The sequence below is a fragment of the Centroberyx affinis genome, unplaced genomic scaffold (assembly GCF_046629955.1).
Source record: "Centroberyx affinis isolate AG114_WGS23_722 - 3 ecotype Tasmania unplaced genomic scaffold, CSIRO-AGI_Caff_v1 ptg005586l_1, whole genome shotgun sequence".
NCBI lineage: Eukaryota > Metazoa > Chordata > Actinopteri > Beryciformes > Berycidae > Centroberyx > Centroberyx affinis.
This window is the reverse complement of record NW_027282811.1, coordinates 3520-73535: the sequence shown is the minus strand read 5'-3', so window position 1 is coordinate 73535 and position 70016 is coordinate 3520. Positions and strand designations below refer to the sequence as shown.

The 70016-nt window shown below is 42.3% G+C and overlaps 7 protein-coding genes and 1 pseudogene across 11 annotated transcripts in view; 1 reads left to right on the top strand and 7 right to left on the bottom strand.

The window, feature by feature from the left end:
* Window positions 1-1275, top strand: part of LOC139667519 (voltage-dependent T-type calcium channel subunit alpha-1H-like) — a 27540-nt gene extending 26265 nt beyond the window's left edge. The window contains exons 33-35 of the mRNA XM_071547002.1: window positions 1-150; window positions 211-379; window positions 565-1275. The exon at window positions 1-150 is cut by the window's left edge and continues 262 nt beyond it. Of these exons, the coding sequence (XP_071403103.1) occupies window positions 1-150; window positions 211-379; window positions 565-1275 (1030 nt within the window). The remainder of the gene's footprint in view (window positions 151-210; window positions 380-564) is intronic.
* A 2203-nt stretch (window positions 1276-3478) lies between these two features.
* Window positions 3479-7392, bottom strand: LOC139667516 (synaptogyrin-1-like). Of its 2 annotated transcripts, none has more exons than XM_071546999.1 (4): window positions 7286-7392; window positions 5662-5896; window positions 5357-5502; window positions 3479-4490 (listed from the first exon to the last, which is right to left on the bottom strand). In XM_071546999.1, the coding sequence occupies exons 1-4, from the start codon at window positions 7388-7390 to the stop codon at window positions 4263-4265; spliced, it is 714 nt and encodes a 237-aa protein (XP_071403100.1). In that variant the 5' UTR covers window positions 7391-7392; the 3' UTR covers window positions 3479-4262. The 2 variants fall into 2 exon arrangements, with proteins under 2 accessions (XP_071403100.1, XP_071403099.1); XM_071546998.1 differs by having other exon boundaries at window positions 4426-5240; window positions 7286-7390.
* A 795-nt stretch (window positions 7393-8187) lies between these two features.
* LOC139667515 (protein disulfide-isomerase) lies at window positions 8188-12865 on the bottom strand. The gene is made up of 11 exons (XM_071546996.1): window positions 12685-12865; window positions 12217-12417; window positions 11892-12016; window positions 11644-11781; window positions 11348-11455; window positions 10460-10585; window positions 10065-10262; window positions 9806-9926; window positions 9499-9680; window positions 8689-8778; window positions 8188-8537 (listed from the first exon to the last, which is right to left on the bottom strand). Exons 1-11 carry the CDS (start codon window positions 12863-12865, stop codon window positions 8454-8456), a joined length of 1554 nt encoding a protein of 517 aa, XP_071403097.1. The 3' UTR covers window positions 8188-8453.
* A 499-nt stretch (window positions 12866-13364) lies between these two features.
* Window positions 13365-16771, bottom strand: LOC139667521 (lipopolysaccharide-induced tumor necrosis factor-alpha factor homolog). 2 transcript variants are annotated; one of them, XM_071547007.1, is made up of 5 exons: window positions 16696-16771; window positions 15420-15585; window positions 15204-15311; window positions 14824-15025; window positions 13365-14625 (listed from the first exon to the last, which is right to left on the bottom strand). In XM_071547007.1, exons 1-5 carry the CDS (start codon window positions 16756-16758, stop codon window positions 14520-14522), a joined length of 645 nt encoding a protein of 214 aa, XP_071403108.1. In that variant the 5' UTR covers window positions 16759-16771; the 3' UTR covers window positions 13365-14519. The 2 variants fall into 2 exon arrangements, with proteins under 2 accessions (XP_071403108.1, XP_071403109.1); XM_071547008.1 differs by lacking the exon at window positions 16696-16771 and adding an exon at window positions 16568-16677.
* Window positions 16772-17868: 1097 nt separating this feature from the next.
* pdia2 (protein disulfide isomerase family A, member 2) lies at window positions 17869-22539 on the bottom strand. The gene is given in 12 exon segments (XM_071547001.1): window positions 17869-18374; window positions 18465-18635; window positions 18897-18934; window positions 18937-19062; window positions 19234-19354; window positions 19706-19900; window positions 20122-20247; window positions 20327-20443; window positions 20857-20994; window positions 21126-21259; window positions 21387-21593; window positions 22227-22539. Coding segments are annotated over 12 exon segments (1695 nt in total). The 5' UTR covers window positions 22492-22539; the 3' UTR covers window positions 17869-18317.
* A 1211-nt stretch (window positions 22540-23750) lies between these two features.
* Window positions 23751-24620, bottom strand: LOC139667513 (protein PERCC1). Its single transcript, XM_071546994.1, is given in 5 exon segments — window positions 23751-24020; window positions 24022-24153; window positions 24155-24484; window positions 24527-24565; window positions 24567-24620. Coding segments are annotated over 5 exon segments (825 nt in total).
* Window positions 24621-26816: 2196 nt separating this feature from the next.
* Window positions 26817-28254, bottom strand: LOC139667522 (toll-like receptor 2; annotated as a pseudogene).
* Window positions 28255-28557: 303 nt separating this feature from the next.
* tmem131l (transmembrane 131 like) lies at window positions 28558-68667 on the bottom strand. 3 transcript variants are annotated; one of them, XM_071547003.1, is made up of 34 exons: window positions 68492-68667; window positions 67672-67745; window positions 62430-62473; window positions 51507-51578; window positions 45953-46076; window positions 45687-45803; window positions 43470-43574; window positions 42311-42388; window positions 40683-40836; window positions 39087-39145; window positions 38903-39008; window positions 38690-38792; window positions 38264-38414; window positions 37815-37985; window positions 37639-37708; window positions 37420-37543; window positions 37244-37313; window positions 37025-37134; window positions 36795-36864; window positions 36358-36491; window positions 35997-36139; window positions 35656-35842; window positions 35118-35303; window positions 34780-34929; window positions 34035-34587; window positions 33787-33902; window positions 33406-33575; window positions 32997-33203; window positions 32667-32745; window positions 32023-32132; window positions 31704-31836; window positions 31279-31352; window positions 30691-30824; window positions 28558-29312 (listed from the first exon to the last, which is right to left on the bottom strand). In XM_071547003.1, the coding sequence occupies exons 1-34, from the start codon at window positions 68613-68615 to the stop codon at window positions 29004-29006; spliced, it is 4611 nt and encodes a 1536-aa protein (XP_071403104.1). In that variant the 5' UTR covers window positions 68616-68667; the 3' UTR covers window positions 28558-29003. The 3 variants fall into 3 exon arrangements, with proteins under 3 accessions (XP_071403104.1, XP_071403105.1, XP_071403107.1); XM_071547004.1 differs by having other exon boundaries at window positions 37639-37705; XM_071547006.1 differs by having other exon boundaries at window positions 38903-38999.
* Window positions 68668-70016: the final 1349 nt, after the last annotated feature.

Below are 70016 nucleotides of genomic sequence, written 5' to 3'. Positions count from 1 at the left end.
CAGTATAGATGGATACAGGCTTAGTCCGGCCCACAGCATAAACAGACACAGACTTACTTCTGCTCATAGTATAGATGGATACCGGCTTAATCCAGACTGCAACACCGACAGACCTAAACTAATTTCTGCCCATAGTATAGATGGATACAGGCTTAATCCAGAGCACAACAGAGACAGACCGAAACTTAGTTCTGCCCACAGTATAGACAGACGGTCCTCACTGAGTCCCACCCACAGCGCCAGCAGGCAGTCTCCGCATTGGCTCAGTCCTGAAGACAGTATAGATAGAAACAAACTAAGCCCCTCCTATATTCCAGACAGTTCAATCCCACAGAGACCAGGATCCTTCCGCATTGCCAGCAGACAGTTGAGGAGACAGGTATGTTAACGTCTATTCTATTCTATTCTATTCACACTAATTAATCAAACTTATTCATATAGCATGTTGAATAACATGTTGTCACACTTTACACAACCCAAGTCCATTATACAATCAAAACTGTGCGTGGGTGTGTGTGTGTGTGTGTGTGTGTGTGTGTGTGTATGCATATGTTCCGTCTGCAGGAGGCTGTGCGGTATGACTCACTGGATCAGAGCTGCAGTTCAGCTGACGATCTCGGGGAGTCCCACCTCGCTGTGCCCTCGGTCTCTGCCAGCCCCCGACGCCAGCGCTCCTCCAGCGTACACACGCTGAAATATACAAACCCCCAGAGGGTGATCTCATGCAGAGGCCACAGCCGGAGCCACAGCGAGGCCACCGGACGAGAACTTATACCCGAACAAACCATCTGTCATACACAGGCAGAGACAGACGCTGAGATGAGGCCCGTCAGCCCCCAGAGCATGTCCAGTCTGCAGGTTCCCGGTCCTGAAGCAGCGCTGTCAGCCGGCCCCGGGCTCTTCACCTCCAGAGCGGCGGGCCCGAGCCCCGGCTCTGACCCCGGCCCCCAGTTAGACGACGCCGACGAGGAAGTCAGTCGCATTAACAGTTCTGTTCGCACACACTCACAGACACAAGTTTCTCCGAGCTCCTCACACAAAAGCAGACACCTTACTCCCGGCCCCGGGGAGCACAGGAGCCGTCTCAGCCAATCGGTGTCTCCGGTTTCAGGCAGGAACAGGAAGCAGAGGATGAGCCCGCCTCCGGGAGAGGAGCCTGTTACCATGGCAACCCAGCTGATGGACAGCAGTGTTGAGCTGAGACGGCGAACCCTGTCCTTTGACGCCACAACCCCCTCTCCCCACCAACCGGAGGGCAGTTCTGTGGACGACTAAGCAAACTCAATGTTGCAGGACTGGCTACTCTCTAAGGGGGAGGAGCTTAATGTGCTGGTTGAACACATGAGAGGGGCAGGAGTCGCAATCTTACGGAGGAAGAATACCTGCATCCTGTTTCAGGCCCTGCCCCTCAGCTCCTCCCATCCAATCACAAGGTTTTTCACAGGGTGTGTGAGCAGAGTTCTCTCAGACTTTGTGTGTGTATGCATCCGTACGTGTGTGCGCGCGTGTGTGTTCAAAGACTTTCCCCTTGTGCTGATTTGCACACAAGATGCACACAAGAAGACGTTTCCTTTTCTTCTATCATAGTCCTAGCTTTAGTTCAGACATAGCGCCTCAGCTATATTTACTCAAACACCCTTTCAACCCTTTCCCTTGCTTGCTCTATTCCTTCTGCCCTCACTCTCATCCTCTTCCCTTGCACCCTAAGCCTAGGTCACACTACAAGAAGCTCAAATGTTGCGAGGGCAGTTCAGGCTAAACGACTGGTCTGCTGGCCTTCCCGTCGGGAAGCTGTTCACACTAGGCGACGGGGCAAATGTGGCCATCACACACACGAAGAAGAGAGATCACACACTACCTGATTCTGTCATTCAAAAATGTTTTCCATTATTCATCCAGAATTTGCTTGTGAACTACAGAATAGGTGCACCGTTTTTCAGGGTACAGAAGCTACAGCTTATATTTACATTGCAAATGTATTTTGAAATTATGTCATTACAAAGTTAACACTGATGAAGAATTTTGTACAAGACTTCTTTTACTTAATTTGTAACTGCATACCTGATCCAGGCACATTTTATATGAGATTTATTCCTCCAAACGTATAGCAATTTATCAAAAGTAGAGCAAGTGGAGTTGGGAATCTTGCTAATGTAAACTGTCTGAGTGGGAGTTGTTCTTGTTAAAAGTGACTTCTCATCCAGTTAATTCTCTTTTTCTTCTCCCTTGAGCTAAACTGCCTTTGGCTGTTGTCAGGATCGCTCTCAGATTTCATTCTTGGTGCGTCTTGGCCTGACAAAATCAAACATGTTTGAAGAAATCTTGTCAAAAGGGCCAGGGTTGGCAGTCTTGAGCCTGTTCAAGTGCCCCCCACCCCCCAAAGCCCCGACTCACCCTGACATCTAGTGTGACCTAGGCTTTTGTCTTCTCTACCTCGCTTTTCCTTATCCCATCATCTGAATGTTCAATTCAATCAGCTTAGTTTTCTTACAGCTGCCCCACCTCTTGTTTCCCCTCTCTCAAATAGTTTTCCCCCTCCGCTTTCCCTTTCTCTGTCTTAGTATTCTCAGGGTAGAGGTAGTTCAGACACAGGTGAGTGTGAGTGTGTGTGATCAGAGACCTGCAGGCCGACTGCGGAGTCAGATCGCCCCCTGCTGTCTAGAGTTGCAGTGTGCTGGAGCTGGCCATCTCTCCTGATTTTTGAAGGCATGAGATTGTGTGGATGCAGGGCTGCAGTTCAGAGGGAGGCAGATGCATAGAAGGGCTTATTCAGGTGATATTATGGCTTGTAATACTTTATAGGAAAATGGCTAAGAATATATTTTATTAACACAGCATCAAAGATATGAGAACTACATAGGTGAATTTCTACATTTTTGAATGTCAGTTTATCTGGTGATGTTGATGAGGATGGATGATGTTGACAGTGATGTATGATGATGATGATTTTGGATGATGATGATATGATGATGATGTAGATTTTGATGATGATGTATAATGTTGATGGTGATGTTTCACTTCCTGCCGATTCCGTAAAGCAGGGAATGATGTCAGCTAACCTGCAGCAACATGATTGGACAGTGCTGGAATAAAACCACTTTCTGTCTGACTTTCCTTCGACTCTATAACCTTGTCGTCCCCCCCTCCCCCCCATATAAATAAAAACTACAGTAGAAAGGGCTGTAGTCCCTCAACACATGTGAGTGTTTTAATCCAAAAATAAGGCCAACATAGCTGCAGCTGTTAATGAATTCTACATAACATAATTATGGCCCCCCAATGGATGCTGATTAATATGCTAATCACATCCTTGGATCTCAGTCTCAATACATAAATCTATTAAAAGAGACTCACATTACAGCTAGATGGAGGTAGGAAGAAGTGATTTCAAGACGGTGTGGACAAAGCCAGACCCACAGTTGTGGTTGTGGTAGTGGATACATTTTATTTTTCATATTTCATTATTCCACTTCAGCATATCACAATAAAATATTTAATCACATGAATATTTCACACTGAAACACTATAGCATTCAGAATGCATTAAGCTGTCCTGCCTGTATTTCTCTGCCAAGAAAATGCTCCCAATTTCTATGAGTCCTTCTCCCACGACTCATTCGCTCCCAGTCTATTGGTCAAGCCAGCTGTCTGTCTCAGTTTGGGCCAATGAAACCCACAGGTCTCTAGGACAGCTTGTGATTGGTCAGACTGACTAAAGGCAAACAGAAGCAGATGATGTTAAACTGAGCTACACAGCTTCAGACGTCTTCACAGCCCTCCATATTACCTTCACAAAAGACCTTAAATCCCCTTATAAGGCAGCTGGAGCATCATCACTGATCTATATCTATGATAATCTGCACCTCACCATATGAACATGCGGTCAAGGTGTGTGTGTGTGTGTGTGTGTGTGCGTGTGAGTGTGTTTCTAGGTGTGCATGTGTGCGTGTTTCCAGGTGTGAGTGTGCATCCGTGTTTGCGTAATATCTGTGTGTGTATGAACAGAAGACAGTATTCTGACACAGAGGGTTACAATATTCTAAGCTGACTAAGCTGAGCCAGCAGTTGCCATGGTGAAAATAGATCTTACATCACCTGACCCAAATTCTGCCAATCCCAGGAGAGGATGAAACCCACTAAACAACAAGCAGGAAGTACTCCATGCTCGTGCTGCATGTGATGTCAGCTCACCTCACACCTCTACCTTCTCTCTCTCTCTCTCTTTCTATCTATCTCTCTATCTCTCTCTCTCTCTCTCCGCTCTTAGAAGGCAGGAGCCATGGGTCTTTGCTGTGTGAGTTTCTGGGGGTCCAGGGTTTCAGTGAAGGGCGGGGCTTGATAGGGGTTGGTGGTTACTATGGTGGCTCCGTTGGCGATGGGGTAAGGTGTCGCTCGAGCGTTGCTGGGGGCGGGGTCCAGGTGTTGCCATGTGAACAGGGCCATGTTGGTGCCGGATAAGAAGCGCCGCAATGCGCTCAGCGTCAGCACAGCCTGTTAGTAACATGCACATACACGCGCACACACACACACAGACAGACACACACACATACACACACGCACAGCATTAGCAGAGCCTGCTAGTAGCACACTTATTTGCATTAGCACCACATGATTACTGTTACACAATCACATATCTGCACACACACACAGCTTGGTTATAAGTACAGTTACACAAAAAAGAAGGAAGGAAGCTAGAAGAAACAAGCAGCTACAGCTTAACTTCTCCAAATCCTCTGGCAGTAAGATCCATGGCTGCTATGAGCTTGGTGTTAAGATGGTTTTTAACAGTTTACCTATGGATGGTAATTCAGTTTCTTTCAGAGAGCTTGTGACTGCATGAGCAATGCCATCGGGACAGTTTATGACAGTGCGCTTCATGGACCTTCACGCATTATAATAAAAGCAGATTAACCACAAAGGAACTCACACACTGCCCGAGTACTAATCCAAGAGAAGCGAACACTCTTATGGCTTTGTGACGACTGCCAACCCCCCAACTCGATAACTCAGTCGACTTTGTAACAGTGAAACAAACGTGACACTGCCCAAAATATCGCAGTGTTAGGTTCAGATATGCCCTCAATCAGCTGTTAACATAGACAGAGGTCAGACTCAGTGTGTGTGTGAAAGAATGTGTTAGACTAGCGACAGGGTGGGAGGAGTCCTGGGCAGCAGCCTCAGCTTGTCCTCCATGAAGGCAATGTCCTTAAATCTGTTCATTGCCAGCAGACACTGATAGACCTGGAATACACACATACACAGTGGTCAGACACACATATGACACTGGTCAGACACACACACACACGTACACACACATACAACCACATCCACAGAAACAGAAACAGAAACATACAGACCCAGGTGAGGATGGAGAAGAAGCAGAAAGCGATGGTGGCTCTGGCAGCGTCGGAGCCCTGGGCCAATGGCAGTTCATCTGGAGACGTTGCCTGCCACTGATTGGCCAGAAAACAGAAGCCGACGAACCACAGGAAGCTGGCCGAGGCTGGAGGCAGGACAGAGGAGGAGGAGTCAGACCTTTGAGTAGCCTATAGGTAGCTAAAAGTATGTGTGTTTAGGTAGCTGCAACTACATGTGTAGGCCATGATGTGTGTGAGTGTGCGTGTGTGTGTATGTGTGTGTCTGTTAATGTGTGTGTGTGTACCAGAGAAGATCAAGTCCAGGAGGACAGCGCGCCGTCTGTCCCTGACACTGCTGATGGTAGGAAAGTAAATGTCCAGAATCATGAAGCAGATGCTGCCCAGGAAACAGGCCACGCCCACAGTAACACCATAGTTACAGGCATCGGCGTTGTTGTTGAAGACGCAGAGCAATCGCTCACTTCCGATGTTGATGTACCCCTCATTCACGATACAGCTGAACACCACCATGGAGAAAACCTGCAGGGGTGAAGACAAGAGGGAGAGGGGCGAGAAGAGCCGAGGCGAGAAGAGCCGAGAGAGGGACGAGCACAGTAGAAAAATAGCTGTTGGTTGCTTATTATCTGACAGGTAGGCTAGAATTAACTCACACATATGTATATATATATATATTCATATATATGAATACCTTACATTCCACATATGCGTATGTACGTGCAAGCATGCACTCACACACACACACACACACACACACACACACACACAAATCCAAATGAACACAAACACCAACACATGCTGTGCTTCTATTTAGGAGTGTGTGTGTGCATGTGTCTATAAGAGAGAGAGAGACAGAGACAGAGAGAGAGACCAAATATAACCACACAAAGGACACTTTCTACCCTAAATGTCAAGAAATATTTCCTAATTTTACCTCCCTGTCAGAAAAACAAAAGTTATCAATAGTGTTGGGTGAGGATGAAAGGCCAATGACGTTGGCTGCTAAATATGTCACGGCTTGCCATAACCTCAGAGAGAGGCTAGGCTGTGCTATTCTGTTATGTTGTGCAATATGCAAATAAAGACAACAAGTTTCCGAGAATGGATATGATCAGTTACGAGTCATGAACTGCTGTAGAATGATCCTATCATTTTATTTAAAAATGATTAAAGTTACTTTAATGTTCTCAGTTTATCCGTGTTCAATATTGTTTGTGCCATTACCACATATATTCCTTGCAAATGCTTTGGCAACACATAGTGTTTTGTCCTACCAATAAAGCCTGTTTGAATTGAACTGAACTCAATTGAGTGAGAGACAGAGAGACAGAGAGAGAGAGAGAGAGAGAGAGAGAGAGAGAGAGAGAGCTGTCAATTTGTGTGCATGTGTTAAACTTGCTATACATCCTTGACATCCTTAAAATCCAAATATCTCCATGAGTCTTTCCTGTACAATAATTGCTATACAGAGACACACAGCACCACAGCGGGGAGAGGATAAAGAGCGGGGTTAGACCCTGGTTGGGGTGCAGTTGTATCCAAATCGCTCATATTAATCTCGTGTTGGTGACACAAAGGGGCTCTGGGTGAACATATGGTAGCCTAATCGGACGCTTCTCGTGCAGCTCCAGCCTGCAGGCTGCATCACTGAAATGTATTTTCTGTCTATAAGACGGAGGTGCTAATATCGCGGGGAGCGGAAAATAATAGCACAATATCAGATATGCTTTAACTCGAGGCTACTGTGCCTTGTAGAAATATCTAACCTGGATAAAAACACACGAGCAGAGAAAGAGAGGGAGAGAGACCTAGAGAGAGAATGAGAGTGAGAGACAGAGAGAGAGAGAGAGGGGGGGGGGGGCGCAGGTAGGCCTGTCTATTGCTTGTAACACATACATTGCAGAGGCTTACCCAAGACAGCAGTCTGAGGATGGTCCGGGGATGCGTGAAGAAGGCGACAGGATCGAAGGTGGCGCTCCCGGCCTTCCCGGCGCCGTACGCGCCCGCTGGCTCCATCCCTCCGGGGTTTCTGCTGCCTGGCGGCGGGGTGAGAGAGGACGGTCGTCACGGCGGAGAGATGAGCGGAGCGGCGGCGTCTTCCTCCAGCCTCGGTGTGAAGTCACACCGCGTCACTCGGAGCAGCGCGGGTACACGGACTAGACTTCGGACTTAACTATGAACACTCATTATGGTTTTAAATTCAGTGTGATTAATTAACACCATTAGTATATGGTGTGATGCTTTAAAAATCATCCTCGTGTTCATTATGTTTCCGACATCCTAAGCCAATAAGGAATATTTTCTTTCTTTTCTCCCCTAACAAGAAATTACAAGGCTATTCCTATAATATTCATATAGCCTAGGTATTATCGTGACTTGGTCTGTAACTTAGTGAGTTTTTAATGATCTTATGGTATGCCTATTTTTTATCTGCTTGTGTCACTATCATATTCCTACCATATCCTATACAGGCGCTTATTGTGTGTTTGTAGTGATTTTATTGTAATATTTTCGTAGCCTATTTTTTAATCTCCTGGTATTACTATAGGATTTCCTGTGGTATCATTTTTTGATCTATGTGTCTGTATGCTATCTTAAAGTTTTGCATGTAAGGGTTTTTGTCGCCACAGTCATTGCAATTTAGTTTAAGCCAACATCACACTGCTTTAAGTCTGAATTCCCAAGATCAACATTACACTGATATTGAGGTTTAAGTAAATGAAAAACCTTACAATCGTCAGGTTTTGAAATGAAGACTTTATTGGATCTGGTTGGCAGGTGGTTAATGACAGCCTGCAGTTGATTGGATAAAACCAGTTCCTTGTTCAGAAAGTAGCTCAATTGGCAAAGTACAGAAAAGGTATGACACACACACACACACACGCGCGCACACACACACAAACAAACCCCGTCAGGTTTTCTCCATGGGCCTGGACAAAACGAAATTTGATGACTTTATGAGAATAGCTGACAAAAATGATGTAGGAGCCCTTTCGCCCCGCTTAAACCCAGAGCCAAGGACACTAGCACCCACAGTCTCTCTCTCTCTCTCTCTCTCTCTGCACCCTCTTTGTGTGTGTTAGAGCTCATCTTTGGTTTCGTTGGCCTTTTTTGCATCTTCAGCTTTCATAGCCTCAATGTACTTCTTCCTATCTTCATCCTCCTGAAAAATAGAAAAAGAAGAAAAGATAGCTCTTAAAATAAGTGGATCATTTGAAACACACAAACACACACACACACACACACACACAAAACACAAATACAACCCATTGCAGTGTTGGTGTGTGTGGCAGGTGCTGAGGGAGACAATTTACCTTCACTCTGGCTTTTTTGGCTTTCTCCATCTCTTTATCTACAAACTTAACCAGGTCCTTCACTGTCCGCTTGCCAGTGTAAATCACCATCTGACAGACACACAGATACCACACATTATCACAATGCTGTATACAGTATATGTCCAGTTTCCCCCATAAAGCCAGGGTGAACAGATATAATTCCTTTTATTTTTTAATTTTCATTTGATAATCAGTTGGTTCCTTGGTCTCAGTGAATAGGACTCATAAGGATATATTAGAAATTTAGTGCAAATTATCCTCATTTAGCATGTGTTTTTGTTTCTGATATATCATATATTTAATTTAGCAACAGCAGTGTCTAAACTGTGCTGATGTTTGTGAACATCCAAAATAAGTTCATGTTTTGAGACTAGGAGGACCAAATAATCGCATATGAAAAAAACAACAAATCAAATATTAAAAAATAGGAAAAACAAATAACAAAGTTAGTACATAAAACCGTGGGCGATAATTCAATACTATTTTTGATCATCTTTCAGTGGATTCGTATTGTGACGATGTGGTGTTTTTGGGATATCGTGACACAAAATTCTGCTGTCTAAATTGATGATAACAAGCAAATTGTATTTAAAAGCTCTGACAAAATGAGCTATGGTAGGAATATTATTTAAAAATGTCTGTTTTGTTTGACATCACACCTAACATTACCATTCAGTTCAATGGGATGAACATTAATTTGATTATTTAACATACATGATATTGATTTCAACCATATTGCCCAACCCTGAATAAAACCCCAACATGCTGGTTCCAGGGGGCGTGGCTTACCCTCTCAGCAAACAGTGCAGGGAAGAGGCAGAGCGATGGGTAAGACTCCTGTATGGACAGGTTGATGTCATTGGCCGAGGCATCGATGCGAGCGATGACCACATCCTCTCGCTGCTGGAAGGCCTTGGCAAGCTCCTCCCACAGTGGGAACAGAGAGCGGGACCTCTGACTGTAGGGGAGGTCTGAAAGACACACACACACACACACACACACACAGACATACGCAAACATAGACAGTACAATTGGATTGAGTGTATGATGTGTGAAAATGAATACAAGAGTGTGTGTGAAAAGTGTGTTTACATACATAACATGACAAAGACAGTCTTGTCGGGGTTGAAGGCAACTTTCTCCAGGGTCACTCCCACCAGCTCCTTCACCAGCTGTGTGTCCCAGCCTTCAGGTATCGGCTCACTCTGCATTTTAGGCTACAAGTACACACACACACACACACACACACACACACACACACACACACACACACACACACACCCACAATGTTTAAATCCGAACATTCCTTTATTATTTATCATACTGTCTAGGTGTGCAGTGTGAGTAAAAAGTACCTTAGCCTTGCCTTCCAGGTAGGTTTGACAGAATTTTTTTATGGTCTCCGTGTCCAGACTGTCCGAGGGAAGGTGGTAGGTCACATGGTCTGTCAGGTTGACCAACCGGACGAGAGGAGCCTCGGCCTCCCGAACCCGGAAGTACTCCAGCAGCCTTCCATTACGAGGCTCATCCACGTTCACAAACACGAACAACACCTACACACACACACACACACACACACACACACACACACACACAGGTGAAGTACTCCAGCAGCTTGCAAGTGGACAGAAACAAGGTCATCCTAAAATGTGCTGCAACACCAATGCTTTCTCTGTTTGAATTAATCAATTCATTCTGTCAGTCTTAGTGTGTGTGTGTGTGTGTGTGTGTGTGTGTATGTAGTTGCTACCTTCAGCCTGAAGTTTTCTGCAGCACTGTAGAAGGCAGAGTGGATCCCTTTGAAGTCCTCTGAGCTTTTGTTGGCAAAGAGGAGGGCGTGGTGTAACACGGGGGATGTTAAGATCTGAGTGGCTGTCTGGAGGAGAGAGAAACCTAATCTATTAACAATATATGATTAACTATGGTAAATATACGAGCAGTTTGCATTCTCTCGGACCTTGTATGTTGAAACGTGCTTTTAGCAGGTGCAAACACAGTATCACTGCTATGTTGAATCGAATCCAAGCTGTGCTGCTATGTGGCTTGCCCTTGGAGATTTGACAAGGTGCTTACTCTTACTAACCCCTTGTACAGTATGTTGCCACAGTGGTTCCCTTAACAGAAACTGTATGAAAAAGCCATCTCTAGTAAATTTCCACTTTTATTTTTGTCTTGCTGTATTTGTTTTTCTTTAAAAATTTTTTACAGCAGACGAGGCCATTCAAGGTACAGTGTAGAATGTGGAAGTTGAGTCCACACAGAAATAAATATTGCCAATAGTAAATATGTTAGACAAGAAAGTGATACAATACAATATAATACGATACGATACAATGTGATGTAAACTTCAAATATGGAGCCAAATTAACCAAATAAAATGTTTAGCCTAATTTGTAAGAGAACCTCCTACTTTTAATATTCATGCAAAGAGGCATTTGTCCTTCCATGGGTTTACATCAAATAAAAGATGACAAATGAAGCAGTAACAACAAATAAAAACTATATTAACTATATGACCGTAGCTGCATCTGAAGGATAAGTAACCCATCTCATGATTTAACACACTAGAGACACAAAAAACACACTGTTCCAAACTGCTGTTCCTGTGTTTTTCTGTGATACATGTGATATTCTGTACCTGTCCATTGTACTCAGTGACAGGCTCCATCTGGTAGACAGTGATGAAGATCATCAGCTCCTCCTTAGATGTCTGAGGGGTCATTTTGTATGCCTGGATGAGCTTAGACTGCACCAGACAGACAGGCACACACACACACACACACACACACACACACAGTTTTAACTTTTATAGCCAAGTGTACAAGTGTTTCTCAGTTGCTTAAAGTGACGTGTGTGTGCAGTGTTACTTTCAGATTACTTTGCCATATTTGAGGTATAAAGGGACACAATGAGTGTGTATTGTGTGTGTGGTACCTTTCTGAGCAGCAGTACAACATCATGTGTGATGTCATATTTGCCGATGAGCTCTTTGTTCTGGGTCACAGCAAAGCTAACGTCAGGAAGGTCAACCGCTGTGGCGTAGAACACCTGGACGTAGTCGTGGTCCAGGTCCTACACACACACACACACACACACACACACACACACTATTATTATTCATAAACTTAAGTCGAGTTGACACCAATGAGAAGAGAAGGAAAAATCAAAGAGCAGCCACTCACCTTGAAGAATCCCACCACTCGCAGTTCCTCTGAGTTTTCTGATTGGCTAAGATCAGTGACGAGGTCAGCAGCAGACCCCGCCCTCCTCTTCAGCCAGGTCAAAATGGAGGCAGTGTTCTGCGGAACTAATCACAATGCAGAAAAGTAACAATTAACCTTTAACATTTTACCTCAGACCCAAACCAAGTGGGATTCAACAGTTCAGTTAATATTACAAGGCTGTAGTTCTTAAACAAGAGATAAACTACAACTCCATAAACCCATGCTGATATGAGCTTCCTATAGGTATGACATGTATAAATCATGTATTAGGCTTCGTGTGTACCGGGACAGGGCACTGGGTTGTGTTTGTCTCCAGACAGGTACAGCCTGAGTATGGGCGGGCCCGTCGCGTTCAGGTCTTTTGCCAGGTCCTTCTCCTTAGAGACATCAACCATGGCCAGTCTGACCTCTGACCCCTGGAGCTCTGCAGCGGCACCTTCGAAAGCTGCTGACACACGATGGCCATCTCCAGACAGCGGTGCGTCTACACACACACACACAGAAACAAACATATAATAATAATAATAATAATATGCTGCAATGTTTGGTAGCTACATTGGAAAAAATCATTTTGATTGTGATTATAATCATCTGTGCAGTCACTGGCAGTTGCTGAACCACCAAAGAAGATAATTACAAAGCATTTAATTATCTTTATGATGGCTATGCAAAACACTGTCAGTTGCATGTATTATATTACTGTAAACATGCAGATCAAGATCAAGCAGTGTGAGTCTCTGTTGTAACTTACAAAAGTGAACAAGCAGCTGCTTGTGTTTTCTCAGCGCTCTGTTGAAGTTTCCTTTCTTCAGCTGTAAAACTCCATCTTTCTCAGGGATTGATTTGTCTCCCTGTTGCTCAGGCTGTGTGTCAGCGGAGACGCACACGCACAGACAGAAGGCCGTCACCCCCAGTAGCAACAGTGTCCTCATGTTGGTTTACCCACAGACTGACAAATTGAATGCTGGAACAGGCTTGACAGGAAGGCATGGAGGGGGTGGTGAAAGGAAGGTCTGATAAGTGTGTGTGTGTGTGTGTGTGTGTGTATGTGTGTCAGTGCTGAGCTGGTAGTTGTGAATGCCATTGTTATCTGCCGTGCTTGGCCCACCAGTCTGTAGCTGATTAACTCTCCTATCTGAGCCCTGCTGTATCTCTGCTATTGGCTGCTGTTCATATCACGCATATCACTAATATCACTTTGCCCTTTGCCTTATACTATTTGGCTCAACAAGGTCAAATGCAAACACAAAAGCACGCACACACACACACACACACACACACACACACACACACACACTCACAAGCACTAATACACATGCATGCACATACACACTAATTCACTCACACCGAATTCACCCCCTTGCACAGGTGTTAGTAAGGTGAAAGAAAAATAAAATAAGCTTAGGACTTTGTCAAAGTAATTAAGACACGTTTTATTTTCCTATCAACATGATAGAATGATAAATGATAGTAACAATATTTTGGAGTAAAATAGCAGAAGTTGAGTCCAACTTGGCAAGGAAACAGAGCATTACACATCATTACAACAATAGGGAAAACAAAGGTGCATTGATCAGTCAGGAATCATTGATCAGACAGCTGCAAACACCCAGCAGTACTGGATCTGCCCTGCTCTCCTCTCCTTCACCCAGTCTACTAAGAAGGGTGCAATTCACTACTATACCATGACAAGACAAAAAGCCTCTCTCCTTAACATTTGTTTTCAGATCTTTTCTGTCAGTTCTACTGCTTGTTTTTCTGTTGCAAAATAATGCAAAGGCTATTTTATGATGCATGTAATGATATTTGGAAAGTAATATTTGGATATAGGATGTGCTGAGCTCTGTTGACTGAAGTTATAAATATGTCCTATACCTAATTATGCCTAAAAAATTACTTAAAGATGAACTGCACAGAAGAATAAATTATAGCCTACATTTCCTTTCGGCTTTGTTTGCTGTAATGAAGAAAAACATTTCTACTGAAATATCCATGCCTTGCCCCCTTTATCACTGAATTAAATATGAAATTTAAAGAGCATTGGCCATTGCTACTTTTACATTTCTGAATGTTATCAAAATAAAGTGATCATGAGTCATGAGAAAAATAATCTTAATTACACTTTCTCTTGCTATGCCTTTGATCTTTGGCCTGGACATCATCCACTTCATCATAAATGTCCTCCCTTCCCTCTCTCTTTTCATCAGTCATAATGCAGCCATTCCTCAGTGCAATGTAATGTTGTAGAGCAAAAGATTTGGCACAGGTTGAGAGATAAGAACAAGCTTTTACTAGGTGTTACTAGGTGTTTTCTGTCTTATGCATGGAATGAATACTTTGATTAATCTCCTCGCTCTACAACTCAAAATACATGCTTAGGCTAAAAGTGCAAAAGTCTAGCTTTGCCTGGTTTTCTTCCATATTTTTAGAAATGCTTGAGTGCCTGGTTCAGAGATCAGAACCTTCCAGTTTGCCAAACCTCAAAAACATTTAGTAGATCTGAACTCCTCAGGGACGGACCGTGATAAGAAAAATAATGTTGGTGTGATTGGGTGGGACGGGGGCATTATTTACAGTATCCTATCATCATCTGGTGTATACGTGCACGTGGTTTTGGCAATGTGGGCAGGAGTGATATGCGTCTTGCATTCCATGTGCCATGAATGGGATCAGACAGCAGCCACAGACCAACCTAAACACACATTCACACACACACACACACACACACATTCACACACACACACACACACACACACACACACACACACACACACACACACACACACACACAAATTAAATACATAGAGAAGAATCAGTGGCATTCTGACATTAAAGAGATACTAGATGGTCTGTGTGTGTGTGTGTGTGTGTGTGTGTGTGATCCTCTCACCCCATCACTGTGAAGAGTATACACATGCACCAGGCAGCCCTCCCAGGAACATATGAAACTTTAGTAGTGACAACTTGGTGGCAGTAGGGGCACAGTATCACACCGGGGCCGTCTCCCAGTGTGGATATGGGCTGCGGCTGGACCACCACTACTGTTGGGTTCGCTCTCTGCTGCCTGCTCTCTACTGACTCTATTATTCCAACTGGCAGGCAGAGAGAGAGAGAGAGAGAGAGAGAGACATGAAAGATGGAGGGAGACAGAGGAGGGGTGGAGGAGGAGGAGAGGAGAGAACAGGATAAAGAGAGAAGCAAATTCAGTGTTGTTTTGGTTGGTTTCTATATGTAACATTTAGAGGAAAAATAAAGGTGTAGTCCTATTACTTTGTGTTGATTGATGGATGATGTATCCAGTCTGCTGCGGGGGTGAGGTCACAGCAGTTGGCATTGTGGGCGGAGTCAGGACAGGGAAAAGATCTGGTTGCAGGTTAACTACAAAAGGCACACACTTCAGCAATAACCCATGCAGGCCACAGTATAAGGAAATTACACTGCAACTTAAGGTATCTTGGCAGAGAGAGAGAGATAGAGAGACAATACCTGCTTCTCCATAGCTGGGAGGGGGTGTGGGTGGCGATGCAAGGGGCCCATCATAGGGAGGGGGAGGGGAGATGGTGAATGCCCCTGTGTCCAGAGCGGGAGGGTGGCAACTGGCCTCATCGTAAGACGGAGGGTCCATCAGGAGATCATCAAACAAAACAGGGTGCTGCCGATAAAGACGAGGAGAGACAGAGGTCTGATGCAGACCTTCATACACCACACAAAACACACAGTGCCAGGTTCACACCTTGTAAGCCTAAACATGTAGTCATTGCCATTTTACCATAGTTCCTAACTGGGATCCAGCCCAGTGTTTGTCAACAAATCAGCAATAAATAAGTAATTTGAATGTAATTTGAATATCCCAGCCCCCAGCCTCCCTGTAGTTAGAGCAGTTGTCCATGTTGGTGCACAAATCCCAAATCTCTAGAGTCGATTCCAACTGTGATTCTAATTGTGGGAGTCACTGGGAATGACTCCTCAACTTCTATAGATTAAACAGCAGCAGCGAGCTACAATTGAAACCATTGTGTATTTACCAGTCTAAACCTTGACCAGAGCAGTATGCTCTGGTCACTGCGTTACTTTCAATTACTTTCAGAGTTAAAATATGAAACTTACTCCAAAAATATGGGACTTAATATAGCAAGTGGTGTCATGTCCCAATTTGGTATTACTTACTGTATAGAATAAGTAAACTTAAATAATCCAGAGCAGTGCATATTGATCAACATCAAGAAATAGACGAGATCATGGACTTCCATTCAATATATAACACTTTGTATCTCATTTGTTATGTGATTTGCATAGTTATTTACATATTCAAATATGTGAGTCAGTCCTAGAAATCAGCTGCTGTCAGCTGCCCAGTTAAACATGCATAAATTCAAATAGCAGTGTAAAATGTGTCATTGTGTAATGCTGAGCACTCTCATTAAGAAATGGCACCACAACAAATCTGTGAATCATGCAGTTCCACCTCACCACCTGCACCTCAAGAGAAATGTATGAGTCACTACATCACTTCTATCGCACTCTGCCTAAAACTCACAGACATTAAAGTGGCGTAACTACAGTGTGTAGCTAATTATCCTGGTCCAGAGACGTTCACATGGGACTTTTCTCTTACGTAAGCAAGCAAGACCCACCTGTATCTGATCCAAACAAGTATAGATCTGTCTCCGCCATATACAAACTGTAAATACGCGACATGTAGTACTCAACCTCACAAATGAAACTGTGTGATATATGTGAGATATCAAAACAGTGGTCTTACCTTAGACAAATGAGGAAACTCAGCTGACAGAAACACTTCCCATGTTGGTGGCAGTCCTGACATCACAGCCTGCTGAACCTGTTTCACTCTGGAATGAGAAACATGTATCTCTTCACTTCCCTCATACGGTCCTCCCTGCTATTTCTGTTTCCCTCGTGCAGTCCAACCTTGTATACCTGTTTCCCCTCATACAAACCAACCTTTACCTGTGTCCCTCATACAGTCCTACTGTGTTTACCTGTTTCCTTCATATGAACCAACCCTCTTTACCTGTTTCCCTCATACAAACCTTCCGTCTTTACCTGTTTCCCTCATGGAGTCCTACCTTCTTTACCTGTTTTCCCCATACAAACCTATCTTCTTTATCTATTTCCCTCATACAAAACAAACCTTAATTATGTCCTTGTGCGTTTCTCCCTTCTTCACCTGTTTCCCTAATAGGCCAAACCTTTTTGAAGAGCATGACGGAGCTGGTTTTCACCTCATACTTCTGGAAAACCTCAGGCCCCATTGTCTTTTCCTCTTTCCCTCAAACATACCTTCTTTCCATCTATCTATCCATCTAACTCTTTGTACCATGCACCTCTTTGGCTACATTATCTACCACTCTGTTTCGCCACTCACGGCACTTCAAGAATGAGAACTACGACTCTGTTTCTATCTGTCCATCTACCTATGTCCTCTTTCTTTCTTTCTTTCTTTCTTTCTTTCTTTCTTTCTGTTTACCAATTCTGTTGTCCTATCTACCTCTTGCTCTCTCCATATACCCACTGCTGTTTTGTAGGGCAGATCGGCTCCATTACCGCTTCTTCTCTTCGCCACCCATCAACTTCTGTAAATGTTTTCCTCTCTGTGTGTTCCCCTTCTAATTCTCTTTCCAGTTAAGGAAGTCTGGGCTTATGTTGACCTGAATGGCACATTTGGGTGCTCCTCATAAACTTGTTCACTGATAAACTTATCACATAACCATTTTGTATACTAAGGCAGAGGTATTTAGGTTGTCCATGTTGAAAAAGTTAAGAGGAGGCACAGGTGACACATTCAGCTTCATAACTGAACTGTTTATTCTTGATGTATGTGGTATATTTATACTACAGTTTACAGTCGTCAGTGTCATTTTTCATGTGATTTTTCAAATACAAAGTTGAAAAACCCCCCTCCCCCTGCGACACCTCCCCCAGGTCAACTTTCCTGTTTAAGTAAGGATTAAAAAAGGCACAATCAAATGTCAAAATACTTATCAAACTAGCCTGAGTTCTCAATTTTATGCATTACATTGTTGGACACTGCATGCAACTTCCAGGTGTAGGAAGTTTAGAAATTTAAACGTTTACCAGTCAACATGAATTGTCCAAAGTAACTATTATGTTACGGGAAAACAGGTTTTAGGTCAAATGAAGTGTTACAGACACACCCAAGCAATGTTTAGAACCTACTTAAAGCTGTTTCAATGCATGCATATAATCTAAAAAATATAGTTATTAGTTATAATAACTAAATACTAACTAATCACATCAGTTAAAACAGTTATGAATGCTCAACACCATGTGACCAAAATTTATTTTATTAGGAAACACTGGAAGTTGCTAGATTGATCCTAATTGGCTGGAGCCAGAGTGACATCACAGCTCATCTTTAGATGTTTCGTTGGCTGGTGGCTCTGGCGACTCATCAGTCACCTGGAAGAGAGTGAGAGAGATCAAGTGGTGAGCGGATAGATTTATATTTATAGGAAGATACGTATATAAAGTAGCTGTACAAATACAGACCTCCCCTTGATCATCATCATCATCATCATTGATATCGTGGTCATCATCGTCATCATTGTCATCATCGTCATCATCGTCATCATTGCCCTTCTCCTCCTCAGGCAACACTCCTCCATTGTCCAGGAACTTAGACAGAGTCTCCAGATCCCTTTTGCCAGAGTAGTTGACCGCCTGGAGGACAACAGAGGAGCGAGGGATGAAGAGAAGAGGGAGGAGTGGAGGAGGACAGGAGAGGAGACAGGGGGATGGGTGGCAGAGGGAAGTAATCACAAGGTTTTTACAAAAACAAAAGTACAAAAGATGTGTCTGTCTGTTTGGGGAATCCAGACACAGAATGTGAGTCTGCATGCACTTGTGTATATGTGTGTATATGTCTGTGTGTGTGTGTGTGTGTGTGTGTGTGTGTGTGTGTGTGTGTGTGTGTGTGTGTACCTCTTTGCCACCAGCAGGGTAGTACGTGAGTGTGGGGAGACAGACTCCACCTCGTTGGCCGTGGCGTCCATCTTGGCTATGATGATGTCATCACGGTCAGCGTACTTCTCACCCAGCTTCTCCCAGATAGGAGCCAATTCTTTACAGTGGCCACACCACGGAGCATCTGCACACACACACACACACACACACACACACACAGTGCTGTCAGAAGATGCAGGGAGGTGTGTTTGTCAGGTGATAGCTGGGACACCTGAGTCTGTAAGGTGAGGATTAGTTTGACATGAAGCTGGGCTGAAGCTCAGGCCCAGATGTTACTCAAGGCAGACTGACTTACAAAACTCTACAAAGACGTTTTTGGTCGGGTCCAGAGCAACAGCCTCAAAGTTCTTCCCCACCAGGACGGCGACTGGGCCTTTATGCCAGTCCTCAGGGATCTCCTCACTCTTCAGGTGGGGCTGAGAGAAGAGAAATCAAATAAGAGCTGTTATTGTCTCTTCTCAGTTCAATTCAATTCAATTCAAGGTGCTTTATCGGCATGAAGTATAAAAGTCAACAAATTCAAATTCAAACAGTAATCAAACTTAAATGTACAATTGATGTCATCATATATATAACAATTAACAGTCAACCAATTTTTTCTAAATATTTGACAGTGTCAGCGGTTCTCCTGTCTGATACAATTTTCTAAATATGTGTTTATGGCTTTGACTTCTCACACAATTTATGTTTGCTTTCTGTGTGAAGAATGTCTGACTGTGTGTGTGTGTGTGTGTGCGTGTGTGTGTGTGTGTGTGTGTGTGTGTTACCTGGACAGTGCCATCCAGGACCCCCTGGCAGAACTGTCGCAGTGTGTCTGCTGTGATCTCCCCGGGGCCGATAGCGAACTTCTTCACTGTGTCGGTGTTGATGATGCGCACAGTGGGGGCATCTTTCTCAGACACGCCAAAGTAGTTCAGCACATGAGACAGGTCTGCTGTCACATCAAGCACAATGAACAGCACCTACACACACACACACACACACACACACACACACACACACACACACACACACACACACACACACACACGCACACAAATACATAAAAACCAAGACAGCAAAGTCCTATTAAATGACTCCCCTCAAATCTTTTTTCTTTCTGCCTGTCTTTCTCTCAAAGACACACACACACACACACACACACACACACACACACACACACACACACAGATCAGTATGTTACCTTGCCCTTGAACTCCTTGGCAACAGTCCTGTAGTCATCCAGCAGGGTTGTCTGACTCTCCGCAGTGGAGTTGAAGAACAGCAGGCTGTGTGTGTGGATCTTAGAGCCGAAGATCTTATCTGCAGTCTGAACACACACACACACTGTAACTTTTTCAGCATAATTAATGTTATGCTATGTTTATGACAGTGTGTGTTGACCTTACCTTTTCACTGAACGGAGTGACCAATTCCAGGCTGTTTTCCTCGATGAAGGAGGTCAGCTTGTCTTTGTCCAGCTTCCCCTCTTCTGACAATGCATGGTCTGCTCTGCCGTCATCAAACTAGCAAACACACACACACACACATATGCACACATTTGTATTACTAGTGAGGACCTTCACTGACTACATTCAGTCCCTAACCCCCAGTGCCTAAACCTAATTCTAACTGTAAGCCTAATCCTGAATCCGAACACTACAATAGCCTCTTGAAGAAGTGAGGAGCGGAAAAATATCCTTACCGTGGATGATTTTCCTTTTTCTATCCTTATGAGGACATTTCCTCATAAGTATAGCAATACAAGAAAACACACACCTTTAAATATCTGAGAACCATCTCTGACAGCAGATGGCAGCAAAATCTAACATCATTAGGCTTCCTCGTGTCCTTGCATTACCTCCGTCAGAAACGCTCCACCCTGCTCTCTGTTTGAATGTGTGTGTATGTGGGTGTGTCTGTCTGTGCAAGTCCATACCTTCTTGAAAAGCATGACAGAGCTGGATTTCACCTCATACTTCTGGAAAACCTCAGGACTAGCTGTCATGGCGAACTCGGTGTTCACCATCTTCATGGCAACCTCGGTGAAAACCTTGGCCTCCTCACTTTCTAGACTCTGATGGAGAGAATGATAAAGAACGATAAATATATAGATAGACAGATGATTTCATGATTTAACGGTTGGTAAGGCAGAGTGCTAGATAGATAGACAGATAGATAGATAGATAGATAGATAGATAGACGTACACTGAAGAATCCCACAACAGCGATATTGTGTGCATTGATGAATTGATCCGCAGAGGCTGGAGTGTCCAACACTACAGAACTGGGGCCAGAGTGACGCTTCATCCATTTGATTATACCCTCTACTGTCCTCTTACCTGGAAAACACACACACACACACACACACACACACACACACACACACAGCTCAGACATGGATATTTATGTTACAGTCATGCCTATTGATGAGCTAGGTTAATTGTGGTTTATGGGCTGTGTGTTTACCAGTATAGTCCACAGGCTTTTTGCGGTCTCCATTGACAAACAGTTTCAGACTGGGGAAACCTTCGACGTTAAACTCCTCAGCCAGCTCCATCTCCTCTGTGGCGTCCACTTTGGCCAATCGCATCACTGGCTCCTCCCCCTTCAGCTTCGCAGCCGCCTCTGCGTACACTGGCTCCAACTGTTTGCAATGTCCGCACCATGGGGCATCTGCACACACACGCACAAACACATGTACACACGCTTTTTTTATACCAAGAGTATGGGACCGGATCTGAAAAGTGCTTCCAGGCAGGGCAGAGTAGAAGAGATATTGAAGACAGACAGACAGACAGACAGACAGGTTTAACCAAAGCAGCAGAGTGAGACAGGCAGCTGCTCCACAGGCCGCTGCTCTGTCCACTGGCAGATAAACATGGAAATGAGCTGCTGATAGTGACAGTGGCAGTTGGGCTCGGCCTTATCCCCTTTACTCTTGTCCTCTTTTTTTCCGCTACGACCCCCTCCACCCCTCAACTCAGCTGTGGGAGAGTTGCACCAAGAAAGCATCTGGAGGGGCCACGTGCACACTCACGTGCACACTCACCGGTACACTCACTGGCACATGTACTTTAGGATGACGCGTTCTTCCCGGCAAGGGCTAGAATAGAAAACACTGGCAAATTTTGACAGAAACCCAACTGGACAGGACAATTTTACATCAATTTTTTTGCATTCAGTATGGTAATGGAACCCATTTTGGCACAAACAACTATACGCAACATTAGATTTGTTTTTTTTTGCAGAGCTGACCTCTAGTGTTTCTCCTGTGGATAATTCATGATGACAGCTAAAACTACTCACACAATTCCACCAATAAGAACTGATTCTCCTTGAGCGCTCTGTCAAAGTTGTTGCTGTGGAGAACCATCACATCCTTCTCCTCCTCTATCTCGGTCGTTTTCTCCTTCTTCGGCGCCTCTTTGCTGTCCTCCGCCGCCTCAGCTGGTGTTTCTACTGGTGTCTCTGCCTCTGTCTGCTCGTCAGCGTCAGTGTCATTGGCCTGGATGCAGGAGGCCCACAGGAGCAGGCCCAGCACGGCTACAGATGCAAGTGTGTGTGTCCTCATGTTGGTGTATGTGTCTCTCGCTCCTGAGCCCTGTTACCTCCGCTCAGGTGTGGGTATACCTGCATGTGAGACCTGGACAGTGCATGCAAGATAACGTTTAAGTGGGAGAGTGTGTGTCAGAACGCTACTGGTTTTCTCTCCCAGCCAATCAGAAGTTCTCTCTGTTCAGTGAAAGCCGGTCACATGGCGCCCCGCAGCTTCATAATTGGTCAAACTGGCTAATCGACTGCAAAAATGCCTCAGGCCTCATCACACATACGCTGCATCATCTCTTTACTTTCTCCCCCCTTTCTATTCCTTTCTCCTCTCTTCTTTCTACCTTTTCCCTCAGGCCCGATCATGCACCAGCCCACCAGATTGGAACACATATACTTCCCAACTTTTCTCACTCCACTCATCTTCTCTCCTCCTCTCTCCCGGCGCCTTATCACACTCTCATTTACCTAAAAACTGTGAGAGCATGGTGATAGCATGTGCAGCTCTGACCCTCTCTTCTCCCTTCCACTCTCCTATGTAGCCCTTGCCATTTACCTAAACCAGTGGTTCTCAACATGGAGTGTGGGGAACACCAGGGGGTCCCCAGCAAATTGATGAATTGTTAAACTTCACCATCACTTAAGTTACAAGAAGTTAACACAATTAGAGAATGTGGAAAAATGACTATTTTGGCCATAGCTTCACTGTTATCTCTCTACCTACAATACAGATAGTCATGGTATTCTGGACAAAATTGTATCTAACCGTAAAAATATTCTCAGTTTTGGGTCCAAGAGACAAAAGTTAATCAAATGGGGGTCTGTGGCCCTAATGTGGACTAAATGTGGGGTCCTTGATATGAAAAAGGTTGAGAATCACAGACCTAAACCACAACAAACACTTACACCTCTCCCTCGCCTCTCCCACCCTCCTTCAAGCTTTTCTTCCACACTGGCTAATTAACAGATCATTAATTGATCAGTTCAGCTCAGAGGCTGGTTCATAAATTCCAAACTCAGGGTTGGTTGGATTCAGGATTGGACAAATTCAGTGTGTAAATGTTGGTGCAGTGATCTTAATATATTCTATAATTCTACTTTAAACACAAACATAACCCAAATTATATGCATTACAACAGCATTACAGAAGAAAACTCTGCACACGTACAACAGGTAATAGTTGTTTCCTATTATTTTCCTTTTTATTCATCTTTTCACATGTATGTATCAAAACGGTAAAGGACACCAACACGAGTGAAGTCTTATTTGAGCTGCATTCAGGTGTTAGTGCTGCTCAGAGTGAATGTGTGCGCTCTCTGTCAGTGTGTGACTGAGCTCGGGGTTTGGATCCCAGTTTGCCAGCAAGTCGCTGAAGTCAGGCTGGGTGCTGTCCAGGGCGTTTGTGCTGGGGTGTGAGTGTGGGTTATAGTGTACAGGAGTGTTGGGGATCGTGTGCGTGCTGTCCTGTGAAAGTGTATCAGTGTTTGAGTGCGTACTGTCCGGGGTGTTACTGAGCGTGAGCAGAGAACAGCAGGGGATTGGCTCAGTCCAGAAAACTGAGCGGGAGATGACGTTTAATCATTGGTCGGCCGCGGCTCTGGCTCAGGCCCCTGTGGTCGAACAGTTCAGCCAGAGGCCCCAGCCCATTGTTGCCCTTAGCGACGCTGACTCCTTGATCATTGCCGCTAGCGATGAAAGCGGGCCTCTTGGTCCTCTGGAGTTCCTGTTCTTGCGATCCTCAGTAGGTCATCATAGTAACGCAGGCGCCCGCTGGTAGTGACAGACACAGAGTCATTGTAGATGTCACAAGCATCCTGGTCGCCTGGACAACGGCCGAAGTAACGCTGGACGTCACGACTGATGATGTCAGCAAACCTCAGCAGCTGCTTGGTCACATCCAAGCCGTGGTGGGCAGGGTGCAGGAAAACTTCCTCCAAACATCCCTCCTCTTCTTCCTGAACTTCAGACGCAGCATCTTCATCTTCCTCCTCCTCTTCTCTCTCTTCTTCATCTTCCCTCTCTTCTGTCTCTTGCTCCATCTCCTCTCTCTTCTCTTCCGCGTCTTCCTTGCACGGAGAGTGCTGCAGCATCATGGGAAAAGTAGCGTGGAGCCGGGGCCTGGAGGAGGAAATTCCTGATGACACCGGTGGCCATGCTGGCTTGTCAAGGCTGGGGAGACAGTTATAGTGAAAAGTGAGAAACTGACTGGATAGCAGCTCATCAACAGACTGACATGGAGCCTAGTTGTACTTGAGAGTGACTGGAAGAAGTTCAAGTCTTATTACCTGCTGAACTGTGGCTGAGATGAGTCTCTGTGTCGAGGCGACCGATGGGTTCCTGTCCAATGAAAGGTTTGGTCCGGTTCGCTGATGGTTCAGTCTGGTACTTTTCTGTCTGTGTGATCCTGCACACCACTGTGTATGTGTGTGTGTGTGTATGTATTACTGGTCCAGCAGGATTGTCACAGTATATATACCTCCAGACAAGGCTGTGTGTGCATGTGTGTGTGTGTGTGTGTCTCCTTTAGGATGAGGCAGCTTCCAGGACAAATATTTGCGTGCCGGATTGGTTAAACACACATTGTTTACTTTATCACTTGGCAACCAGGGAGGGGGGCCAAGGCTAATGGATCCTCTGCTAGGGGATGATGAAGAGTTGTTACACACACACACACACACACACACACACACACACACACCATTGCTTTTTCCGTCTCTGTTTTCTGCCTAGTTAAAGGGTAAAAGAGCATGAAATCAAATCATATGCTGTTTTGACTTCTAAAGGGGAACACTCTGAACCAACATCACCTCACCATCTTCTTGGGACACCAGCCTGAGATACAGCACAACCTGGCCAGCCTCTGCTCTCCTGAACACATGACAGAGCAAAACTATCTTTAAGAGGGACACAAAGTAATGCAAAATCAGCCTCACAAGAGCGGGGTTACAATATTCAACCATCAGTCTCCCCATCACCGAGTCCTCATCGTCAGGCTGAGTCCTGTGTCCATGACCATACCATCAAATCTGAAATTGCTGAGGTGTTGTTGCAGAGAATACACTGTTAAGAAATTGTTGAAACACAAAAAGTGTATTACCGTTTCTTAACACAACCTACTCCATAGCTAGGTTTCCCAAAAACCCCACTGGGAAGTTTTTGTCCTCTTGACCTCATCTAGGACTAAGAACATTTTAATGCTTTTGGGAGACAAACCCACAGCACTTTACTTTATTACGTTATGTACAAACATGTATGTGTTAAGTATCAGTGTGTTTGCATGTATGTCATTCAAGAAAGCAAAGATTGGAGTAAGTATCCTTCCCAGTCTCAGACCGCAAATCCTGTACTTCAGCAGACTTTATAATTTGAACAGACCTCTGTAACTCTGTCACATATGCACGTACGTATGTGCATGTGTGCCTGTCTGTTTATGTGTGTATGTACAGCATTAACGTGTATTAGTGTGTGTGTGTTATCAGGGCACCCTGACTCCCCTGGCCTGCCTATCATCAGTATCCAGGCTTCTGTGTTGATTTTAGGGCTAAAGATCAATAGCGGCAATATGTCAGCTCTCAAGAGCCTGACAATGAATTACACAGGCTTTTAGGCACACAAGCACATAAACACACACACACACACGCACACACGCACGCACACACACACAAATGCAATGGCCCAACCTTCCACAGAGTTGCCATACTGTATATAATGTGATTATATCACAATGGATATCACAACGGCCCAATGGATTATGAAAAAATAATTACAGCTACTAATAGTTAAATCAAGAGTAGATGTATTGTTTCAGAAACCAACTATTTATACCAATCAAAAATTTGTTGGTGCCAATTTTTATATGTAGACCTTCAAGAACAGGGGGCTGTTCTATAAAACTTTACACACCGATATAAAAATATATGAAATAAGTAGATATATGTAGATATTAGTTATTTGTACAAATTAAGTATATTCAAGCTCTGCATACAAATGTTCTTTGATATGTGATGAATAATTATCCATTTCCCTCTAAATGATGGGGAATGCATTCTTATAATTTCGGGTTACAAGGAAACTGTCATGCCCTCCATCCACCCCATAAATCATCTGTTGTTCCAAAAAGACCTATATTTACACCATAATTTAGTGCAAATCTTAACTACAGCTGATTGATTTGCAACAAATAATGGTGTATAGGTCTTTCTATTCACAGTGTGATTGTTTGGCTGTTTTTGTTTTGGAACTCTAAAGAACAGGTCCCCATTGACTTCAGTTGTTTTGGAGAAGGCTGCTACCAAGTTGTGCTGGCAACCTCCCTGTGTGTTATATGGACTAACAAATTTCACCTGTGTTTCATTTGGCATGAGGGTGAGTAGATGATGACAGAATTTTCATTTTTGGGTGAACTATTCCTTTAAGGTGGGGCGTAATGCTGCTCCAAAAATCCACCAAGAAGAATTTTGCATCTTCAGCTGCAAACAAAGTTAGATTTGAGTGAGATAGCCATTGAAGAAATGTGTTAAAAGCCTTATCTGTTATACTAACATTTCTAAAAACAACACGTCTAATACCCCTCCTGTTGGCCACCTGAACGGACATTTGATGCTCTTCATAAAACCTTGTGTCAATAAAAGTCAAGGTTGTGGTTGGGTGTGAAACATCAGACAGGATAACTTCTAGAAGCGCTTGATTGTTCTGAAAATGGACCATTTAGGCCAAGTGTTACATGGCTAATTAGGCCCAATCTTGCTGAAACTCCTTCTTTCATATTCTTGCAGGTTTTTTCCATGAAAAACCAGCTCTTCAACACGACCAAGACCAGCAAAGTCATTTATTTGGACAGACTAAAGAAACTGCCCTCCAAACTGTATGGTCTTCAGTCTCTTCAGTGGTTGGAACAGATTGCCTTGCCCTAATGTTCTGTACTCATTCCCCAAAAGATTCAAGTACTGAAGAGAAAACAGTCTCTTAAACCATCTTGCAGATAGTGTATCCAGTCTGTTAAAGGATAGGTCCAGTTTCTCCAAATTAATCAGCGGGAAATGCTTGCTCTTGGATCATTTTGATTCTATTGTTACTCATGTTCAAAGACTTTAAGTTGGCAAACGTCATCTGTCATGATCACCTGCAGTTTGTTGAATGACAGGTCAAGTTCAGTGATGACCTTAGAAGGGGCTGTGGGGACTTTCTTCAGTTTTTGCCTTGAGCAGTTACAGAAGGATGTTTGGTCACAGTATTCACACTGTGGTCTGGAGAATGAGGCTGAGACACGTCAGCAGATGGACCAACATAAGAAATGGAAGGATATCTCAAGTTCCTACCAAAAACAAAAGATGTTTGTTAAAGCACTAGACCTTACTCCAAACTGTTTTGCTAGGCAGTCTAATAATAAAAAAATTGAACTTTTGGCTGTGGTTATGGCTAATAAACTGACTCACCCTGGTAATATGGACCAAACTAAACACAGCTCCAAATGAATAAAACGAACAGATGCTATGAGATGGGTAAGAACAATTATTTGCCAGAGGTATTTCTGGGTAAATGCTGCATACATATCGAATGCAATCATATCTCTAGAAATCTGACTGCATTCTTGCCTTTTCACTGAACCAAATTATTGACTGAAAATACCTTGAAGAGCCCCAATGTCTTGCTTGCTATTCCAAATCGTTGTCCTTCTAAGACCCAATCACACAGGTGAGCCACAATATCAGGTTTTGTACCGTTACAGCATGATGGGCAGGGTGTAGGCATTCATTCATTAATCACCTCTCCGGGGTTTACTGGTCATTTGCCCATATCTAGTTCATTCTGTCACAAGAAGTAGGGCAACAGAAGCAGGATGACAATTTCCTGGCAGAGTAGAACTAGTTACCAGTTTAGAGAAGCACACCAGGAACAGGGTGGCTGACTGTTTTCCAGGACAGTTCACTCGTTTCTAGATGTCTGAGAGATTCCTCATCTAGAATTACTGGTTTGTGAAATGAGGATGCTATGGTGCTCTTGACCAATAAACTTAACACCTTGTGCTATGCTGTGCTGTTTTGCTACCACAAATCATGTGCACTCACTACTGAATGTATGAAAACTTGAAAACTGCATACAAAATGTTTATATTCTCAATGGCTTGACCAAGTTGTCAAAAAACAAAACAAAGATTACTTAATTTTTTGTTCTGGCTGATAGACAAAACTGGTCACCTTTCCTTTCCAAGGCAGATGGATCAGGAATTCATGCTGACCCGTTTACATTTATAAAAATACATTAAATACAGTGTGGAATTAAAAAGGCTGAGATATTGTCCAAGTACAAAACCTTTTTTTTTTTAATTTTCTATGATCAAAACTGCAAAACATCTAGAAAAATATACAACAAATGCGTAACCTTTCACAACATTGAACATTTGAAAAAAAGGGAACATAAAAGAAAAGGAATATTCACATTTTCCCCATTAGTGATAAAAGCACATTCGTTTTGTTTCCTTTCTTTTATATAGCAATGTTTTATATGTTTGCAATTATTGTTAAGGTCTTTCTTTTTTTAAACATCTCCGCAGTAACCGGAGTCGTTGGAGAGCTGCGAGTTGGAGCTGCGGTTGGAAGAAGAGTTCCATATATCCAGGTTCATGTGGGGGCCGAAGGGGTTGAAGCTAGAGTACTGGATCGGTCGGCAGGTGCCCCCCGGCTCCCGGCTGAAGGGGGCATGGGGCGGGGTAACCGGGGACACGGGGGACATCGGGGCAGATCGCTCGGTTTGGAAGTGGCTCTGGTAGGGCTCGCTCTGGGGTGTCCAGATGGAACCAAACAGGCTGGACATGGGGGAGAGGCTGCGGGTACCAGGGAAGTATGGCTGCGGAGGAAGGAGAGATGGTGTTAGGTCCAATACTAGATTTCTCAGCTGCAACATCTGGCTTGTACATTGCAAACCTAAATTCTCCTATGCCCCCCCCTCCCATCCTGCACTTTCTCCACTGGCTGCTCATATCTAATTCAAAACTCTGGTGCTGGTGTACAAGTCTCCTAAAGTCTGAAAGTCTACCCCTTCCATGCGGCAACCTGTCCATCGCTCCATCCAGCTTTTTAATCTCGTCCCACTCAAGTCAGGACACCAGAGTTCCTCCCTGTCCTCTGAAAACTTCCAAGAAATATTTCATCTCATTTCCTGACACATGTTTATCTTACATAATCATTATAGGATCACAGAAATATTTTGCTACATCTATTGCCAGGACACTATGATTATAAGCTCACACTCCTTGATATTGGTTGCTAGCAACATTTGTGATCTAGAAATTTTATCTTATTGCACTTTTGCCCTCAAAATGCCCATAACGTATGTAATGGCTATCAAAGTGTGATCGGTATTCACTGTTAAATGACATTACATATATTTTTACTACAATGAGTACCACCTTGTGACATAAATGTGAGCAAATCTGCATGTGAAGTGCATGCAAAACTGTGCAAGGTCAAATGCCATAATAGCTGTGCAAAAAGCAGAAGCAGCAAGTGAAAGAGAAGTAAATAAAAACCCACTTTTAGTAACACCGAGTCTATGAACCAATTAAACCAGAGGCTGCTGTTCCTCATTTCTATTCTGACAGAAAGAGTGGAGTGACGAGAGCACATAACACCTTCCTGGAATGGTAATGGAGCCCGAAAGAGAAGCCACCTATGTCTCTGTGTCAATCATACAGCAAGCCAGACAGTTAACTATTGTTCAGGATTCCCCACACACGCCTACACATTCGCTGCACACTACCAGCACCATTAAACACCATAGACCTACATGACAGTTGGACACTAATGCAATACCCGCTCACTATTTCACCTCTGGCACCACCAGGTCTGGGTGTTAACACGTGCATCTCGGGACTTTGGGGATGAACGTGAACTCAGGGTGCGTAACACCAGGTTAGGTAGCAGGTACCCCAAGATCTTGGCCAGTGTGGTGTTGATCACAGACACATGGCACAGTAACATAGTAATTATTGTGCAGTCCCAGTAAATGTACTATAGTTCCCTGTTGTTCAGTATGCCTCATCCACACGTTTACTATTTCATAACCAAGCCCTTCATTAACCCTGCTATTACTGTTAGATTTAGTGTTGTTATTGTTAATCCACACTGTGGCATAACTAGAATAAATTATGTTTAGTTGTAATAGGTTGGCAGACGTATGACTTTGTGCTGTTATACTGCCTGAGTCCATTATTCGGAGTCCTCACCTTGCTGCCCACACAGGCTGCTGTGTCCCAGGCTGAGGGCGTTTCCTGAGGATGTTCCTCGCTCCAGCTGGGCTGGTGGCTGTATGCGTTCTGGCTCTCCTGACATGGAAAACTGCTCTGGAAATTGTCATTACCTGTGAGGGAAAAAGATAACAGGTTTCATGTCATTTAATTCTATTCCCTTTTTTCTTTAAGTGAAAATCCACTCAAATAGAATTCACAAACAGTATATTGCCATTTTCACAGACAATTAAATCTAGATTTGGGCACTTGCCCTAGTCTCTTCCAAAGCTAGACACAGGAATTTGGCTCTGTTGAGCTGGACTTTATATTGAAAAATATTGACTGGACTGTCAACGATCATAGAAATAACAAGAATGTTCTGTTTTACAGTGGATGTTGTCTTAAGACAGATGGCCAACAGACTATGCCAATAGACATTGGTTTAAATCCAACCTCGTCTTGTTTTTCTAAAGTTCTATCGATCCATGAAGAGCACAAATGCACAACAGGAGTAAATGGTGCAAATTTGGACTGCACATATGGATTCAAGTAGAAGTAAACTGCGCATCAGAAGCTTCTACCCACCCGTCATGTAGTTCCCCTGCTCACAGTAGGTGTAGGGACTGTTGCATTGGCTGTTGGCACTATTCCAGGGAAACCTGTAGAAGAGGAGGAAACATTTCATGAAACAGTTTCTCTCAACATGAATATAAAACTATAACACTGATCTACTTGAACAGAGAAAGTAATTACTCAAACTGCTAACTAAGATCAGTTATCATGCAAGAACAGATCCATCTGCTGTTGTTGTAAAGATGCTGTAAAGACATGTTAAGTAGCTAGGGAGGAAAGGAGAAAAGGAGCAAGATTTCCCTTCCAGCTCTTTGACTCGTATTCATTCTGACTAGGACTTTGCTCCCATGTCCCATGACCCGTTCCATGTAAAATGCAAAGAATTGTTTTCATTTTAGCCAATGCTCTCTTTAACTAGCATGTATACAAACACATACCCATTGTATGGCCCGGGGGTTGCTGGTTGAGGTATGTAGGGCAGAGCTTCGGTCGTGTTGTATCTGAACTCATTGGTGAGGGGGATAGAGGGAGCAGACCACGTCTCTTCAGGCAAGTACTGACCTGCCAGGTCTGAGGGAGGACAAGACAACTTTCAGAAATCCCTCTGTACACACTGATGTTTATCTTTTACTACTGTCTTTATTCATATCTCAAGAGTTATGGTGAGGTCATATACAAATCTTTATTGAAGAAAGGGAGAAACGTTATTTCCAAACGTATTATTTAAGCTGAGATACAAACTGCTCTGCTCCTTACCCATGTTCCTGTCCGCTCCGCCGGCAGCAACAGCAGCAAAGCTGGGGGCAAAGCTGGGCACTGGGGGGTCTGGGCTTTGGCACAGGTCTTTACGGTACAAGCTGTTCATGCTGAACAGAGAAAAGGACAATGTTAAGGGTCAAACAGAGGAAGGATGTAAACAGGCTCCTGCACTTTCCTTAAACCTTCACCAAACAAGGTTGATTATACACAGACAGAACTAATAGCTATGTGCCCTTACATACACAGTGGAAGCTCCAATGTAAACCACTCAGACTAATAGAATACAAACAACACTCCATGGAAATTACAAAACTGCATATTCTGAATTACCGTCTTTTTTTCTTTTTTCTTTCAATACCAACTTCTCCCCAAACCCTGCATTAACTGCATTAGACTACCTACAATAGTGCTGAGCACAATGCAAAAATTGAATACATTTTAGATTGCACTTCTTTAGCAATACCAAATAGTACTGGGATTTTGAGCTTGTGTCACAAAGCCTCAAGCAACTGTAATAAAGACTGTCTGAAACATCGTTAACAAATGGAGACAAAGGGGTGCTGCTGTGAGGGCCCGGACAGCCATCACAGCCAGTTATTGTCTCCAGGTGTGTGTGTGTGTGTGTGTGTTTGTTGAAGTACCTTTGAGCCTTGTAGTTTGTATTCATGGTTTGGTAGCAGTCTCTCTCTACTGGGTAGATGCCGTACTGCATGGAGTCCCCTGTTGAAACAGACGAGACAACACACTGTTTGACCATCTGTCGAAATACTGCACCACACCATTCTTGTGATAAAACTACAGCTCAGTCCATTATTCCACATTATGGTTACGCACTTGCTTGTGGGAAATTAAAGGAACTTGTTGCACAGAATATGACGAACCAAGCTGAGAAGTACTACAGTGTTAAAATGTGAGTGTAGGTGTTACTTTTCCAAGATGAGGTAGTGCATGAGTGTGTGTGTACTTCATACTTTTTCTAGATGAGGTAGTGCAGGGGTGTGTGCGGGCATTGGGGTCCTTGTCTCCCTCCATGCTGCTGGCGCTGCTCCAGCTGCCCCAGCTCCCTCGGCTGGCCCTCACGCTACCCGACGAGCTGCCAGAGTCTGAACCTGACTCACACACTCCGCCACCACGACGCTCCGCGGCACACTTCCGTCGGGGCCGAGCCAAACACACACCTGCAAGAGATCAACAAAGGCAGTGGGGTTAAATCAGATGTTCTTACTGACACATGAATTATTGTTAAAGCCATAGACCAGCCACCATCCAAAATACTAGATTCAAAGAAAAAGTAAACTAACAGACTTTCTCTCTGGGCCCATCTTGTGGCTGACCAGGTGTAACTACAGTGAAATGCTCCAGGCTAAGGAGTTTACCCACCGTTCTGTTTGAGCGGGCTGTCGGTGCTCTGTCCGGGCTTTGGTGCTTCTGACTTTGAGCCATTGGAGCAGCGGTTCCTGGTGCGGGTTCCACTGATGTTACGGTCCCCCGTTCTCCAGTCAGGTTCTTTCTCCCTCTCTTGCATTACAAGCACACTGTGCTCTGGAGCACTATGGTAATCAGACATAAAGGTAATAATGATTACACCTCTGAAATTGTCATTTAGTGCTTTCGTTCCACCTTAGGTTTTATTTAGTTCCACTATCGTTGCGACCAGTATCATAAAGTACGTTACTAGGGAATATCAAAATAAATGTGATTTGATTTATAGATAGAAATAGAATAGAGACAAATGGAAATAGAGTGAAGTGGGTATCCTACCTAGAGACATTTTCTGCAGTCTTCCTGCGACTCCTATTTCCCTTATTATTCCCTGTTGCAGTGCCAGTCTCTGTGTTCTGTACTTTCTTTTTCTGGGCTTTGCCATCTTCTCTGGGCTGGAGAGAGAAAGAAATAATGTAATAGGAAGCCATTAGATCATATGCTTTGCCAGCTGTCCAATTCAATTGGCAAAGCATATGATCTAATCAAGTACTTATCAGCAAAGTAAAATGTAGCATCTTCCTCACCTCCAGCTCAGTTATGTCCCTTTTCTCCGAGTCCCTCTTCTCTGTGTAGCGCTCAGTACAGTTCTTCTCTACAGGGCTGCACACTAGCAGGCCTGGTCTGGGTCCTGGACCCACAGTGACGTTGCTTGGGAAACCAGCAGGCGTTTCCATGGGAAACATAACTGCTGCTGGCACCTTATCCTCCATAGCGCTCTGGGGGACTTCCTTAAAGTGAGTTGTCTTTTTGTCCAGCTGACTGATGAAAGTTGGTTCATTGTTGTTGTTGCAGACTTCTGGGTCCGGGGTGAGCGGAGGGTCGGGCGTCAGGCCGTCATGCTCCTCCTCCATCATCACAGCACCAGCTGCTGCCGCAGAGGAGCTGGACTTGTATTTGGTGTAATACAGGGAAACCCTGTGTTTCTTTTGTGGCTGGGAGGTTGTACTTGAGGTGCCTTTCTTGGATGATTGAGGACGCGGGGCGGGGCTGTTGGCCAAGGCTGGAGAGCCCCGCCCCTTACCTTTGTCAGAGGTGTGACCGGTGTCCACATAGCTCTTACAGCTTCCCTTTGTTTTACTACACAAAAAGGAACACAAATATGACAAATTAAACGACAATAACAAATTATGTTTACACCAGAGAATATGCAGTTATTTCTCTTACAGCATAAATACTGTTCATAATAAGCAGTCTCAACATGGAACACTGAAAGGCAGGCAGTAAAATGTGTGCCTGAAAAATTAAACACTGAAAGAAAGGTGGTCTTACTTGACTCCGTTGGGTGTGATATTGTTGACGAGGCCATTGTCCCGGGACAAGACAGAGTTGTGATTGCTTCTGGTGCTGGGGGTGGAGAACTCATTCAGGATATACTGGGCCTGATGGAAGGCCATCAGACACACCCCAAACAAGGAGAAGCTGGAACAAGAGGAGATACAGCAGAGATTATTGGAACATCAAAATATGCCAGATAGTTACTCTTCACCTAAAAACACATTATTACTATCATAAAAGGTTCAAATATGTATTTGAGTATTCTATAGCTAGTCAGAATATTTACCTTAACATTGACTGTAATAATTAACAATTAATTAGAAGGCACTGACCAAGTGAAGATGAGGGTGACCACCCAGAAAGTCTCCTCCCAGCTGGGGCCAGGAACCACCTGGGCGCAGAGAGGCAGCATGTGGTGGGGCAGTGTCACATTGAGGGTGAAAGGGAAAGAGGAGCCACGAGACGTCACAAGGGTGAGGTCCCGGATCACCCAGGATGAGGTGAAGTCTGGGGTGAACCTGAGGACACAGACAGGCAGAGACAAAGAGAGAGAGAAAAAGAGATAGAGACAGAGAGAGTGAGCGAGAGAGCGAAAAGACAGGAAGAAGAATGTATAATTGGAAAGGAGGATTGCAGAAGTTTGTGTAAGAGGAAGAAAGAAAGATGTGGTACGTGAGTGACACAGTGCCAGTATACAACAGCAAAAGATTCCTCAGCCTTTTTAATTTATAACAGTGACTGCTGAGGAGCAGCGAGTGATGAAGAAACCACTGTGCTGAGTGTTAACAGAAAAAAAAATCCATTATCTCCAGCAGTAAAAACAAAAATTCTATTATGTTCAGCAGTAGAGCAGACTAAAATTCCACTTACGCAATGGTGATCTCAGAAGAGGCATTGTGGTCCAGACTGAAGGAGCGACACTGCAGCACCTCGAAGCCAAAGCCCTGGCACTTATATCCATTGATATTCATTGACATGACAGTCAGAGGGAGCTCTCCTGCATTCTCCACCTTGAAACTCTTTCTGATAGCGAACAGCGGCTTGTTGGTGCGCAGGCCTAGGAGTGACATGGCACAGGGTAACATTTAACTCAATCTGCGAGATGGTGCTGCTTTTTCATTTAAAATTCAAATATTTTCCATTTGATTGAAAAGGAATATCATTAAACACTCATTTGTTTATTTATTAAAGTGATAGTAGCATAATCTCACCATCGCGGCACTCCATGAGAGTTGACTGAGGCACATTGAAGCGCAGGGACGCCCCTGGGCCGGGCAGTTTGCCCCCAACTCTGAGCAGCTCCTTGGCCCCGTGGCCCCGCACTGTCACCATGTCAAACACTGTGAGGTTGTTCCTGAAACATGCAAAATAGGAGAATACACCGTGGGAAAAACATATGAACTAACATTATAATCAACATACTAATATGAGTCAGTGTGTATTATTGTGTCGTCTTTCAAGAATAACACGACACTGTTCCTGAAAGGCACGACACATGTGAATACACAAGATGAGGATTACACACCTTATATAAATGACATTATATTCATCCTAATATACATCAGTGTGTACCTGATGATGAGAATGGTAGTGGTGGGTTTGTGTTCTGAGGGGGAGAAGACAACAGCGACCTCTCTGGCCTCCCAGGGCTGCAGCAGCAGGCGCAGGACGCCCTCTCCTGTCATACCTTCCACACTTTCGCCAGTCTATGCACACACACACAGAAACAGGAAGAAATGGGTTGGCAGGGAAGTCAAGACAAGACAAAACAAAACGCAGTTGTCATAGTGGCACACGTTCATTCTGAATGCAGAAAAGGGGAGACATATTCTATAACTGAAGTATTCCAGTATTTGCTGACGCTGTTTGCTGTATTCTGTTCTCCTGTGTGAAACTCAGGTACAAAGTTTGATAAAGATCACATGTTGGCAGCAGAAAGCAGTACGCAAACATTCAAAGATTAAGCAACGGCACAATTTTATTTCCCAGGGTGTGTCCCGTGTCTTTACCTTGGGGGGAGTAGCCAACAGAGAGAACTCTGTGGTGCTGATGTTGACAGAGAGGGGGCTGATATTAAACCTGCCAAACAAAACAAAGGAACAAAAGGAGTTTGACAAATCAACAAAAGCGACGTGCTGGAGCAGCATGGTATGAGACTCGAAATATTGAAGGTAAAGGAAACGACAGCTTCAGTTGAATCCTTCTCTACAACATAAAATAAATGCTCTATCTGATGTACCATTTAGTTAGGAGGTCCAGAGCCTCCAGTGGGGCAGGGTACAGGGAGAGGGCGCGAATCTCTACAGAAACCACAGAAGAGGAAGGGTTCTTCAGCATGAGCATCTTCACCTAGAACAAATGAAAAGACACACTTCTTTTTACTGCTGCAGACAAATGCTGCAACTTCAAAGTCAAGCTATAAGCCATAAACCATTTACAGTGAACAAACATTGCTCACCTTGCTCTCATTGACGGGGGTAGCACCAAAGTCTAGAGGAGAAGATGTCTCCACTGGGAGTCTGGGCCACCTGAGAAGACAAGTGGATAAGTATGAGTAAGGATGTTAATGCTGTGTAATGACAAACTGTAAGACACATATGAAATAAAAGGAGCGTGTGTGTATACGTGTCTGACCTGCAAGGCAGCTGGTCTTTGTGGCTCTGCCATCGAGAGCAGAGCTCAGCAGCCAGCCTGCTGTCTACAGCCCACGAAGAAGGGAAAAAGTCTGGGAGGAGAGAACGCTGCCATTGGGCATGACCTGGTGGAACAAAAAAGAATAAAATTTAAAAAAAGTAAGATTGTCTCTCTCTCTCTTTCTCTGACACAGGGAAGGAGATTAGTGCCATGTCTCACCTGCTTCAGACAATCTGAGAGGGCAGGGTCGTCCACACTCTCGCTCAGCCTCAAACACCACTTCCCCCTGCTGAAGAGAACAAACACTTCATCTATTACCACATCTTATCCTACCTAGTAATCACCCAATTCAACGCTCTACTAATCCATCCTATCCATGATTGCTGGCCTGTTACCTTGGGAAGGGTAGCGTGAAAGTAAAGGGGGATGTGCAGCACTGAGCCCAGACTGGTGCCCAGACTGAGGGTGGACAGCAGGTTGACGGGCAGCGTCCTGTTGAGCAGCTGCAGGGACAGGATACGCCAGCAGCCCTGGGGCACCATCAGCGGACTGCTGAAGTTCAACACCTGGCAGACAGGGGGCAGCAGAGAAGTTACTGTCAAATCCTATTCTGAACATGGGATCACTTTGATGAATTGTATAATAGTTTTGGGGTTTTTTGGAATATGCAAAAGACACAATACAGTATAACACAGTACAGTACCACCCTCCCCTGGATTTGATGAATTGGTTAAATGTAGCACCCTTCGCCCAGGTCAGAATTCATTTGAGATAAACTAACTGGAGGTGTGGCGATCATTACATCATCATCGTTTGATTCTTTATCAGATCATCATCTACATACCTTCAGTACTCCTTGCAACTTCTGTGAGAGGCTGGCGTTGGTGACAGTGAGGGGCAGGTGGAGGGGGTTGGTCAGCCACAGCTCTACCTGGTCTGTGTCTCTCTGTGTCTGTCTCACCTGGAACAGGCTGGACAAATCCCACCCCGGTCGTCTGTAGGTAGTAAAAACAAAACAGCATTAAAATGTGCTCCACAATACTCTTTAACTGGTACCTGGTGTGGTAACTCTTCATGACTAAGTGAAGTGGATTAATCTTTATCAGAACCAAATTAAGTAAGTAATTCAAGGTGATTATCACTAACTACTACCATACAGTATCCAGAGAAAAGGACAATGTAGCGAGGCTATAACCTCGAACGCTTCTTGTGACAACCTGTATGTGAAAATGGCAAAAGACCACTGTGTTTTGAGAGTGTGAAGTTTTACCTGTGTGTGATATGTAGTCCAGGAAATGTGTTCGCTGTGCGGTTTCCCAGAATCTTCAAACTGATATGACTTAAGCATCTCCTTCCTTGGCCTGGCAATGAACCTGTCGACACCAACAGGTACAAACTGTTGTTACTCAAATATTCAAAGAGGGTATTGTGAATTATTATTGCACTCAGAAGAAATGATTTGGACTGTAATGAGTCTATTAACCTCTGCAGGCTAGGGTAGCCACTTGCGTGAAGTTTTTTGCTTCTGGTCTCAGAAGAACCTGATTAAATTCCAGACTAGCATCCACTTTTGATAGCACCTGCATGTCCTGAGGAGATAAAAACATCATGTCAAAGCCAAAATATTGCTAGCTAGAGGCCATAAAGAAACAAAACAAACAGCTCACCTTTACATAGAGTTTCTTGCTTCCAGAATTCAACATATGAACTCCTATTTTCGGTTCCCCTGTAGAGAGAAGATATAGATAGGTTCACACATAGTTGTAGCCAATCTTGATATAAAATCTCTGCAAAATGTACAATAATCTGTGATCAATAGATTCTCCCACTATCATTATTTCACCATTCATCAAAACCTCTTTCCACAGCTAGACATTCGAACAAAGCAATTATTTTAAAGAATAAAACTGACACGTCAAAAAGGAAATTGATTTCCATTTTCATATAACCACTAGTGATGCTACCAGCCAGTAAAAGGCAACGTACTTAATTTAAAAATGGATGCTCACACTTAGTTCTCTAACTATCTAAAATTGTGTGGCATGGATGGAGAATCTACAAGCTAGGGGGAAAGTGTGTACCTTTTTTTTACCCTGGTTTGCCCCACCTTTTTGTATCTATCTGTACCATTGTAATAGATAACTCTACTGTTGTTGGTGCACTGGGCGTTACTCATGAACTGCACTCATCAACACAGTTACCAGCATAGCTGAAAACAGGGTGTGGTGGTGATCATGGCTAAGTAGGAGTAGGGCTGGGTATCGTGAGAAATCCTGTTCAGTTTCTTCAAATCTGACACAATTCTAAAAAGACACGTTTTTGATGCCTTTTTTATAGACTAAATATTTTCCGCGTGAGTTTGCATTTGAGTAAGACCATGCACAATTGATTTTCATAATAACAACAGCCATAGACTAGTATAAATCCTACGATCTTATTGTAAGAGCCAACATCTTGAAACATTTTGATAACTTTTGATGCTTTAAAATTGATACCTATACCAAAAATTAGTATGGTACTGATAAGTTCTGTGATACAAAGCCCCAGGTATGAGCGATCATACATAAAACTCCCCACAGTAACAGTACACCACTTTTATTGATGAATATGCTGAGTAGACACCTGGGGCTGATTATACTGGCTCTCTGATCTTCAACCTCTGTGTTGCTCTGTAAAGTGAGACCAGGACAGCAGGACCAGTGTCTCCTCATATTTCTCTCCTGCCTCTCATCTGATAGCTCTATCTAGACATCTATAGCTTCACCCACAGCAACCCACTCCCTCCAACTCTTTTGTTTGTTTTTTACTTAATCAGAACTTTTTTTCCCCCCAGAGTCAAAGTAAACAGGATTTGTGACAAAGGGGAATGAAGCCACAGGAATTGAAGATAACTTCATTAGGTCTATTTTTCAACCTCAAAATGTAAACACTATATTTATCTTCCCAACTTCTGCTGTGATAGTGATCTACCACAGAAAGGGATCTGGGAAGAGGCATTTACTGAGGTAATTATAATGGCGGCTGAACATGCAACAATGTCCTGACATGGAATTAGATAAATGTGTTTCTCTGTGCACACTGGATTCAAATCGAGAACAATCATATGATCCAAGATCTGGATCTGACTGTTATTTAATAAACAAAAATAAGTCAGATCCAAATTGTATGGTATACAGTATTTTAGCAAGGCTATATGACATTAGCCCAATGTCTCAAAGACAAATCCCTTCTGAGAATGTGAGAGACTGACAAAAGAACCCCACCTACTGCACCCCATCCAGCAGCGGGGGTCACCAGCAGCACCAAGATGTGCTCAATGACGTAAGGCTTGAGCTTGTCCAGGTCAGCGGGACGGTCACCGCGCTCTGACAGATTAATCTGCAGACTGAGGCGCTCCTCGCTCTGGAGGCAGGACCCCTGAGACGGGACAGGAAAGGCATACCAGTCATGCACCACCGAGAGAGTCGGGGGGGTGGAATGAAAGGTTGGACAGAAAGAAAAAGAAACAATGAAAAAAGAAAACAAAAATTGAAGAGGAAAGAACGAGAAAGAGCAAGAAACGTGAAAGACAGAGAGAGAGAGATTTTATGAGGTATGGGTAACAGTTAAGTCAAGGTGGAGATATGTATATGGTGAAGGAACACTTTGTTCATGTGAATTATTTTCTTATCTGCTGACAGACAGCAGTATAGTCAGATGCATACATCATCAAGCCGGCGGGCAATAACCTTCCCCTCCCCATCCCTGTGACTAACACTCTCTTGAAGCTGACAGATCAGTATTGGGGGAGTGAAAAGCTCAGTGCAAACCAGGGCTTGTCTCAGTGAGTGAATCACGACTTGACAACCTGTAGACAGATTCCCTGGCTTGGTGCCACTGGAGCTCAGGCCTGCAACAGCAAACCTAATCCCTTGAGACCAAGTCTACTGCTTGCTTCCTGTGAGGCTCATTTCATCTGTGAGCAATATCAACACTGATCCAAGGCCAGTTTTGAATTTTGTTTGTGAAGACTTGTAAGACAAATTAAAAGGAATTGAGGAGCAGGTGTGGATCCAAGATACAAGCCCAAAGGTCACAGCTAGGATACAAATAAACATAAGGATGATTTCAGTTTGTGACAATATGACGATAAGTTTGGTTCGTGATCAGCCTTCTCTTGCATCATGTGGATTGCTCCACCTGGGAGCTCCAAGTCAATTATGGAGTCTTCTGAGAGAGCAATTAAAAGCCTGGCAAGAGATCCCACCCTCCTCAGGGGTTTTGGAGGAAACAGACTGCAGTCAGATGCCAAAACCTGCCGTCCATTTCAGTTCTGCACTAGCTGGCCTTCTGCCACAGTGGTGGGTGTGACGAGAGAAGCAAAAACTGCTCAACTTCATTTTTACAATGCAGGCTCATGCACTGCGAAAATCAGTGTAGGATCATATGCTGTAAAAATGAATGCACGTGGTGAACTGTCCTCCCTTGTGCTTCTTTCTGTGGGGTTTCCCTCAGTGGCACAGTATGTCTACAGTATGCCCTCTTCCTCATTTGCCATCTTGTTTTCCTGTTGACAACTGAGAAACTACTGTAACTGCCTGCAAATACAAGCATGTATAATTTTATGCACAATTTTATGTTTCTGTTTCTCTGTATAAATGAATTGGGGAGTCATCACTTTGGGTAGAACCACTGCACTTGAGTTTTGAATTCAGAGGTCATGCCCCTTTGTATTGAAAAACAAAACGTTTGATTAGTCAGTACTGAACACTGGCTGATAAAAATGTTCACAAATCAAAATTACTCAAAACATTCATAAATAACTTGAATATGAAGACCAGAATGACCCCTTAAATGGCTAGACAATTTAATAACAGCAACCAAATGAAACAAATGTGAGGCATGAAAGTACCTGAGGATTGTTGAACAAACTCTTGGGTAGGCTGCACTCCAGGAGTAGACCCAGTATGGTGATGTTGGAGGCATCTTCCTGCAGGGGACGCAACAATACAGACAATGTAGCTAGTGGTCAAGTAAAACCTTTCATGTTTCACATTACAGAGACTAATTAAAAAAAAATAAAAAAAATCAGTCAGCCGTCCCGCACTATCACATAAGTAAAAGTTCGAAGCGAGGACAGGAAACAGTGTCACCACATCATGAGCGCATCTACTTTTAAAACTGCATGTGACCGTTAGACAAGCTGTCCCATAAAACAAAACTACAAACACTATCCACAAAAATTAACTCACAACCTACAGCACCATCTAGTATTAATTACAAATATTCATAGAAACAAATGCATTTGAAGAGGCAGGATTTAAATGAATGGTGTGTGTGCAAAACAGAAATATGATGACAAACAAAATTTACACAATGTAACTGTGGTACAAACTGTAGGACATCAATTTTGAGGCCAATAAGAAATGGCTGATGATGTTAGGCATTTAACACAGAGAATGTTGCTGTTAACTGGCATGTATTGAAATATGGCGAGCCACGGCCGAGTGGAAAAGAGCTGCATTTGGCGTAAGCAGCAGTCTGAGTGATTGTGAGAACCACGGTCTCGCTGCACTTAGCCAAGCTGACATTTTGCAACTGCCACCCCACTTCCTGTTGTGGAGGAGAGTACTCCTTTGAGATAGCTTCTCACACACTTTCACTCCTTCTGCTTGCTCCTGAAACTGTGTGCTAGTTTGTCAGTGTTTGTTGTGTGCATTTGTATGGGTTTGAAATTTGGCTTAATTATATAATATGTACACAAGAATGAATGTATGTGTCAGTTTATGTGGTTATGCTCTGCACACAAACATTGATATTTTGTTCGAAATTAAGCAAAGAAATGCTTTTGTGACATCCTGCATGCTGATTGCACACACATTCTGCAATTTCATGGCCACAATTGCTTGAGAGTGTTTATCACAAAGCCTGTGTATATGCATGAGGCCGTCTGTTTATCAGGGCTGGCAGGATGGGTGAAGTCAGCTGTTTCTAATGATGAGATGTCATCCACCACTCTGGAGGGCCTGTGCAAACCACCAGACAGCAGAGCAAGACATTTAAATACATACCTGAGTTTGGGTCAGCTTAATGCTCTGGATGTGAGGGAATATTAGCAGACTATCCTTTCTTTGGACAGACTTTAATGAACCCCGGTGCACTCCCACACCAAATACCTGGAATAGAAATAGTTAACATGAAGGGATTTTCAACACCATGTGCATTCCATTAAGGGTGAGCAGTCGACATGTAAACCGTGGAGTAGCGTCATTTGCAGAGCTTGAATTGGACTTCTTGTCCCTCCCAATGCTGCTAGTGCTTTGTGCTTAATAAAGACAAAGAATAGTACACTAATAAGTAGGCTAATGATTAGATAAACATCTTTGGATGTTTTACAGTATAGCCTAAATGAACTCATTTTATGTAAAAGATTTTTAATCTTGCGGCAATATGTACAGGATATCTGCAGGTTTCAGAAAGCCAAATTTAGACTTTTTAAATGCTACACTGAATTGCAAGACCAATTTAAAACTCAAAACAGAGAAACAAAACTGGCATAACTCGCCTGAACATAGCTAATGAAAGTTCTGAAACTATGAATGTGCAGTCGAAGAAAAAGAACACCAAGAATTAGGCTAAATTGTAAAGGGACATGAAGTCCAATTGCTTAGTAAAGCGATGGAAAACATATTTTGCATATTGTACCACGAACCCTGTTCTGTATTTATCTTTGAGCGGATATGCAGTGCAAAGAAACATTGCATGGTGAACAAAATTACACCTCTAATAACTGTATTTAAAACATTTTGATACTTTTTAATAGGGCTGAACGATTTTGAAAAAATACCTAATTGCGATTATTTTGACTGATATTGCAATTGCGATATGATTTGCGCTATTAGAGGGAATGATAATTTTTACATCATTATTCTCATTTTCATTGAAAAACATATTAAAATGATTATAGTGTGATTTTTGCGGGGATCTGTACCAAACAAAGATGTTTTCTTAAGTCTGAAGAATATGATGTGTAGGCCAGGACATCTCTGCAGCACGACAATATTTAATTAAAAATGATATTTTGACACACATTTCGCCTTTAACAAATATTGCGGCTCCTGCGTTTTGAAAATTGCAGTAGGCCATATTGCGATTTCGATAAAATTTTGATTAATTGTTCAGCCCTACTTTTTAAGGCCTCAATTTTAAATATACTCAGAAAAAACAAATTGAAATGCCTTTGTTACATGTTAGGGGAGTGCCGTTGTAGGGAGCTGTGCATGACAGTTCAAGTGTGTGTGCATGCCTGGGCGTGCTCACTTGCCATTAATAAAGCTAAACATTGCTACTCAGCTGACGTGTGAAATATGCAGTTTTAATTTGAGATGGACACAGTTCACGCCTACCAAAAACGTGATACACATTTGTAAGGCATCTGAAGCCTATCTCTATTGTTTATTCTGATTTGGTATGGTTCCAATGTGGCTGACAAAGAGCTGACTTCTCCCACAGAGGTTCAGTTTCCTACAGCTGACACTATATAGCCTAGGGTAGATTGTTGCTCATGCACAAGCAACAGGTCTATGTTACAAACTTTGCTCATGTTGGAACATGAAAGACATCTAACTATCATTGACAATGGTCTCACAAAACTGTTGTGAAATTGAAGATGGAAAAAAAACTCTCAGGTGGTAGTGCAGCAAGGTGTGGTGGAAAAACACAACAGACCCACGGACTGGAGTGCAAGTAAGACTAGAGGATATAGCGGTTTTGTTCTCAGAGCATGTGAATACACATTCACTGGCTACTTTCTAGCTGCCACAAAGCCAACACAGATGGGGGTCTACTGATGTAAAACAGAAGCAGAGAAAATAAAATCACAAATAGTGCAAAACTAGGTTTTTAGCTAGAGGCAATAGTGAACTACTGTATAAACTGATTTTCATTGGAAGCAATATCAAAAACTTTCCAGTATTAACAGTTCCCTACTGTACTAACTGTACTGTCCCTACTCCCTAATTTCTGATCATGTAATGTGAGGTCAACAAACAATTTCTTAAATATAATCTGGAAACAAAGTTCTTACATGACTTGTGTCATCAAAATTTGAATGGCATAAACAAATCCAAGAGGTTCTTCAATATGGGATTTTTGTATCTTCTCATCGAAATTTAAGTCTGCAAATTACTTAATGTGCTATTAATAAAGTCTTAAGCACAAAATGTGGAAGTTCACTATTTTCCCAACAGAACAAGGCCCACGGCAGGAGGTGTATTTATGGAACTGACCTGGTATGACAAAAGCCCATGGGCTGATGTGTTTATAAATAATGAGTTTTCTACATTGCCCTCCTCAGATGGGAGGAAGATGAGTTTAAAAGAGGCCTTCCCTCTGGGTGGGATCACCTAGGACAGAGGAAAAACACGAGGCGGTAAGATGTTTTCAGATAGCATAATACAGGACACTCACACAAATCAAGAGGAAAATAATGATAAACATCACTACTTGCGGATATCTTGTGCGCACACACACACACACACACACACACACTTACCCTTCTGTGGAAGGAAGGCATGTGAAAATGCCTGCTGGATGTAAACATTGACAGCAGTGTCACAGGGAGTTCCTGACTGGGGTTGTGTATATATATGGTTTCAGCTCTTGGCAGCCCCAGTGGCCTATGAAGACAGGGGACAGTCAGAAGATCATCATAAATAACAGGGTTCTCCATGAAGCATTTACCCATGGAGCACCATGGCTCCCAAGCTGACAATCTAGGAGCATACATCCACATTTTAGGAACACAATTATGTACACAATTATCTATATCCCTTTCATGAGCCCTCTATGTAGCCTATACTACATTAGGTCTCTGTATTGCCCTTTTAAACCATTAGGACCACAAGGTGGTTGACAGAACTGCAAAAAATATACATGTACGCCAAATCCAACTTAACCTACTCAATTCTATAGCAAACTTTATCTGGGGAAATTTAGGGGTAAAATTTGATCATGCATTTTGAATGATGTCCCTTCAATTTTTACATAAAGAAATGTCAGAATTTTCAAAGTAGTACTTTGTGTGTTTGTCTGAAAAGGTATTTTCCTTAATCCAATATTGTGTTTGTCTGAAAAGGTATTTTCCTTAATCCAATATTGTGTAATTGACACCTTTTCAAAGCGTAACACAACAGAGCAAATAGTTTTACTGTTTCTATATTCCTCCTATATTCCTATTACAGATGAGGTCTTCAATTTTAAATAACAACACATGTCTTGGATCTAACATAAGGCAAATAAGTCTATATAGCATTTATACTGTCTAGTATAAACAAGCCATCTCCAGCTGGACTGAAAAAAGCCTGTGGACATGTGCATGTGGGTCACTGGTCCTTGCCACAGTGGTTATGTTGTTGCTGTTGCCAAAATATGTGAGGTAGAAATTGTGTCACTGAAAATGCTGAAGTCTGAAATCAAGAGGCATGCTGCAGACCCATCTCATGTTTGAAACATTTCAATCAAATGAAGACATCATCAGTCTAATATGGCCAATGGCACCGAATGCAAACACTGAATAAAGATATTGCATACCTCTCCCACTGCAGTGCAGTTAGCATTAGTTAGTGTTAAGTGTTACTTCATTGGGTCATATTTAATATGGCACTGGGTAAAACATTTGCATAAAATTCAAATGTTTGTATTCATATGCACCAAGTTAGATGAAACTATTCTTGTGACCATGTATGGGAGTTCACAAACGGGTGAGTGTGGTCATAATCCAGTCACTGTAATGGTTATGGAGAAGACTGCCACTGAATAGGTCTCCAGTGTTTTGCATTGTATCAATATGGGGAAGCTATGACTAAGCCATAATAAGCCATTTGCCTCTTTGTAAACAGATAGGTAACAGGTATGAGTAATTCATGTTTTTTATCTGAGATAGGCCCCATTGTGAGAGATAAACAACAGAAAAAACAAAGCAAGCAAGGCTATGAAAAGGCCTTGGGCGACATTACTGCAAAGATTAGCTCACTGGGTTTGGCCATTTGTATTGTGATCTGTTACAAAAGTGACAAATTTATCTTTTTAATCTATTAGGGAAACTTGCGTGACAGAAAGCGTACACAATTTTATTAATCAGATTATTTTTTACTGTGCGCACGTTTCCTCTTCTGCACGTATGTAACCTTTTAGTGTGCAATCACATTTTTATAACTGAGGCCCCAGGTGTAGTCTTTGGTTGGTATCAAAACCTGTGTACTCTTGGCCCTCCATGGCATATGGTTGAGCCAAAGTCAGATTGAAATGAGACTGCTATGTTAATTATTCTTGTCTGGAACATTGACATGTAGGCTATTTCATCATTTAAAATTAGAAATATTAAGTCCATAACAATGTCTTTTCAATACACTCTCACTTTTGAAAGTTGGAGGATCGATATTTCACATCCACAGAAGTATCTTAAAAACCTTGAATATGACACTTGAAATTCTTGTAACAAAACTGAATGATTAGGCCTAAATTTTTCCTGCTTTAATATCATGCCAGTGGGTAAATGATGGCAATTTTCACTAAACTGAATTAAAATACATTAAATTTACTTGTTATGGTGTGGGTCAACCTTAACACAGGAACTACACAGAGAACGTTGTGCTTCATTCGGCTGCTGGAATGCTGGCATTTGGCCAACTATACATAACTGGGATGTTTATTTGAATGTCTGCATTTTTTTTTTGTAATGGGAAATACTAGACTTTAAAAACACTAGGAAGAATGCACAACATGCACTGAGAATTGTCTAATCTTGACAGTATATGCTCCAGGGATGCTGCTATCACAACGCAACATTGGTAGTGTAGCAGGAATATTCTTTATTGAATATAATAAAAACTAGTACAAGAACTGGTTATTCCAATCTGTGCCCTTAGTCTACTTCTGTGGGTACGACTAGTACCCACAGAAGTAGAGTACTACTTTTGTGTACTCTTCGGCATGGTATTGTGATACTTATTATTATCATAATGCATAGTCTAGTCCTAGTATCATGGGATAAAACTGTGGCATCTTAAAAGCACTGCCAAAGACAGACCAGCCTATACTAGGATTGGACACAACTTATCTGGTGCACTTTTTAAATATGTTTAAGGACTTGTGGGTCCAATGTTATTCATCACTGACATAGGCTTCCACTTTATCTGAAAAGACATAACTAATGCATAACTGAGCAAATTTGCAGAAACAGTGACACAGTAAGCATTGGCATTTTCATCAAATGTGTTGTATTTGCAGTGTATATGGTAGATCTCAGCAATGGAAAAATACGCCTAACAATGGTGTAAGATATAAACTATGAAGGCATGTTTCTTGAAGAATAACACAACAGGGATTATGGTTTGTTGAGTTATGTCCACAAGTGCAAGTTGTATGAAAATGCCCAGAGAATTAAAACTATGTCAGATATTTGCCTGTTCTGTGTCCACATCAGTAGTGACATAAAGTTGTCAAGCTATCCTTGATCAATCGGTTTTTGTGACCCTGAATCTCTGTGTGCAGATATTACAGACTAGATCTACACCGTCTTTCCTCCTGCTTTATTTCCTTGGAGAGAAGCTATGTACAGGAGCAGGCCAACAGCTAGGACAGTCGGTGTGTTGTTTGGACAGGGCTGGACATAGTGAACACCAAGCAGCACATGGAATCTGGGCTAGGAGAAACCCTGATGTAATTAGTCAGCAGTCAATGGTGGTCTGTTTGTACATGACTGCTTCTCTCTGCAGATAGAGCCCGGGGATACAAAGGTAGCACTTTTACTGCTTTGTAACACTTTGGGAATGGGACAGCGCATTATGAAAATAAATCCTGATTATTAAAAGTCATTAAGGTGAGGCAGGGAAGCACAACCTTTATTACATGTTCCATTTCTATGTAGACAAAATGGAGCGGGTCAAAATGGATACAGCTTTGGTTCAGCATTAGCAGCTTGTGAGTCAATTCCATCTGTTGCTGAAAAGTCTATATAAAGGTCTCTAGAACATGGGCATTGTGTAGTGTGATTAAGACAGATACAGTGAAAAGCCCAAGTATTGGGACAGTTAAATAAAATTGCTTATTGTTGCACACTCCTGAAATCAGTATCTCAGCTCAAAAGATGCACAGAATGCCAGCTTTTATTTATGACTGTTTTGTTACACCATGTTACAACAATGTCATTTGTTGTGTTCAGGCCTGCCAATTTCAGGTGAGCATAATGGTTGGAAAAAACATGAAGCAAATTAAACTTGCTTTAAGTTTGTATTTGGTCACATACCCTTTGTTTGTGGGGTTTTCTGACTTGAGTTTCCTTTTTAGCAAGTGAAATGCATGACTTAAATGGACTGGTCCAGTTTCCAGAATGGTCAAGTGTAGCCTACATTTTGGATCATTGTCTTCCTGAATTGTGAACTTACACTTGATGAATTTAGGATTTTTTTTGGACATGTGAAGACAAGATCTTTCTTTAAACTTCAGAATTCAGTCTGCTGCAGACATCTTCAGTAACATCATCAATAAAGACCAGTCAACCGCTTCCAGAGGCAGCCATGCGTTCTCAAGCCATGACACTGCCTCCTCCATGCTTCACAGATAAGGCGGTACGCTTAGGATTATTTGCAGTTCCTCTCGTCACAGTCTATCCTTGCCACCACTTTCATAAAGGGTTATTTTTGTCTTGTTTGTCTACAAAACCTTGTTTCAGAACTCTTCTGGGTCTTCTGGCCTTCTTCTTCTGGCCTGGTACTTCTTTGAAAATTCCAGTCGGGCCAGAATGGCTTGCATTTTACAGTGCAGTTTTTGTATTTCTCCTGTCAAAGTCCCCTGCAAATGGTGAATTGTGATAGTTCCATGTGCACTTTGTAGATTGTCTACATTCTCTTTGGCTGTTGTTTTAGATTTTTTATTCACAGCTCTAGTGGTTTTTCTGTCATCAGTGTTTGTCATCTTCCTTGGACGACCTGATTGTTGCCAATTGCTCACATCTTGAGTAATTTCTATATTTTTCCACATTCCACATTGTTGATTTTGCAATGTCCAACTGCTCTGCAATGGTTCCAATTGGAAGTTTCTTTAAGCTTATCTTCAAAATTGCCTTCATCTTGGTTTATGCCTTCTAACTCAAGAAGCAGACTCAAAAGGTAAACACAGCCTTTCTATGTATGCGCAATTAATGCCACATTGAACACATGATCAATCAAATAGCTCTGTCACCCATTGTTCCAATACTCATGCTCACCTAAAATTTGGTGGGACTGAACACAACAAATGACTTTGCTCCCACATGGTTTAACATGCATGCAAAAAAACAAAACAAAAGCTTTTATCTCATATTTATCTTTTGATCTGAAATATGAATTGCATTAAGCAATTTTACTTCACTGTATCAATACTTATATTAATGTATAATAACTATACAATAATTATATGATTATATGACACAAAATACTACTCAAGTGTTACCAGCTACTCCAGAAAAGTCCAACAATTTTCCATAAAATATGTGATGCCTGTAAGTTTTTGCCTTCAGTAATAGCACTCATGACTGCTGTCCAACCACAGCAATGAATCTGCTATTCTGGTTGTTTTGGGAGCAGGGAGGCAAACAGCGGAGTTCTTAACCTTTTTGACTAGGGTCAACCCTCCGCTGTAAGTGCCTGGCTGCTGGGAAAGAGAGCTTGTTGCCATATTAGGGTATCCTGTCTGTTCTTTAAGGTTCTATGGGGATTGTTTAAGGGCCCCATGCTTCATGAAATCCTCTTCCCGTTCTGTAGCATTCATCACAGTGACAGTTGCTTGCTGTGAAGCCGATTCTGTGGCCTTTTCGTGAGACTCGCCAGAACTCAGGTTAAATTAAGACGGTGGACTTATAATATTTATCCTACATGGTCGTGAAGGACCATTTTCCACATCACTCATAAGACTGTGAGATGGCAAAGTGAAGTTTTAGCCTTGTGCTATATGTTGGGCATGCAGAATAAAGGGTTTATAATTTTCAGTACAATATGAAGAACATCTACATGTCAGTTTCTGTTTTTCGGAGCGGTCGTGTGAAATCAGGAAGTGAGACTTGTACTTACTGTGTCCCAAACTCCAGAGCTGGGGGCTGGAAATGCAGGGGCCTTCCATTCTCCCGCATATATGGAGAGGAGCTGGTGGAAAAGAGAAAATATGACAAAAAAAAACATTAGGCCCAAGCCTGGCATTCACATTAAAGTAAATAAGTTTCACTAAAGTATTGAAATGTGAGAAGATAAACATTTATCCTTGAGTCTATTAGTAACACTTTAGGACAAGAACACCAGGTCCCCTTTCCAACAAACATGTGACAGTTCAGTGTGATGAATGAAAAGTCAAAACTACGACTGCCCTGGGTAGCTCCTCAAACTATTAACTTTCCTGCCTAACAATGGGGTTGGGATCCTGCCACACTTCAGTACTTCAGCAGGCTCACAAAGGAAAGAAAATGGCTATCACACAAAGAGGGAGGGCAAGTATCGGAGATGATGAATTACAGAGATTTAACTGAAGCCTTTATATGTTAAATCCATTTCACACCCCACTGAAGGGCTTCAAGTTGCAACTAGACAAAAAACCACGGCTTAAATGTCTTGGGAAACGCTATCCCTGATATGTAACATTCTCTCTTGTATTGGAGAGAACATCACATCAAATTCCAATATTAGATGTCACTATGTAATCAGGCTATTTTTCATTGGGAAACATTACATACTTCATAGAACATCACTTAAGACCTGTTCTGAATCATTAGGATCCACAGGTACTTGTGGCACTCAACTGATCCACCAAGCAGCTTGCATTTTAATGAAATCTCAACTTTTGTAACTGTTTTGCTTGTTATGAGGGCTTTAGTTGGGGTTTGTCCATACAGGAGAGAATGTCACCTATTGGGGCAAAGGAAACAGGTTGCTCATGTTGGACTGCAACATGCTTTCAACACCCTTGCAGCATATTTGATGCATTTCAAAATACAAGGGACAAAGCCCTTTAAAGCTATTGTTCAGCTTTGGAATAGTATCTACTCTTATTTCAGATGGAGATATACAGTACACCGCACCTTAACCATTCTTTCTTGCGAAAGCCATGCCTAAAATATCATATTACTTATTTCACCTGAATGCACTTAAGCAAATGGAGCAATATCAATGTCTATAAAGACTTTCCGCTCTAGACCAACATAGCAGGTGCATATAGATGCTATGTGCTTTCCTTGCTACTGACACTGCACAGCATGTGAGCGACTAGGGCTGGGCGATATGGTTGAAATCAATATCATGATAATCATAAGGATTTTTCTTGATATCAATATAGGGCTGGGCGATATGGACAAAATCAAATATCACAATATTTTTGACCAAATACCTCAATATTGATATTGCGACAATATTGTAGGGATGACTATTGGTGCTTTCACAAAATATTAACCAACCACAAGTTAAAGGGTTAAAACAGGAAGCTGTTTTTCAATAAGAACCGATCACAAATGTCATGTCTCACACATAGTATAAAACTAATCACTAAAAGCACAGCACCTTTGCCACATGTCAAGAAAAAGACACTAAATATAACTTCTTACTAAAAAAAAAGACAAGCGAGAGAGTTTATGGTGAAAGCATACAGGATCACAATACTTTTAGATGAAAATCAAACAGAACATTCACAGGCTTATAGAAATGGAGATACACCCAACAAGTATGCCTGAACTCTTCCTCATATCCTCATTGTCTGAGGTCACTGCAGCCCCTTTTGGAGCTCCGCTGTGTTGTTAATAGTGGCAGTGTGTGTGACGTCCTGTACTAATGAGCTCTGTGGTGGGGAGCCTCACAGCAGGGAAGCAGCAGCTGCTGTGTGTGTGTGTGTGTGTGTGTGTGTGTGTGTGTGTGTGTATATGTGTGTGAAAACGTGATTGAACCCTGTTGACAGAGGACTGACGCAGCTGGTGACCAACGTAGGCAAGCAAGTGGAAGACCTCTGTTATGAGGTCTAAGGTCTGAGGTATAAGTATTAATGTAGATCACCTGGGCAAAATAATCGCTATTGTTCTAGCTATGTTTAAAGATGTCAGTTCTCTATAGGTTTTCAGACTTGATTCCCCTCAATCACTAAAATGAATAGGTGTCAATCTATGCCACCACACTGAGAAGCAGTGCATCCATACTCCAAGACAGACCCCATGCTGGACCAAAGAGGGTGGAAGGACTTTGGGGGCAGGGAGTCGGATCTCTCTCAGTCAGTAGACTGTCACTGCCTTGTCCAGGCTTTCAACAGCTGAGGATTCTTGTCTGCACAACTTCTAGGGCTGGGTAATATTGCCAAAATATCATACCACAGTATTTTTCATGTTTTTGATGGTACAACAAAATTGATGATGGCATTTCCATTACAAATTATACTTGATTAAAAGTAAGAGGATACCAAACAACATGTTCATACAGGTTTCCTCTTAATAATGTGCTTAAAAAAAGTAAAAGATTTTTATATTTGTGATTAAAAAACAATTCAAATGCAGCCAACAACAGTATTCATACCATACATCTTAAAATACCTAGCACTACTGCACTATCATGCACATACTCCAACAGAGATGAGAAAGTAAGGGAGAAAGGATTAATATGGAAATCAGAGGAAGGCAGCTGGCAGACTCCTCTGTATTCTACTGAGCCCTGACAGGCAACATTATAGCTCTGACTCATGTACTGCGCTCCTTATTCCTGTATTAAACTCATAAGCAAACCTACAGCAGTGGTTGCTCTGTTTTCATTTCTGCTGTGCCTTCCTTTTCAGTTCTGACTACAGGCACATAACCATGCCTACTTTCCCTTCAGAGACGCCTCCCTCAAAACACACACAGGCACGCTGAGAGGTCTAAATTTGGTTCAAATACACATAGTGGGTTATAAGTTGAGGGTCTCATCCTCTAGCAGCTTCTCCTGGCCCTTATTGATGGGTAAAACAGCACATGAATTGAGCTTGAGGTGAGTATTCACATTAGAAACAGCTCCTCATACCAATCACCGACAGTCGACTGCCACAGCTACTTATAGCATTCTAGGATCTGCATTGCTAGGCTGGCTAGCAGGTTGCAACACTGGCCTGCAATGCTGGGGCATAAAAAGATGGCAGGCATGGGGATAAGGGAGGCTGTGACTGAAGCAGTTCATGTTCGGGTCATAGTATGGGTTTTCAGACAAAGGAAAGGATAGTGGTAGAGACTCTTTGTAATTTGTAGACTGCCTAAACCACACTGGAATCAGTGTTCAAAGACTACAGATAAGCTCTGGACTGAACTCAGTTCAAATAAAAGCAATACACCCCTTTCAGACTCACACACACACACACACACAGGATGAAATAACCAATAAGGAGATAATATAGTTCTGTGTAATAGTAAATGCATAGCACACAGGCTTTGTTTTACATTTGCTACATTTTAAAACATTTGCCGATATCAAGAGTCAGAGGAATTTCAGAAGAAATCCATAGCTCCCCATTAATCTTTATGAAACCACTATGATGATGAAATCTACGTTCTTCCTCAAGTTAGCCCCCCCCATGACATGCCAGGATGCTTGTCTGCACAAAAAAGTGCTGATAAATGAATATACAGTCTAGTTGGGCAACAGAACACGCATAAATCTGTGTAGTGTATTCATTTCCTGTTTTGAACTCCTTTAATAAGCAGGCCTAAACCTATTGGAGGATGGTAAAAAAACAACAGTTGGTTTCATAAATGATACTCTTTCTTTAATTTGTAAAAATGACTTAAACTGACTATATTTATTTTAGTAAAACAATATTAATGTTGTGACAATATTCATGACAATTTGCATGGCTCTACAATGAACCTGTTATTGGGCAAGTAAAAAGACCAGGGCTCCCAAGCAAGATGCTACTTAAGCTACTCTGGTGAGAAAGGAAGGTGGATTAGAAGCATTTTATCCACCAAAAATGACAGCTCTTGACTGGTTGCCTCTGCTAAAATATTATCAAACAAATGTCATCAAATCAGGGCTGCACGATATATCGTTTCAGCATCATCATCGCGATGTGCGCATGCGCAATAGTCACATCGCAGGACGTGCAATGTCAAGTAAGGCAAATTAACTCAAACACGTCATGCTACAACTTTTTTGCTGCTTGATACAAAAGGAAAACTTGCACGGTTCTCATTTTCCATGACTAATCTACAAGAGAAGTCTGTCTGATATAACATAATTTACTCTGATTCAAGGGTTTGTTATAAGAGTAGCGTATGTTATCTTTCCAGCTTTCGCGGCTCCGAACCGTAGTTGGGAAGCCTCTGGTGTTGTGCTAGCCTATTTTAGCTTAGCCTGGCTCGTAGCTGGTAACAAGCTTTTTACTAAGAGTCCGGACCAGCTCTGCAGTGGAGAACTGGCATTTTATTTCGGTACAGCAGCGAACATAATGCACGGCCTCTCGGTGACGTTCTAAGCTCTTTTCCCGCTAACTATGGTAACTTTACTAAGCATCCTGCAACTCACTCTGGCTGCGGCTAAAAACACATTCACTTCCTGGGACGTCACCCGTGCAGGTTACCCACAAGGCCACCTTCTTAAAGGGGCAAGGCTTGATAGAGCTATTCAAGTCATTTGGTGAAAATTCCTGTATTTTTTCATATCGCAGAAAAAAAAAATATTGCAATGTCAGTTTTTTTCCAATATCGTGCAGCCCTACATCAAATACATTTGCTCCTGCAAGTCAAGTAGTAAAATATCCTTTGACGCTGAACCATTTGTAATATATTCTAGGCTAACATCCCTAACGAATCGTGCCTCATGTCCCAAACACACAAAATAAAAGTTTTTAGCAGTATACATTACATCAGAAATGCGCAGTGGTGCACCACTTATAATGCAAAAACAACACTATTAAAGCCAACAGTTTAAATTATGAAAATGCATACATTAAACGTGGAACAGTAAATATGGTTCTATAATATATGCATGCATTTTTGCAATCCATTTCATTTACATACATTCCTCCTCAGGCAGCAATTTCATTTGCATTACTTTCTCCAGTCCTTTTCTTGTTGTACTACACATCTATACATAAAATACAACCTCCTGCTATAAATACCGTATTATAACTTGAAAATACTGTATATAAATCAATAATGTTGCCTACTGTAACTGTGACTATTCCCTGCCAAAAATTAAACCGAATGTCAATAGTCATTTGAATATCGCAGTGGCAACCCCAACTGTGAATTTTCTTGTTGTATGAAGTTTATGTGCAGAGACGATCTGCAGCTCTAACCACAACCTATCAGGTTTATCTCAGTTCAGCGGCAGTTTACAGGAAGTTCTCAGAGCATTGTATAGATCTGTGTCTTCTGTGTTGGTAAGCCTTCAACAGGCCCGTGTTTCTAGTCTGCTGCTGTGACAATTGCCAATTGTGCTCCATCTCATATCCAGCTCCGCAAAAGTTATTGGTTAGCCATCTGTTTCAAAGCTCCGATGAACTAGGCTGCTCTCTGAACAGCAGCTCACTAGCTAAATAGTCAATTGAAGAGGACAAGAAAAAGACAACTGCACTGAAAAAGATGAAAGCCCCAATCAAGTTATTATCTCTCTTCTGCCCTGGTCAATCTAGTGTTGATTACCCCCCAGCCCAACGGATGTGAGCTTAGGGAATAAAAGGTGAGGACCCGCTCATAAAATCCATAACACCTGCCTTTTCTCGCCTCTCCTGATTTTCTGTAAATGATTCAGATCCACTATCCACTGTGGGCACTGACAAATCACAACAACCAAAAATGTACACACACAGAAAATAGCCTACTGCTTCCTCCTCAACTCCAAGTGCCATCTTTCTCTAGCAAAATTGAAGCCATGGTGATAGAGGTCTATTTGCAATGTGGTGGGTAATGAGAAACTGGGATACAAGTTGGCAGGAGAGTGGGCGTAGAAATGGCAGGAGGTGTGAAAATTAGCACACCCCCCCCCCATCTTTCAGCTTTGCACTGGTCACCACTGATGGAGAGACAAGAGAGGAGGCTGAGTGGATACTGAAGGGGGACAGAATGCAAGAGGAAGAAGAAGAAAGCATAATGCCAGAGAAGAGATGAAACCAAGCAGCTCAGGCTATACACTGAAATTTCACACATCTCCTTTCTGTTGCAGGGCAATAAGAGATGGGCTGCAAATGGGTGCCATTTGCACCTGTCTAAAATGTTCTATAAAATTACACACCCACACGCGAGGCAGGATGATGCACCCAGTTTGAGCTTCTCTACGCCTACTATGCGATTTTGAAAAATGCAAGGAAGTGGGCGTGAAGAGCAGGGGAGAGGAGGGGGGTTTGGGGTTGGGCCTGGTTAGTGAGAAGAGGAACAGGGTGCTCGCCTTCTCAGATCTACCTTTAGACTGGGGGTGGTAACATTTGTATTGTTTTACCAAATGACTTGATGTCCTTGAACACGGCTGCATTTCCAACTGAACACCAGCTGTTCATTTTAACAACTGGAGGGAGTACCGAGCCAAGTTTAGTGAAATAAATACGGTGCCAGATCATTTGTGCTCAAATGCTGACAACATGACCGGCATTGTTCTATTTCATAACTAAATTAGTACTAAATACCAGTTTACAACTCAAAAATAGTGTTTTAGAGTGGAGTTTCTCTTTAACCTAGGAACAAACTGGCTGACTTTTAGACTGATTATAGCTAAGATGGTCAAATTGGACAAACTATCTTGTCGTGTGTGAGGAACTTAAATCTTGTGCTTCCTGATCTACTGTAGCTTCAGCAGGAGACCAGTTGGTACTATCACTTCAAACATGTTTGATTTTTACGGGCTGAATCTGGATGTTAGTGCACATATTTATTTAATTCATATGGCTCATATGTCAAATATTATCAAAATGTTCACATGTACTTTTTAGCCTGCATGTGGTAATTCACCACAGAAATTAGCAACTAGCTAGTTTGCAGCTTGCTATAGCCATTTTGCTTCTGGCAGCTCACACCAGCAGTTACTGCTGAGCTTGCTTGTAGTGTCTCTGCAGCACTAAGTGGATGATGAGTCAGAGTAGAATAAATTACAGTGATCATTCATGTACAAAACTAGAAGGAACTTGGACAGAGCAAACCTCCGCCAATGCTAAACACTTCTCCAACTTGCTGTTACACCCAAAGACATTATTCCTATCACTTAAATTTTAATAGATTTTTTGACCCTGCAAACATAACCCTAGGATCTGAAATCATGTCTATCTCCATTCACACGTTTTTGAGATATCCTGCTGAAGGACAGACAGACAAAAACCTCTTTGGTGGAGGGAACCCCCCCCGCCCCCGCCCACATCTCACCATTTCAGTTCTGTCTTTTCTTACTGAAGATGTAGCCTACAGTATAATGTAATAATACACAAACAACCACAAATGGTTTGACTTCATGAGAGGGGACATTGTTTTCTCTATTATATAACAAGTGCTTCTGTCTCGCTCGCTCTCTTGTTAATTGGCAGTTATAATTGCTTGTTAATTCATAACCTGTCGAGTAGCATAACCTCAAACACTGTCTGAGTGGAAAAGCGGTGTGTGTGGGTGAGTGCACATGAAGGGTCAAATGTGAAAGGTAAATGAGGTCGTCTGCCTCCGTAGCAGAGCCATCTGTGGTGTGACGCTTGATTGGTCGTGATGATTGACATCACATAACTTGATAAATCAATTTCTGCTGCTGTTCTGTTCTTCAGAATTCCCCTTTCCTCGGGGAACTAAGGACAGCAGTTTAAATATCTGAACTCTGTTTTGATCAAATAGCCACTCCTCTAAAGAGCAGAATACTAGTATGACTTGGCCTACTCACCGGTGCATGAAAGTTGTACAGGACAAAGACTAGGAAAGCACTACCTACAGTAATGACCTGCCCTCTGTACGGCTTGATTGTAGATGCAAAATTTCTGAGTCTCTATATGCTAAAGCCGCATACCATATTACAAAGCCAAGTGGATAATACGCAAAGCTTAAACTCTCCTAAATGGTTAACAGCGATGATATAGGCTATTACCAGTATCACACATTAGCATGCACATACAAACACACACACGTCAGGGTCCTCTCATATTCACATGCTGAAGGGGGAAGTTTACCTTAGTACAAAGTTTTGTTTTATTCAAGAGCAACTGCCCTTGAAGAAAACCTCTCAACAAGCATGCCACTGAGCTTGAGTCCAAGGGTTCTGTCCACTGCCACAGTACAGAAATAACAAGTTATGTTTGGCGCCATTTGATCCCCTGGATCTAACTCAAATAAAGTCAATGTTAGCAGTGACCTCAACCATGCTCCAAGGGAGAGGTTAGGACCAGAGGAGAGTTTGGGTCAACTGGTGTTCACACTCCTTTCTAACAGACAGAGAGACAGGAAGAGTGACAGAGAGATCAAATTGAAGCCACATGGCACAAGTAATAAAGCTATTACCAATGTGCTGTGGTGAAGAGTAGGTCTGTGTCAGGACGGCCAGGGAACATGGGTATTTTGACGACAGGGAAAAGAATATGGAGATTAAAGTAAACAAAAAAAAAAAAGAGCCAGAGACACCCAGAAAGTGGGAGATTGTAAGAAGACTGGTGACAGAAACTAACACTAACCTCTGCCCAACTCATTATCTCCAGCCTGCTTTGCTCTTTAGGCGGGGAGGGAGTGATGGCAACCCAGCCAAGTGCCTGATAACCCAGGCACGAGAGGCCTCGCAGCCCAGAGCTCTGGATGTCTAGGGGTCAACCAGCACTACAAAGCCTCCTTTGCCTCTCACCTCCATAGACTTAAAAATAGGCCTACTGCCACACTGTTTAGCAACTGTTTGTTGCATTTGAATCAAAGAAAATTTATGTTAAGGATGAAAGGTTGTCACATTACTGTAATTTTACTTTATAAAATGTATGCATCATGATACCAAATAGTAAAATCTAAATGTCACAGCACCATGCATCCAAAATTTAATGGCTAGAGCCTTCCAATGCACAGTAGCAGGCTGAAGACGCAAACTGACAAGTTAAGCTTTTTTACCTTTTAGTTTTTTTAAACTATGTGGTGTTATCACTGTGTTCTTTAAAATTTGGACATCATCATCCATCTCATTTCATATACTAGTGCAGTGCCCGTTCAAAACATGCCTGTTCGGAATGGGTCGATTGCTTGGCCTCCGGTATTGCTGCTTGCAGCTTTCTCGAGCCCATCCAAAAAACTTCACACTCGACACTGCGCTTCCAGTCGCTTGCTTTGAGGCCCACTGCTGCACAGAGCGTTGTTTGCTTGTTTTTTCAAAGTTTATTAATATTGAACGTGTCGTGTGTCCAATCCGACACTGCACGCCCTTGGGTCCCCAGCAATACATCCGCCAAGTGTGAAGTAGATCGGACAAACGGTTCTCGAGATATGCGAAGGACACACATACAGACAGAGATTCCTTGCTTTATAGTATGCTGAATGCACAAATACATGATACTGTCATATTGGGATAATAAATAATGATAATTAGTGAATTATATAAATAACGATATTTAATTTAATAATTATGATAATAAGTATTAACGAGCATTATACTGGTTAGATAATGCAATGATTCAATAGTATTCACTAGTAGTACCATATCATGCAGAGCATTATAAATATCGTGAGAGACAAATCAGCAAAAATTCGACTTCATGTGCTGAGGTACAAACTTCTGGGCAACAAATAGTTAAGCTTAGAGTGAAGTGTAGGGAACATACTAGTCCTGTTTAGATATATGGTATGACCCGCTCCATTTCTGGCAGGGCTTCTCACGGAAGAGAACATCAACCTGGAGCAGTAGCAATCATAAAAGTTAGGCTGGGACTTACATAAAAATGATTTTATGGGCAATAAGAGTAGTCTACAAGCCTAAAGATTGCTGTGCTTCTGTGCACTCACTCAACCACCAGTCTATTACTAAATAATAATGCCATACATTGTTGATGTTTCAGTAAAAGCTTTTCTATGGAAAAAACAAGCTGGGAAAGATAGACCTCCCCTCCATTTTCTTTCAAGGAGTTCTAAAATTAGTCTGGAATTTAGTACTGTGGCTCGCTAACACACGCCCCCAAACTCTCTACCCTGCACACCCCCTCACTCACGAACATAAACAACATAGCCTGCATACAGGGGAAGACTTTTAAAAGCCTTCTTTAGAACCCTCAGTACTTTAACCCTGAAACCATACCATGCCATTCATCTACATGAATACAAAAACATACTGTCACCGCATAGCTGCAATGTTTTGTGCTAGTTTAATACACATGTTTTCTTTATGAATTACTTACATATTCAAGACTGTGGTATTAAATAAATGGGCTAATTTGCAATACGGGCCTTGTATAATTTCTAGAAAAATATAGGCTATTCACATTGAAATCATGTGGTGTTACATTCAAGATTTTGTAAAAAATGCATTCCCAAGATATACTTCCTACAACAACAATTCTGGTCTATACTACAGTACACTATCATTCTTCAGCAATGCAGAGGTAGGCCTATTTTCCATTGTGCTGTTCACAAACCAAACCCACACTCAGCTGTCTTCTCTATAGTTAGGAGATGAATAAAAAACAAAACAAAAAAAAACAACTTCTGCGTGTTACATCCACATTTCGGTTGGCTTTTCTGGCAGTGATGCGGTCTGGTGGGAGGTCTCTTCCTATTGCCGAGTGCCACTCATGAATACCATGCAATCTGACACAACTGGTGCTCTGCATTTCTGACTGTTGCATGTCTGAGTGTCTTTCTCAGGATGATGTCTGAATTTACAGATTTATATGTGTAACACTATGTATGATATGGCAATTAAGTGTTCTAAATTGCTTCTATTCCTTTTCATCTGGGGTTGCTGACTGTCATGAATGTGAAATACAATACAAATGTGTGAAAAAACAAAACAAAACATTGGTGCAGTTTCATGTTGTTCCTAAAGAAGATGAGCTTGAGTACAATAACAAGGGCATACCTTTCTTCCAGTGGAAGACCATCTTTTCTTCGCTCTTTCTCCACCTAAAAAGTGAAGCAAACAACATTGTCAAAATTACAAACTGCAAATTATTTAAAATTATTAAAATTATTTATTTTTCTGCATTCAAACTGTAGCCTACAAAAATGTCATATCAGTCAGCATCATGGGATGTCAGTCTACTGCCTACTTGCAGGCCATAATGATATTCATAAACAAGAGGTTCAACCATTCGATGTGCATTGATACACCAACAATAGCATTGTGATAAATCTGATAAATAGCATTGTGCAGCCATTTTCAATATTTTATTTCAAAATATCTAAGAGATTATATTTTGCATAAATTATTGAATACAATTCCCCTGGTAGGGTTGTCAAAAGTATCGATACTTCGATACTTGGCAGCCGGCCCTCTCACTAGTAGCAGTCAGCTGGGTTGTTGCCTCAGTCAGCAAACAATGCTACAGAGTGGTGCCGACGAAGGGGGGCAACACATCAAACTTGGCGAAGCACCTTAAGGACCGACACGCCAGTCTATATAAAGAATTTTGAGAGGTTAGCGAAAGCTCAGAGCTAGCTAACGTTATCAAGTAGGTTTGCCAGATGCCCGGTTTTCAACCGGACTGTCCGGTTTTCAGATGCATTGTCCGGGCCCGGTCAGAAGGCTCGACCGGACGTTGAAATGTCCGATTAAAATCATTCTGTCAATAATAATCCACTAACTCTAGCCCTGCTGATTTTTCCCTATCACTGGTGTGTATCTGCTGCTTCAACAAGCTAAAAGTGTTCTGATAGGCTGATGACTAGAGCAGGGTAATCTGCTGTGTAAGTGCAAAGTTTTGAATGAGTTTTATCAGGCCTACGTTATGGAGAAGCGTCTGTCTGTCTGTCCATCTGTCTCGTTTGCACCGGGATTTCCTCCTGCGCTGTCGGATATTAAGGGACTAGTTTGGGTCTGTGTGTCTGTTTTTTGCTTAGTTGCTTACAGTCTATGCTGCAGAGGCCAGGAGGCAATATGATGTTCACATGCTTGTGCAGTATAAGCTCACTCCCCTAAATAAAAATGACAGCGATCCACACCTGTCACTCAAAAATGTGTTGTTTGATCTCAGACAACTTTAAAATATTGTTTTCAAGTTAAAATTATATTTTAACATGAAACAATATTTTTTTTTAAAAAGTTTGAAAATTCATTTCCCCCCCCGTGGTATTGAAAATGGTATCGCATATCGATATTTTTTTGGGTACTGTATCAAAGTTAGAAATTCTAGTATCGTGACAACCCTATCCCCTGTAAATGAATAGGATGGCAATCAGAGAACTGGAATAGTCCAGGGCATTACGTCTTTTTCTCCCTGACAGACAGTAAGAAGAAAACTTTTCCTTATTCACTATTTTATCTTCATTGGAAGAAGATTCAAGAGGAGCAGGTGTACAAGCATATAGGCTATGCGTGCATCAATTTTGGCAGACTTTTCAACATCCATTTTGTCTTTGCTGTCACAGTAGGCAAAAGTTGGGAAAATTCAACTCTTGTTGCCAAGTTCCAGCTGCAGGCACAGTAGGCGATGCTTTCTGCCAGCGCTGGCAGCGTTTACTGTTGTTCTCCTAATGAAAACTATGAGTATCCAGTTTGTTGTCTACCACTTATTGCCACAATGTGAATGCAGTGTTACTGTATTAAAGATGAATGACTGTAAAATGTTTCTTATTGGTAATCTGACTACAATCTATGCAACAGCACCTCAGTACCAACAGGGCTGGTGAAATAGTTATTTTCAGCATGGTAATCTTTAGCCTGAGTTCAGGTCTTGATAATGAATCACTAACTGGGGTTTAAGAAGTCAAAACATTAGCCTGTGTAAGGCTAAACCAACCCGATCCATAAAGACTCAATTTTCCAGCTATCTCCCCTATGCAGATTATACAGGGATGTGTCTACTTCTGCAGAATAACAAGCCAACTTATTTTGTACTAAATTATTCCCCTTTAAATTAATGATTACGTTTTTTTTTAGAAGCTTGTGATTTATTACATACTTTCATTTCTTTCAGAATTCCAGATCACAAGAGGCTGCAAATGTTTCAGATGGTGTCCAAGTGTGTTTTTGCTCAGTATCGATGTTTTTGTAAGGAAAAACATTTTTATATTCAAAACATAATTTAATTAATTATGTGCTTAATGTTATTTTCAAATTAAAACACAAGAGAACACATACAGGGTGAAATCAAGATGTGTAGGACAGTAGGCCTACATGAAAACGATAAACAACCAACAAGCACGCAGGCAATACTATTTACTTCCATTGAATGTGGTTGAATGTGGCTTGCCATGTATTGTAGGTAATCCTGTACAACACTGATGTACTACACTGTTAACTACAGCAGAGTAGGCTATGTGCACCATGCGTGGGCCACAGAGATAAACAGGAACTACCTCCCAAGCCTCGGTCTCTCCAAACGTAGAACATACGGTTTCCATAGGAACAATCTGGGGCCTTCTGGCTGTAGCATGGCTTCATGACCACACCACAAAACAACCCAAACTGAGGAGTGCTGTGAATATACTGGCTTTCTGTGCAACATTACACTGGAGGTTACTGTAGATCATGATCTGTCATGCACATTATCTCGTCTCTCTCCCTTTTTTCCTCATGCTCTCCATTGCAGACTGTCCAATTAAGCACCAAGACAAATGTGCACCTTTCAGAATGTTGAATTGTATTTGTACAATTAAACTATGCTGCTTAGAAATTAAATTTGAGCACAGATATGGCCGCAAATAGCTGCTTCTGGTTGCAGAAAAGAAAACCCTTTCTGGTCATCTGCCCTATTCTAACCAATCAAACTTCAGCTTTACTTTGCAGAGCCATTCTTTCAACAGCGGCTGCATAAGCAGCACTGATACACCATCACAATGTTACAAGACGATTCGTTAAGCTCCAAGACTATTGCAACTCTGAGAATTTTGTTTCAAAATGAATCAGAACTAGAGGCAGTTATAGTGCCTGTAGGCAGTTAAAGTTATACATTTATCCTTGTTTCATTATGCACTGTAGACTATATCCCCAAGCCTGTTTGAGTGAGAGAGCCAAAATAGATTTCACTGCAAGTTAAGCACAACACTGACAGAACATGTCGTTTCTGCTTGTTACAACAGGTTTCCTTATGGTTGCAGACGTTTTGAATTGGAAGCAGGGGTTTTAAAGTTTGATGACAAGAGTCCATATATAAACAAAAACCTGTTCAAGGAAATCAAAAATACTTTGCCTTCAGTGTTGGACACTTGTTATCATATTCATTAGTGAATATCAACACTGCTGATGGCTTAAATCTTACATAGGCTGATGAAAGAGATGGAAAACTTCAGTAAACCTAACAAGGGACAATGACTGTGTATTGGAAACGACCTATTTAGACATACAGCCCATGCAAACACATGATCATAATCATAAACATAATCATCAAACACATAATCATAAACACAGAGCATGTCAGTATGGAAAAAGTCACAAATAGAAGAATTGTCATAATGAATGTGTAGGGGCAATGGCATTTGTCCCACATTTCAGAAAAAAAAAAAGCTGAAGCAATTTAAATTTTGTTGGGTCCCTCTGACTTTTTGAGCCTTAACAGTTAAGAGCCCTGATTATTCTCACAAACTCTGCTCAGCTGTGATCCCTGCTGCCCAAATTGACCAATTTGACTTTTACTATGAAGCTTGGCATGGGCACAGGAAACTATTGTGTGCAACATCACCTGAACGTGCACCCAGCGACGAAGCTGAAGTTAGCTCCCGATTCGTAGCTCCCTATTCGCGGCTAGTAATGTGCGACCACAAACAGGGAGCTACAAATCGGGAGCAAACTTCAGCTTCGTCACCCAGCGATATCCTCAACCCAACAGCCTGACTACCAGCACTGGATTACAGAAGAAAGAAATCCCGGCCATGCTCTATTTCACAGAGCCTATGTAACTGAGACAGTCACTCCAATCACCCCACCCTTCCTAAACATGACACCTAACAATGTCAACAATTCTAGCATCTGTCCATTGGTCTGCAAGGTGGGGATGCATTTGGTGAAAAACAACACTAACACCTGATGCACTTTACCTTTTTTTTTTTAATCCTAAATATCTGCCAATTATATTCAATGCTGAATCAACTGCCCCTGTGTTATCTTTGGCCTGAGAATGTGCATAGTAATTGTGTGTGCAGACTGCAGATCTCAGTGAGGGAAAATATAGCCTAGGTTTTAAGACACAGAATGTCAAACATAGCATGTGGACAACCAAATCTACTATTCAAGTATGCTTTTTGGGATAGGAGGACCTGTCTGTGTAAATCTACAGTTTCACAAAAACCTACCACTCATCCTTGAAAAATATGAACATAAACTTTCACTTAGGTTAGTTGGGCCTACTGTGCATTATTATTATTATTATTTTTGTTTAACTTATTTTTTAAAGCAACCTAATTATCAGGTCATTCACATGCATTTGCAAAAGACTTGCTAATGCCATCATCAGGTTATTCACATCTATTTACATAAGACTTGCTAATGCCACACCCCTTCAGGTAACATGACAGTCAGCTGGTGACTTCATGACAGGTTATCAGTAAACACTGGAACTACTGCAATTTGTGCTTGTCTCTTTCCAGGATTACGTAACGCAGCCTACTAAGAAACATTCCTGCAGAACCTTGCAGGGCGGCCCTCCTAAAAGTATGTAGGAGGCTGCAGCTCAGACCCACAACAAGGGTGCATAATCAAATAAGAATTCATGCAAATAAAAGGAGCAGCAGAGAATTGCAAAGTAGTAATCAACATCCTATGACAACCTCATGCCTAACGTGCTCTCGCTGTACTACTGCCTGAAGCTCTCAACAATGGACACCATGTACAGAACAAGAAAATAACAAGCCACATGGCAGGTGGCGCATGGCCACCTCTTCCCGCCCTGATTTCAGAACCGTGCTGCTTGGATTCCTTCATGAGATAACTGGTAACTAGTTAACTGTGATATTTGCACAACTGTAGGATCACAAAGTCGTGGATTGTCACTGATCTTTCCTTGAGTAGGCACATGCACAATAGGCTGCAAAGTGGAGCCAAACACAATGGATGATGCACTGACTATACACGTGCGAGTGTGAATGCAGTTTTGGTGATCAATGTTTTGAACATACCCTCAACCCCCCTCCATACAAATATAGCCAAAGATAAATTATATAATTACCTGAACTGGGACTAATGGGTCTGCTTCTTCTGGTTGCCAGACCTCGACCACGCTGGTGGACATTTGACTCAGAGCTTGATAGGGACAAGAAATGAAGCAACAGTGAGGTGTTGCGTTGAAAATTGGGCAACAAGGTAAACACCATCTGTAGGAAACACATCGGCTTCTGGCTGTTGAAGCAATAACATTGCTAATTGTAAGTCTTTAGTACTACTGCTGGTCAGTGCAAATGATTGAGCTGAGATAGCTTGGATGATAAACAAAACCGAAAACAGAGAAAATGACTTCGGCTCAGCGGGCTGACAAAGGCTGTTCGATTAGCTAGCTGGCTGATTAGCAATAAGGTTAACGTTAGCTCGCAGGCTAACCAACTTGTAAAAACACATCTCTCCAACTAACGGCCGTTTAACCTTCAAAAGCTAACTACATTTATTCATTGTGTAACGTTATTACACAGATAACCTCAGCTGGGATATAGCCCTTTGAGGTCCCGACACGAGTTTACAGCCTGAATATCGTTATGATGAACCAAACAGCTCAGAGACCTGGCAGCTAACATGAGCTAGCTGGCTGACAAATTGGTCAGGTAGGCTAACGTTCGCTACAAGCTCAACCTCTCACTTAAGTTACTGTAAATCGAAATGTAATGACTGCAGTCAGAACAATTTACGTCCATTTTATTTTATAAGGGTGCCGTGGTTGGCCAGCCTAGCTCACCATCCTTTTTTCCATTAAGACTCGTCTTTGCTGTCAACTCAGCCTAGCTACATTTTTGCAACGGGTGTTTCTCTCTGAAGGAAATGTAGCAACGTTTACAGACCTTGCAACTGAGCCCCTCCATGCTGTACGCAAGGTAAAAGTAGTTGTAGTATTCCTAGTAGTATATTAATCCACGTTTTCCTGTGACAGTGGCTGCCTTGTTGAAAGTCCCGTAGCCCCGCCATGCTGCCCTCTCAGCTAGCAGCCTGCCTTGTGTTTCGCTGCGTTTGTCTTTCTTTCTCTCAGCAGCAGCAGCTCCCTCCCTCTCCCTCTCTGCTCGAGCCCGATGGCTGCAATACATTGTGCAGTGAGGGCGCAGACTAGTGTCACACTTGCAACCAAAGCTGTTTACGTGTCTGTTGTTGAAGGTGAAGTAGACAAACTTTTAACTAAATGCATGCAGTTCGGATATTATTTGGGTATGCATACACAATGTACACTCTTGTATGCACGAATAGAATGTGGAAATGGCGAACAGTTTTGTTGATACTTTATGAAAATAACACAAACTATGCGTCAATTATTAAGTGAGCTACTGTCCATCACATGTTAATCTAAAGCAATGTTCCTAAGTATGTTTGAGGGGCCTATAGTTTAGGTTAAGTGAAAGTTTTTAGTTGGCATATTTATTGCACTATATGGCATTATTAAGAGGGAAAACGTTTCAAGCAAACAAGCTGTATTTCATGGTACTACTTACAGCCTTCAAGTTAGGGGTGGAGTCAAACTATGTGCATGGGCTTGGGAGCCATAACAATCAGCATGTCAGGCTCATGAATCACAGTTCAGACAGGTTGGGCAGGTAGACACATGAATATACACTCAGGTTATTCTCCTGTGGGTGTGACACTCCCTTACAAAGCTGCAGCCAGGCATGTAGAATATTTATTTTGGATCACTATTGCTTCAAATGACACTACTATACTTCTAATCAGTAGCCTAGGTTTTCCAGGTTACATATTTTGAACAGCACATTCAATTTCTCTATATATTTGAATATGTAATTGTTAACTCTAACATTTGAATCAGCATGTTATTATTTAGTAGGAGATTGAACTGTTACCCCCTTATTTCCACCTACTGGTGTCAATAATAACATTGGTTTAGATATTTGCGCCTACTGGTGCAAATAACTAAATTAAGTTTTTCAGGAGCACTACAAGTGGGAAAAACTTGATGGATAGACAATTCCAAATATCAAATGACTCAACAATTCACCATTCAACAACAAATCAATATTTAAAGAAAAAGTTTGGATATTTTTCATTTACAAAAAAGTGCCAGAGGGTGATTGGGACAAAATTAGCGTGGCGCATATTTGAAATTTAAATCTGGACAGATGGCATGTGATATCACCAGCTTTTTTTTTCTACAAGCATTGGCCCAGTCAGCTTGGTCAGTGGATCTCAAACTTTTTGGCTTGTGACCCCTTAAAATGAAGTGATGCCTACTTGCAAACCCCATCATAGGCTGCATATGCAGAGTGGTGGACAGTTCAACCAAAGAATGATTTACCCTTCTCAGGTTGTTTTATTTGATTATCAGGAGAGGCTGAAAACTAGTATTTCCAAAAAAAAAAAATCTGA

Coding starts and splice junctions, on each gene's coding strand:
- LOC139667516 (XM_071546999.1), bottom strand. CDS start 7,390: ATGGAGCCAGCGGGCGCGTACGGCGCCGGGAAGGCCGGGAGCGCCACC. Junction 5,897..7,285: donor TCCTCAGACTGCTGTCTTGG/GTAAGCCTCTGC, acceptor TCACCCCTGCAG/GTTTTCTCCATGGTGGTGTT. Junction 4,491..5,356: donor TCTTCTCCATCCTCACCTGG/GTCTGTATGTTT, acceptor TGTTACTAACAG/GCTGTGCTGACGCTGAGCGC.
- LOC139667515 (XM_071546996.1), bottom strand. CDS start 12,865: ATGAGGACACTGTTGCTACTGGGGGTGACGGCCTTCTGTCTGTGCGTG. Junction 12,418..12,684: donor GCAGCTGCTTGTTCACTTTT/GTAAGTTACAAC, acceptor GTGTGTGTGTAG/ACGCACCGCTGTCTGGAGAT. Junction 11,782..11,891: donor GAGTGGTGGGATTCTTCAAG/GTGAGTGGCTGC, acceptor GTGTGTGTGTAG/GACCTGGACCACGACTACGT.
- LOC139667521 (XM_071547007.1), bottom strand. CDS start 16,758: ATGTCAGGACTGCCACCAACATGGGAAGTGTTTCTGTCAGCTGAGTTT. Junction 15,312..15,419: donor TCCCAGCTATGGAGAAGCAG/GTATTGTCTCTC, acceptor TGCCTTTTGTAG/TTAACCTGCAACCAGATCTT. Junction 15,026..15,203: donor CATCCATCAATCAACACAAA/GTAATAGGACTA, acceptor TCTGCCTGCCAG/TTGGAATAATAGAGTCAGTA.
- tmem131l (XM_071547003.1), bottom strand. CDS start 68,615: ATGGCGGGGCTACGGGACTTTCAACAAGGCAGCCACTGTCACAGGAAA. Junction 37,986..38,263: donor AGTTGCAAGGAGTACTGAAG/GTATGTAGATGA, acceptor CCTGTCTGCCAG/GTGTTGAACTTCAGCAGTCC. Junction 36,865..37,024: donor CTGGACCTCCTAACTAAATG/GTACATCAGATA, acceptor TTTGTTTGGCAG/GTTTAATATCAGCCCCCTCT.